General features: G+C 42.9%; 1 protein-coding gene across 2 annotated transcripts; it reads left to right on the plus strand.

Moving 5' to 3' along the window:
• The first annotated feature begins 18714 nt into the window (after positions 1–18714).
• On the plus strand, positions 18715–46685 carry LOC100193271 (uncharacterized). Of its 2 annotated transcripts, XM_008678315.3 has the most exons (12): positions 18715–18999; positions 25063–25167; positions 26070–26153; positions 27119–27172; positions 27283–27428; positions 27843–27966; positions 28071–28208; positions 44154–44225; positions 44298–44371; positions 44471–44612; positions 45316–45394; positions 46300–46685. In XM_008678315.3, the coding sequence occupies exons 1-12, from the start codon at positions 18754–18756 to the stop codon at positions 46395–46397; spliced, it is 1362 nt and encodes a 453-aa protein (XP_008676537.1). In that variant the 5' UTR covers positions 18715–18753; the 3' UTR covers positions 46398–46685. The 2 variants fall into 2 exon arrangements, with proteins under 2 accessions (XP_008676537.1, NP_001131890.1); NM_001138418.1 differs by lacking the exon at positions 25063–25167 and having other exon boundaries at positions 18744–18999; positions 46300–46598.
• Positions 46686–72089: the final 25404 nt, after the last annotated feature.

Raw genomic sequence — 72089 nt, forward strand, 5'->3', positions numbered from 1 at the left:
TTAGGGTACTCACTATCTTCAAAGCCGGCATGTTGCTCAACATAGACTTCTTCCTTGATTGGTCCATTGAGGAAGGCACTTTTCACGTCCATTTGGTAAAGCTTAAAGCCATAGTAAGTAGCATAGGCAAGTAATATGCGAATTGACTCAAGCCTAGCTACGGGTGCATAGGTTTCACCGAAATCCAAACCTTCGACTTGTGAATAGCCTTTGGCTACAAGTCGGGCTTTATTCTTTGTCTTCACACCATGCTTATCTTGTTTGTTGCGGAATACCCACTTGGTTCCTACATCATTTTGATTAGGACGTGGAACTAAATGTCATACCTCATTCTTTGTGAAGTTGTTGAGTTCCTCTTGCATCGCCAACACCCAATCCGAATCTCTTAATACATCTTCCACCCTGTATGGCTCAATAGAAGACACAAAAGAGTAATGTTCACAAAAATGAGCGACTCGAGATCGAGTTGTTACCCCCTTATGAATATCGCCGAGGATGGAGTTCACAGGGTGATCTCTTTGAATCGCTTGATGGACTCTTGGGTGTGGCGGTCTTTGACCCTGTATTTCTTGATTATCTTCCTTGTCTTGATCATTATCATCTCCCCCTTGATCATTGTCCTCCTCTCGAGGTGGCTCATCCTCTTGATCTTCATTTTCATCATCTTGAGCTTGATCCTTATCTTGGGTTGGTGGAGATGCTTGCATGGAAGATGACGGTTGATCTTGTGCTTGTGGAGGCTCTTCGGATTCCTTAGGACAGACATCCCCAATGGACATGTTCCTTAGTGCGACGTATGGAGCCTCTTCATCATCTAATTCATCAAGATCAACTTGCTCCACTTGGGAGCCATTAGTCTCATCAAACACAATGTCACAAGAAACCTCAATTAATCCAGTGGATTTGTTGAATACTCTATATGCCCTTGTGTTTGAATCATATCCTAGTAAAAAGCCTTCTACAGCCTTAGGAGCAAATTTAGATGTTCTACCTCTTTTAATAAGAATAAAACATTTGCTACCAAAGACTCTAAAATATGAAACATTGGGATTTTTACCGGTTAGGAGTTCATATGATGTCTTCTTGAGGATTTGGTGAAGGTAGAGCCGGTTGATGGAGTAGCAGGCGGTGTTAATTACTCATCAAGCATGGTCCTCGCCATGTCCAATAGAGTTCTATTCTTTCTCTCCACTACACCATTTTGCTGAGGTGTGTAGGGAGAAAAGAACTCATGCTTTATGCCCTCTTCCTCAAGAAAGCCTTCAATTTGAGAGTTCTTGAACTCTGTCTCGTTGTCGCTTCTTATTTTCTTGATCCTTAATCCGAACTCATTTTGAGCTCGTCTCAAGAATCCCTTTAAAGTCTCTTGGGTTTGTGATTTATCCTGCAAAAAGAACACCCAAGTGAAGCGAGAATAATCAGCCATAATAACTAGACAATACTTACTCCCGCCGATGCTTATATAAGCTATCGGGCTGAATAGATCCATGTGGAGTAGCTCAAGCGGCCTGTCAGTCGTCATGATGTTCTTGTGTGGATGATGGGCACCAACTTGCTTCCCTGCTTGACATGCGCTACAAACCCTGTCTTTCTCAAAATGAACATTGGTTAGTCCCAAAATGTGTTCTCTCTTTAGAAGCTTGTGAAGATTCTTCATCCCAACATGGGCTAGTCGGCGATGCCAGAGCCAACCCATATTAGTCTTAGCAGTTAAGCAAGTATCGAGTTTAGATCTATTAAAATCAACTAAATATAGCTGACCCTTTAATACTCCCTTAAATGCTACTGAATCGTCACTTCTTCTAAAGACAGTAACACCTATATATGTAAAAAGACAGTTGTAACCCATTTTGCATAATTGAGAAACTGAAAACAAGTTATAATCTAAAGAATCTACAAGAAAAACATTGGAAATAGAGTGGTCAGGAGATATTGCAATTTTACCAAGTCCTTTGACCAAACCTTGATTTCCATCCCCGAATGTGATAGCTCTTTGGGGATCTTCGTTTTTCTCGTAGGAGAACATCCTTTTCTCCCCTGTCATGTAGTTTGTGCACCCGCTATCAATTATCCAACTTGAGCCCCCGGATGCATAAACCTACAAAACAAGTTTAGGCCTTGTTCTTAGGTACCCAAACGGTCTTGGGTCATTTCACATTAGAAACAAGCACCTTGGGTACCCAAACACAAGTCTTGGAGCCCTTTTGTTTGCCCCCAACATATTTGGCAACTACTTTGCCTGATTTGTTAGTTAAAACATATGAAGCATCAAAAGTTTTAAATGAAATGTTATGATCATTTGATGCCATAGGAGATTTCTTTTTAGGCAATTTAACATGGGTTGATTGCCTAGAGCTAGATACCTCATTCTTATACATAAAAGCATGATGGGAAACCGAATGAGACTTCCTAGCATGAATTCTCCTAATCTTATGCTCAGGATAACCAGCAGGATATAAAATGTAACCCTCGTTATCCTGAGCCATGGGAGCTTTGCCCTTAACAAAATTAGACAATCTTTTAGGGGCATTAAGTTTGACATTGCTTCTCTATTGGAAACCAATTGAAAGTGCATCCATCCCTTTTGTGAGTTTTGGTGATTTGGATAACAACACATTTAAAGGTCTAACGAGTTTGCTAAGTGTTGAACAGGAAATTCAGTATGATGAACATACTTGAATAGTGTATAATGATCAGTGAACAAAGGTTCAACACGAAGTTAAATAACCAATGAGACAATGCAAATGGATATAATATGGTCTCTATATTGGTTTGAATATATGGACAAGTCCTGAGAAATCTGTATGCATAAATATGATCATAATAGAGGTTGAAGTGATTAAGAGGATTGGCCAAGCCAAAGTGAATAAGATCTGAGGAATCGTGAATTGGCTTGACCATATTACTATTAGTCCATATATGAATATATGAGAATCAAACTAAAGCTTGATTAATCTTAATAGTTATATCTAGAAGACATTCAAGCAAGGTTCACAATATTGAAGAAATGATTCTCTTCATGGATGCTCAATAGGATGTGACTCAAGAATGGCTTGATAGGGTGAAGATAGCAAGGAAAGGGCTTCGAGGAACTAAGCGAAGGTGAAGGCCAAGCGACGGCTTGTAGACCGAGGTACCATGGCTAAGGTGAAGAAGAGAGTACTTGCACTAAGTCGATGAACTAATCAGCTATGAAGAGTTACAACATGTTGATGCATCAGTAAGGTGACTTGAAGCCATGATTTGAACTCATATAAGGTGATATGGTACAAGTCACAGGGTTTGATTTGAGTTTGCTTCAAAAGGTGAGACAAAGATGTTTGTGATCCTTATGAAGCAATGCCATGGAGAAATCACACATGAGACACCAATGACTCAAGGAGTTTACTTCATTATATTTTATTTATTTAACTTGAGTATAGGAATCGTCGTACTATAAAGGGGGATCCAAAAAGAAGGTTGGTGTTTGCCAAAGCTCAAACCTCTCTATTCAAAAGCTATTTTTGAAAAGCAAAAATCTCTTTAACGTTCTATGGTTGACCATGGTTAGGTTTGAGAAACCTAGAGTGTTCTTGCTGAAAAGCAGCTGAACTTCTTCAACTGCAGCTGAGCTTTTCAGCTGAGCTGAACTTCAGCTGAGTTGAGCTTCTTCAGCTGCAGCTGAGCTTTTCAGCTGAGCTGGACTTCAGCTGAGTTGAGCTTTCTCAACTTCAGCTGAACTCAACTTCAGCTGTGAACCTCTTTGACCATACACCAGCTGAACTTGCCTCCGGGCAGTTGAGCTGGGGTTTTCTCTCCTAAACTCACTGGTCAAGACCGGTTGAACTGGTCCTGAGGGGCAGTTCAGCTGGTCTCTGACCTTTCTGACCTCTGATCTGCAGTCTGCCAGTCAGACTGGCAAACAGGTTGCCAGAGCTGTCAGGGGCGGTTCAACCGGTCTGGTCAACCTTGGTCAGCCTGCAGGTCAGTCTGCCAGTCAGTCTGACAGTCAGACTGGCAGACAGTCTGCCTGACCTGCCAGGGGCGGTTCAACCGCCCTAGGGGGCGGTTCAACCGGTCTCAAACAGAAAAATCGGCCCCAACGGCTAGTTTTGAGCTCCAACTATATATACTCACTCCTACCTCTCACCCCACAGTAGTGAGCACGATTTGAACTCCATTTCTAACCCAAGAAACACCTCCCTCTCTCTCACACACATCTCTTGCCTCTCCCATTTCAAATCTTTGGAGAGAAATCTTTGAGTGAGCTTGAGAGCTGCGGTTTTGTGCTTCATCTCTAAATCTCTCTTGCTCTTCTTCTTCATTCGAGCTTTGGTACTACATCGAGTTCTTTGTGGATTCATTACTCTTGGAGCTTCTAGCTCCTAGACGACTAGGTGTCTCTTGTGAGTCTCCAAATCTTGTGGAAGACCACAAGAAAGTTTGTATTACCCGCTCGTTTGAGCAAAGATTATTGTGTGGGCTTGACCTTTATGGTCGGCAAAGGGAGGATTAGGGTTGAAAGAGACCCGGCTCTTTGTGGGCGCCTCAACGAGGAAGTAGGGCACCTTTTGTGGTGTGACCGAACCTCGGGATAAATCTTGTGTCTCTTGTGTTCTTGCTCATTGTGTTTGTTCATGTTCTTCGTTCTCTCACCATTTCGTGGAAGATTGTTTATATCTTTTTGGTGTGTGGATTTTGAGAAGTGCTCTTCTCAGATCTACTACTTTGAACCCTGTGGATCATTTAGAACATCTCATTTCCAAAGTTAACTGGGTGAATTTCGAGATCAATTCAGTTTTACCCAGTTTGCTTCTAGTTTTTGTTGAAAAAGTTTTAACTTGCCTATTCACCCCCCCTCTAGGCAACTTTCAATTGGTATCAGAGCCTAATCCTCGTTCTAACGCTTAACCGCGTGAGGAAAAGATCATGTCGGGGGGACTAAGAAACGAAAGTGCTTCTAAGCTTGAAAAAGTTGAGGTTGCCTCGACTTTATCTTTTGGTGCAGATGTTGATCCTAGGGCAATAGATCTTGCCATGAGAATCGCCGAAAGGATGTTCCTCAAAATGAAGGAAGATGAGGCGAAGAACAAAATTGAAGAAGAAAATGATCGATGGAGACCAAACGACGAATCCACCTCTTCACAAGGTTCGTCTTTCAAATCCACTTCTCATATGTGCTTTATTGCTAATGGGAGTGACAGTGAAAGCGAAAGTGAGGATGAGGAGGAGCAAGAAAGTGATAGTGAAGATGAGGATGATCTTCAACAATTCTTCGCTCAGCTAAGCAAGAAACATCGGATGAGCTTGCTCAAACTCATGAAAAGAGCGGAAGAACAAAAAGAAATGCTTCATAAGCAAGAAGACTTCCTCATCAGAAAAATCGAAGACTTAGAGAAGTTGACCAAAGAGCATGAGAAGCTAAAGTGCTCTCATGATGATTTGGTCCAAAGGTATGAAGACATTTCAATTGAGCAAATTAAAGCTATTAATCATTCATCATATATTGCTCAATTAGAAAATAAAAATGCTATGCTCAAGAACACGGTAGAAAAGCTAAACATTGAAAATATAGCTTTACAAGAAAAAACATGATATGCTTGTATGCTCTCATAATAAATTTATGGATTCACATATCATGTTAGAAATGGCTCATGAGGTTGTGTTAACTAATTTGAAATCATACCAACCTCACATGTGCACATGTGTTGAAATTGAAACTATATTACCATGTGCTAACAATTGTTGTTATCAAGCAAGCCAATCTTCCATTGAGCTAGAAATTTCAGGAATTAGTGATATTTCTATCACACAAGAAAATAAAGAGCTCAAGGAAGAAGTTGGAATGCTAAGAAGGAGCTTAACTCGTTTGAAGGGAAAGTGTCATGCTCAACCTTCTCAAGATAACCGTGATAATATGGTGAAAAAGCTTGAGAAGGAGACAACCTTAGCATGCACAAAACCCCTTCAAAAGAATACCAAGCTTTCCAAGAAGGGCATGAGCAAAATCCATGGTGAGAAAATTAATGCTCATATGATTTGCTCTAACGATGTACCTATGTGCTTCAACAAAGAAAGATCAAAGAGAAGCGATAGGAGGTGCTATGGATGCAAGGAGAAGGGCCATGAAATTGATTCATGCCCCCACATGAAGAATCAAGACCTTGCACGATCAAGAAAGATGACCATCAAAAAGGATGAAAGCAAAAGGCAAATGCATTGCAAGGACAAGCATCGCATTTGCTACAATTGCCGTGAAAAAGGTCATCTATTCAAGGTTTGTCCAAAGGGTAAAACTCCTAAGCCTAACTTGTCAATACATTCAAATATGCTTCGGAGACCCAAATTTGACTCTTGTGCTAGAAAGGTGATGAGTTCACCACATTCTAGGACCAAGGCTATTTGGGTGCCTAAGTCCTTATTGGCTAACCTTGATGGACCTATCATGAGATGGGTACCAAAATGTACTTAATAAGTTTTGCAGGTACCTAGAGATGATATGAAGCTTTGGGGTGCTTGAGCGGTTTAACTCAATTCTTATCTCAAGCTATCAATCTTACATTGTCTATCCTTTAAGATTGACCCAAAGATGAATTGAGTTGTTATATCACTAACTTCATATTCATCTCTAGCAAGAACTTGTGTTGTAGGGAATAAAGATTAATCTTTGTGGGAATCAAGCAAAAGGCCTACAACCAAGTGATATCCAAAGGATGGTAACAATTAAATCTTAAGTGCACATTGTTTTTAATTAGTATATTCCTTTGTGTCTTTTGTAGCCACATAAGAAAAATGAAGCACTTGAGAATGAACTTAAAATATTTTACCTTGTTTTGGAAAAATTCTAATTATATGGTAGATTGCAAGTTCATATTTTTATATTGTGACAATCTACATGCTTTAATTGATTGTATGTATCTTGTGGCGTATTTCAAGTTAATCATCATATTATTGCCATGACCTAGACATAAAGAGTATTATCCCATGTTCTTAAATGAATAGAGTGCTAAGTAAGAAATTCAAATTCTTAAAGCACTTATCAAAAGGGGAATTCTCTATATGACTAAAGTTGTGAGACTAATGTTCTTATCTGAGTGATTTATGTAGTTTCACAACATGAGAATGTGTTTCTAAAATAGAGTGTGTCATTCAATCTATGCGTACATTTTAAAATTTGAAATAAGGTTTATTGTGGAAATTTTTTTAAAAATTTTCATTCCAAGCTCAACTGGTCTGAACAGCTGAACTTTCTAGCTCAGCTGGGGAGACCAGCTGAACTTCTGAGTTGAACTTCAGTTCGGCTGGTATTCACCAGGAAACCCCCTGGCTGAAACCGGTTGAACCGGTGTCCAGGACCGGTTGAACCGGTCTGGCACAGTTTGACCGGCCAGTCTGACCATTTTTCAGACTGCGTCAGCCCTTTTTTCAGACGCCTTTTTCAGTCTGCAACAGCACCTTTTTCAGGCGTCAGAGCAACTTTTGCAGCACCTTTTCAGTAACTTTTGCAACACTTTTTCATTCAACTTTTGCAGCACTTTTTCAGTCATTTTTTTGTCGCGTCAGGTCACCTTTTCAGAACGCGTCAATTGCTTTTTCACTTTTTCTGCAGTACCTTTTCAGCTTTATTTTTGCAGACTTTTACTGTTTCATTTGGTATGTGACCAATAATAGTTCCTTTCAAGTGGCATTCTTTCAATTGGTAATAATCTATTTTATGAAAAAAATGTCATTATGAAAGTTAAATTCTTTTTGGCTTAAATTTGTAAATTGGTGCATATTATTAATTCACTCATCCATGTGCATTAATTTAAAAGGAATTTAATTTATGCCTTTACGCCTAATAAATGATGATTTGTTTGCCATTCATGTATAGATATCATCATTCATTAAATACTTCCTTGTACTACTAATACCTCTTTTCAAAGTGTTTTATCGACTAGTTTTAAAAGGAAAAGAGTTAACAAAGAAGGAAGTCTCCACAAATGATGAAAAGAAGAATGCTAAAGTGACACCACCACAGATAGTAAGATCTGTCAAATTGGTATAACAAATGGTACATTTATATGGTGGTAAGTATTCTTAGGCATAAGTTATTTCATTGCAAATTTGTCATTCCTTGACCATGCTATGTAATGTACTCCTCATGAGACCCTTAACTGAATTGAAAGTGCATGTGGTAAGTCATTCAAATACTTGATGCACATATCTAGTGGGAGAACATTATATATCTTGTGTCATAGAGAATAAGTTTCACTTTAGTAAGCTATACTAAGACAATCCAAAATGGTAAATTTGTATCTCATTCATATGGATTGTAATCTTTGTTTTCTAAATAGCTACTCTTGATGTAGTTTAAAATTTCCTGTATCTTGTATCAAGTGCATAATAATCCTTTTTGTTGATATTCATCATATGCATATGCACTAACATGGATATGATTTTTTGAACTATAAAAGGTGAAATTAGTGATTCATACTCTCTAAATTTTTGGAAACTTACAAATTGATATCTTAGAAATCTACTTCAATCGATATCCATATGCTTCACATTGAATTGGATCACTAAGTTGTAAATTCCATGCATAACTTGTCTTTATGATATGAATGCTTGTGCGACTAACCTTGATAAGCTAGGTGCACCCAAAGTCAAGGTAGGTTCATCATCATGAAGGCAACACAATGATGTATCAAAAAAAGGAGAAAAGGCTCCTATTCTTAACTTTAGCTTTTATCTGTGTGATTAAATATTGACTTGAAGCCATGTAAGATGGTTGCCAAGTATATGTGGGTACTCAAGGCTCTTACTACTAATCTCAAAGGACCCAATTCAAATTGGGTACCAAGATATGCAGCTTAAACTTGTTTTGCAGGATCACTCCTTCAATGGATCAAGTTGGGTGCTCGATAATGAATATATAAATCATATTTGGAGATAGTAGCAAGGGTGGTAACAACTGAATCTCAAGTGCATATTATTTTCAAATCCTATCTCTTTTGTGACTTGTGTAGCCACTAAGGGAAAAGAAGCACTTGAGGATATACATCAGTTATTGATTATGAAATAAAGGTCTAATTGGAAGATAAATGAATATTATCATATGGTCAACAAATCCAAAACTATGTGATGTACTCTCTCTAGTTAATTTGGATTTGATTCTTCTATATTAGACACTCACCATAATATGGATTAAGTAAGCCCTTTAGACTTTATTGAATAACCATGCATATTATCCATGTCATTCAAAATATATTGTGCATGAGGGCTCAAGGGAAATTTAGTCCATATTATGAGGTTTCTCTATTTTAGCAACTCGCTTGCCTTCCACATATAAAGGGTTGCTAAATAAGAAACTAGTGCTTGTGCTACTAATGTCATCTCTTGTGTTGAGTTTATCCATAGAAAATCTATGTTAAGAGATGGTGCTTGTTTTAAATTGGATAAATCACAAGCTTAAAGGATATTATTCAACTAAAGTAAGAAGAAGTTGATCAGAGGCCAAGGTCCTTCCAAGTGCCTTCAAGATGGATTCAAAATCTACGGATATAAGAATCTTGGTTATTTCAATCATTGAGTTTCAATGGGTCTCATATCATGTATGATTGAACCATGCCAAGATGAATGAAGTTCAAGATTGCCTTGGATGAAATCATAAAGAGAAAAGAAATCACAGTGATTCAAAAAGGGAGTTACATTTTTGTCAACCAAATAATGAAGATGTAGTGACATATTTATATGATATCCTTTATTATGAGGTTTGAGGTTCATATTAGCATGCTTTACCCTTCAGAATTTCAATTGATATACTTTCAGTTCTTAAACTTTCAATTCATCATCTATGTAAAGCATGTTATGTTAAACCAAGATATAGTGCAAACATCTCCTTTAACCTCGTATTGTTGATGTGCATAAGTGTACTTTGTGTACTCTTGCATGCACAAATTGAGGGAGAGTTTAGCCTATATCTTGTGAGACTAATGATTTCTTTCAAGTTCATGATTGTGTAGTCTCACACCTTGGAGAACATCAAATGAGGATGAGTGGTTCCAAGGAAATGATCAAATATTTACCACATGTCACCCCATGGATTAGTTCTATTGAGGATCGATATGTGTTCTCTAGCATAAATTCAATTGTTTCAAATATATTATGCCTTGACCAAGATATATGATGAACTCCTCTAAGAATCTTAATTGAATCAAGTGCATGTTACAAGTAATTCGAGTACTTGATGCATACATTTAGGGGGAGCTCATTCTATATCTTGTGTCCTTAAAAACTAACATTTTCTTTTAGTGAACTTGTGTAGTTCTTTGAAGAGAATAAGTTTCTCTTGATCGTTTAAAGAGGATAAGTTTCTCTTTGAAATATCAAGCCTATCAAAAGCTAAGATAGAAATTCATGATTATAATGAAGACCATATGGCATGGAACAAAGGTGTGTCACTCCATGAACTATTGTATTACATTTGTGTATCTAGGCTCTTACAAGTTAGTGTATGCATGTATATGCAATATCTTAAGTCACATCATAAGGTTGCACTTGAATCTTGGCTTAAAATATTGCATATCATGTCTATTAGTATACTGTTTGATTATGAGTAATTCCTTAAATTGGTGCAATTTCATATTTTCATACTTTATTTGTACCAAGGTTCAAATTATAGAACTTAATCCCCTGGCCTCACAAGTCCATGTGCATAAGCTAAACAAGTATTCATCACTTGTATGCACACATTTGGGGGGAAAATAGTCTATAATTTGAATCTTTGAGACTAACTTCATTTTCAAGTCTATTATGTGTGTAGTCTCAAATTAGAAAGGAACCTTAGGGCAAAGAAAATCGCTTCCACTGCAAATTTTGATGGGTATCAAAAATTCTTTGCTCCAATAAATGTATCTTCTATACATTTCATAAGGGAATGAGTTTCTCTTTTATATGCTACTCCAACATCATCTAAAACTGGTAAACATGTATCATATTCTTTTGGTTTGCATATGTCTAAAGTAGCATAACTTATAAATTCTCTTGTCTAGAACTTAATTGATTAAATAGTGCACATGCTCCTTATGTTGTATAATTATATTCAATTGATACTCTTTTTATGCCAATGGTACTTTAAATTGCAAATAAGTACTCTCGATAGGTATCAATTGAATACATATATATGTGTGCAATAAAACTTGATGAGAACTTAATGTAATATGAAATTAGTGATATGCTTATCTATAAACTTGTATCAATTGATGTTTTTCAATTGATATTTTTCATACATGATCACTAGTTGTATAATCCACACTTGTGCAATTTTCATGTTGCCTCTTGTTGTGATAAGAAAATGCTAGGTGACATCTAGACTCCAGGTATCAAGATTTATCTTTCAGTTAGTATGACAATCTTCATTTGATATCTTGGACCTATGTCACAATTATGCCAACAAGAGCTTACAAATGAATTCTAAATCCAACACAAGTCTGGAAACCCCTTGAAAAGGTAAAATGCAAAGGTACATCACTTCATGTCACTTCTCCATTACCTTTGTGCCATCTAAGGACCCTTTTCATGATAGTGTGTTCCCATCTAGCTTAATCATAATTTCTACCCTTTATATTCTTTGTATCCTTTTTGGAGATTTATAACAAAGGGGGAGAAATTTTGCATTAAAGCTTACCTTTAGTCTTATGTAACTAAGTGTTAGAAGACTTTTAAAAAGGGGAGAAATAATTAACAAAAAGGGGAAATCATAAAAAAACATAAGATGTAGAAAGTTGATAAGTGCATTCTATGTCATGAGCATCACGTTTATTTTATGACACAATGCACCCCACGAATAGTATGATATAAGTTGTCTTCATATTTGACCCAAATATGTGCTTTTGGCATTTGAGTACAAAAGTGTTATTTTCTGAAATGCACATGTTTAGGGGGAGGAAACTATATCATAGGATTCAAAATCTTATTTATCAAATCTTATGTAAGCTTTAAATGTATTGTCATCAATCACCAAAAAGGGGGAGATTGAAAGTGCATCCATCCCTTTTGTGAGTTTTGGTGATTTGGATAACAACACATTTAAAGGTCTAACGAGTTTGCTAAGTGTTGAACAGGAAATTCAGTATGATGAACATACTTGAATAGTGTATAATGATCAGTGAACAAAGGTTCAACACGAGGTTAAATAACCAATGAGACAATGCAAATGGATATAATATGGTCTCTATATTGGTTTGAATATATGGACAAGTCCTGAGAAATCTCTATGCATAAATATGATCATAATAGAGGTTGAAGTGATTAAGAGGATTGGCCAAGCCAAAGTGAATAAGATCTGAGGAATCGTGAATTGGCTTGACCATATTACTATTAGTCCATATATGAATATATGAGAATCAAACTAAAGCTTGATTAATCTTAATAGTTATATCTAGAAGACATTCAAGCAAGGTTCACAATATTGAAGAAATGATTCTCTTCATGGATGCTCAATAGGATGTGACTCAAGAATGGCTTGATAGGGTGAAGATAGCAAGGAAAGGGCTTCGAGGAACTAAGCGAAGGTGAAGGCCAAGCGACGGCTTGTAGACCGAGGTACCATGGCTAAGGTGAAGAAGAGAGTACTTGCACTAAGTCGATGAACTAATCAGCTATGAAGAGTTACAACATGTTGATGCATCAGTAAGGTGACTTGAAGCCATGATTTGAACTCATATAAGGTGATATGGTACAAGTCACAGGGTTTGATTTGAGTTTGCTTCAAAAGGTGAGACAAAGATGTTTGTGATCCTTATGAAGCAATGCCATGGAGAAATCACACATGAGACACCAATGACTCAAGGAGTTTACTTCATTATATTTTATTTATTTAACTTGAGTATAGGAATCGTCGTACTATAAAGGGGGATCCAAAAAGAAGGTTGGTGTTTGCCAAAGCTCAAACCTCTCTATTCAAAAGCTATTTTTGAAAAGCAAAAATCTCTTTAACGTTCTATGGTTGACCATGGTTAGGTTTGAGAAACCTAGAGTGTTCTTGCTGAAAAGCAGCTGAACTTCTTCAACTGCAGCTGAGCTTTTCAGCTGAGCTGAACTTCAGCTGAGTTGAGCTTCTTCAGCTGCAGCTGAGCTTTTCAGCTGAGCTGGACTTCAGCTGAGTTGAGCTTTCTCAACTTCAGCTGAACTCAACTTCAGCTGTGAACCTCTTTGACCATACACCAGCTGAACTTGCCTCCGGGCAGTTGAGCTGGGATTTTCTCTCCTAAACTCATTGGTCAAGACCGGTTGAACTGGTCCTGAGGGGCAGTTCAGCTGGTCTCTGACCTTTCTGACCTCTGATCTGCAGTCTGCCAGTCAGACTGGCAAACAGGTCGCCAGAGCTGTCAGGGGCGGTTCAACCGCCCCCCCTGGGCGGTTCAACCGGTCTGGTCAACCTTGGTCAGCCTGCAGGTCAGTCTGCCAGTCAGTCTGACAGTCAGACTGGCAGACAGTCTGCCTGACCTGCCAGGGGCGGTTCAACCACCCTAGGGGGCGGTTCAACCGGTCTCAAACAGAAAAATCGGCCCCAACGGCTAGTTTTGAGCTCCAACTATATATACTCACTCCTACCTCTCACCCCATAGCAGTGAGCACGATTTGAACTCCATTTCTAACCCAAGAAACACCTCCCTCTCTCTCTCACACATCTCTTGCCTCTCCCATTTCAAATCTTTGGAGAGAAATCTTTGAGTGAGCTTGAGAGCTGCGGTTTTGTGCTTCATCTCTAAATCTCTCTTGCTCTTCTTCTTCATTCGAGCTTTGGTACTACATCGAGTTCTTTGTGGATTCATTACTCTTGGAGCTTCTAGCTCCTAGACGACTAGGTGTCTCTTGTGAGTCTCCAAATCTTGTGGAAGACCACAAGAAAGTTTGTATTACCCGCTCGTTTGAGCAAAGATTATTGTGTGGGCTTGACCTTTGTGGTCGGCAAAGGGAGGATTAGGGTTGAAAGAGACCCGGCTCTTTGTGGGCGCCTCAACGAGGAAGTAGGGCACCTTTTGTGGTGTGACCGAACCTCGGGATAAATCTTGTGTCTCTTGTGTTCTTGCTCATTGTGTTTGTTCATGTTCTTCGTTCTCTCACCATTCCATGGAAGATTGTTTATATCTTTTTGGTGTGTGGATTTTGAGAAGTGCCCTTCTCAGATCTACTACTTTGAACCCTGTGGATCATTTAGAACATCTCATTTCCAAAGTTAACTGGGTGAATTTCGAGATCAATTCAGTTTTACCCAGTTTGCTTCTAGTTTTTGTTGAAAAAGTTTTAACTTGCCTATTCACCCCCCCTCTAGGCAACTTTCACCAATGCCATCCTTGATGTCAGGGCGTCTCCCATTATAGAGCATGCTTCTAGCAAATTTAATTTTTTTCATTCTCTATCTCATGCTCATTAATTTTAGCAGTTAGTTGAGCTATGTGATCATTTTGTTCTTTAACTAAAGCTAGGTGATCATGAATAGCATCAACATTAACATCTCTACATCTAGTACAAATAGAGACATGATCAACACTAGATGTAGAGGGTTTGCAAACATTTAATTCATCAATCTTAGCATATAAAATAGCATTCTCATCTCTAAGATTGGAAATAGTAGCATTGCAAACATTTAAATCTTTAGCCTTTGAAATTAAACTAGCATTTTTCAATTTTAAGGCTAGAAATTGATTCATTCAATTTATCAATCTTAGCAATCAAACTAGCATTATCATTTTTAAGATTGACAATTGAATCATGACAAACATTTGATTTTTCAACCTTAGCAAGTAAACTACCGTTCTCATTTCTAAGGATGGAAATGGTGTCATGGCAAATGCTAAGCTCCTTAGTCAAATTTTCATTCTTTTCTACTTCCTGAGCATAAGCATTCTTTACCTTAACATGCCTTTTATTTTCTTTAATAAGGAATTCCTCTTGGCTATCCAAGAGTTCATCCTTCTCATGAATGACACCTATCAATTCATTCAATTTTTCTTTTTGTTGCATGTTTAAGTTGGCAAAAAGAGCAAGCAAATCATCCTCATCTTCACTAGAACTCCCCTCATCACTAGATGTTGTATATTTAGTGGAGGCTCTAGATTTTACCTTCTTCTTTTGCCGTCCTTTGCCATGAGGCACTTGTGGCCGACGTTGGGGAAGAGGATGCCCTTGTTGACGGCGATGTTGGCGGCGTCCTCGTCGGAGGAGGAGTCGGTGATGCTCTCGTTGGAGTCCCATTCCCGACATACGTGGGCATCGCCACCCTTCTTCTTGTAATATCTCTTCTTCTTCTTCTTCCCCCTCTTGTCATTGTCCCTGTCACTAGACATAGGGCATTTAGCGATAAAATGACCGGGCTTACCACACTTGTAGCACACTTTCTTGGAGTAGGGTTTATAATCCTTCCCCCTCCTTTGCTTGAGGATTTGGCGGAAGCTCTTGATGATGAGCGTCATTTCCTCGTTGTAGAGTTTGGAGGCGTCGATGGGGAGCCTACTTGATGTAGACTCTTCTTTCTTTTCTTCCGTCGCTTTGAATGCGACAGGTTGCACCTCGGGTGTGGAGGTGCCGCCTTGCTCGATGATTTGTTTGGAGTCTTTGATCATTAACTCAAAGCTCACAAACTTTCCTATCACCTCTTCGGGAGACATTAGCTTGTATCTAGGATCACCACGAATTAATTGAACTTGTGTAGGATTACGAAAAACAAGTGATCTTAGAATAACCTTGACCATTTCTTGGTCATCCCATTTGGTGCTCCCGAGGTTGCGCACTTGGTTGACCAAGGTCTTGAGCCGGCTGTACATTGCTTGTGGCTCCTCTCCTTGGTTGAGGATGAATCGATCGAGCTCCCCCTCGATCGTCTCCCGTTTGGTGATCTTGGTCACCTCGTCCCCTTCGTGCACCGTCTTGAGGACGTCCCAAATTTCTTTTGTCGTCTTTAACCCTTGCACCTTATTATACTTCTCGACACAAGGAGGCGAGGAGTATAGTTGTGGCTTAGGAGTTAAAGTGTCGGATTTGGTCGGCCTCGTCTAAATCGTAGTCCTTGTCCCCTACCTTTGGTACCTGCGCTCCATACTCAACAATATCCCATATGCTTTTGTGGAGTGAGGTTAGGTGATGCCTCATTTTGTCACTCCACATACAATAATCCTCACCATCAAAATATGGTGGTTTGCCTAAGGGAACAGAAAGTAATGGAGTGCACTTAGAAATGTGAGGATAGCGGAGGGGCATCTTACTATACTTTTTACGCTCATGGCGTTTAGAAGTGACGGACGACGATTCAGAGCCGGAGGTAGAGGGTGACAAAGAATCGGTCTCGTAGTAGACAACCTTCTTCATTTTCTTCTTCTTGTCACCTCTCCGTTGTTACTTGATGGAGGAAGAGGATTCCTCATTATGCTTGTGGCCGAACTCCCTTGAATGGGTTCTCCCCGAGCTTGCAGACTTGTTACCACCGGTCACGATCTCACTCTTGGCGTGATCTCCCGATATCACTTCGAGTGGTTAGACTTTAATGAAGTACCGGGCTCTGATACCAATTGAAAGTCGCCTAGAGGGGGGGTGAATAGGTGGAAACTGAAATTTATAAACTTAAAGCATAACTACAAGTCGGGGTTAGCGTTAGAAACAAAACCGAGTCTGAAAGAGAGGAAAAACAAATCAACCAAAGAAATAAAGCGGATGAAACTGTGATTTGTTTTACCGAGGTTCGGTTCCAATGAACCTAGTCCTCGTTGAGGTGGTCACAAAGACTGGGTCTCTTTCAACCCTTTCCCTCTCTCAAACGGTCACCTAGACCGAGTGAGCTTTCTCCTTAATCAAATGGGTCACTTAGACCCTAGAAGGACCACCACACAATTGGTGTCTCTTGCTTTGATTACAAGTGCTTGAAGAACAAGAATGGGGAAGAAGAAAGCGATCCAAGAACAAGAGTTCAAAGAACACGAGCAAAACACTCTCTCTAGTCACTATTTGTTTGGAGTGAATTTGGGACTTGGAGAGGCTTCGATTCTATTGAATTGTGTCTTGTATTGATTGCACTAGCTCTTGTATTGAATGAGATGTTTGAAAAACTTGGATGCTTGGAGTGGTGGTGGTTGGGGGGTATTTATAGCCCCAACCACCAACTCAACCGTTGGGGAGGCTGTCTGTCGATGGGCGCACCGGACACTATCCGGTGCGCCAGCCACGTCACCCAACCGTTAGGGTTCTGACGGTTTTGACCGTTGGAGCTCTAACTTCTTGGGGCACCGGACAGTCCGGTGTCGCACCGGACAGGCACTATTCACTGTCCGGTGCGCCTTCTGGCGCTGCTCTGACTCTGCGCGAACTGTCTGCGCACTGTTCACGTTGCAGGCGACCGTTGGAGTTGACTGTTGCACTCGATAGCCGTTGCTTCGCTGGCACACCGGACAGTCCAGTGGCACACCGGACAGTCCGGTGAATTATAGCGGAGTGGCTCTCCAGAAACACGAAGGTGAAGAGTTTGAGTCGATCGCCCCTGGTGCACTGGACACTGTCCGGTGGCACACCGACCAGTCCGATGCGCCAGACCAGAGTTCTCTTCGGTTTCTTTTGCTCCTTTGTTTTGAACCCTAACTTGGATCTTTTTATTGGTTTGTGTTGAACCTTTAGTACCTGTAGAATACATAGTCTAGAACAAACTAGTTAGCACAATTATTTGTGTTGGGCATTTCAACCACCAAAATCATTTTGAGGAATTGGAATCTTACTATTGGATTAGACTATTTTTTTCGAATGTGACATTCCACCACTTTCCAAAGTTATCATATAAGCCTATCTCAAATTCATGGGGTGAGAGATGGAAATTGATTCTATAGAATTACATGCTATTTTTCCGATGTACAACTTATAGCACATTCTTCTATTTGCTTCGTTATAACATGAATGTAGTATATAACTATCTCTCTCATATGATTTAAGATAATATACAAATATATTACATATATAAATATATAAACTTAATTAGTTTTATCTAAAATATAATTATTTAAATGGAATTCAATTCCAACGAAACAAACGGGGCCTTAGAAAAAGGTTTGACCCTATTTCCCTTTCACTCGCTTGTTTGAAAACCCTAGCTCCTCCACGCGCTAAACCCTAAGCCTCAGCCGCCGCCACCACATCACTCAATAACAACAGTCGTGTATGATTTGTGGGAGTGAGTATGAGGAGAGGGAGGGGGCAGCATCAGCGCAACACATTGGAATTAGGTTGGGGAATGCAGTGAGGCCTGGGTGGATCTGCTGGGCGGCTATGGAGGAGACCACAGACACAGGGCGTGCGGACATAGAATGTCAGTACGGAGGGTGCCGAAATCGACGACCCGTGCATACAGACAACAGGTTGATTTCAAAGACATATAAGGTGTTTTTCATAAAAATGTGGCGCAGAACGACCGTCGAAACTAGTGCTTTATAATAGTATATATATTAGAAAACTAATCTATTAATACTCAAACGAGTTATATAATATTTCCTGTGTTTAAATTATTATTCGTTTGAGCTTTTATTTTTTATATCTATATTTAAATAGATAATAATGAATCTAAATATATATACAAAATACATACATCAATTATTATATAAATATATTAAAAATCTAAAAACGAATTTTATAATTTAGGACAGAGAGTGTAACAAATAACTCCAAAACACAGTGGCAATACCATCCGTATAAAAAAACTCAGACGCCCAATAAACCCAATCGACGCCTCGTAACCCCTCCCTCTCCTGCGCTCCAATGTCTGACAAGAAGGACGTCGAGGCCGGCACCTCGCCGCCGGCGGCGCCCAGGGTTGCGGCGGCGGCTCCAAAGCCATCCACCTACGTGCCCATGTTCGCTCTGCGTGGCGAGGAATGCGCTAACCTCCTTGCGCTGGTCTCCGCCGTCTCGCGCCCGCTCGAGGACGCCGTCGTGGATTTCCTCGCACGCGTGCCCCCAGAGCGCCGCTTCCGGTTTGGCTCCGCCATTAGCTTCGTCCTCGAGGTGCGTGTCTCTTTGTGATCAGAGACCCTCTCCGCCGCTTTTGTCTAGTTTTATGCGTCGCTCTTGTTGTAGCCGCGTGTCGTTGGATTGTTGGGTTATCAGGTTTTAGGGTGCTCGTGCAAAGCTTATGGGCGTGGTGGATGTTGGAGGTCCGGGGACTGGGTTGATTGAGGGAACAATTAGGGCAATGACAGGGCATGGCTTATTCACTTGGTTTGATTGTTGAAATCGTGGTTTTTGTATGAGTTCTAGCTATAGATGGCCAAACGGGCGGCCCGGCACGGCACTGGCACGGCCAGGCACGGCACGGTTAGGGCGCGACCTGTTTAGCACGATTATTAAGCGTACCGTGCCGGCACGGCACTAGTGCCTGAACCCAGGCCCAGGCACGACACTAAGCCTCCTTAGCTACACCAGAAATCACAAAATACAGTTACAGGTAGGCCCGGTCAGCCCGTAGTGCCAGGGCTGGCCCGAGCACTACACCAGAAATCACAAAATACAGTTACATATGCATTCACAAAACACAGTTAAACATACTAAAATAGCTAATATTGAGCTGTTTAGTGCAATGACTGACTCATTAAAAACCTATCTAGGTAAAAACTCACCCTTGTGAGAAAACCTAGATAGGAAAAAAAGTACAACCCACAACTCATTTAGTGTTCTTACATATCACAGAGTCACAGACATTGTTTACAGTGTACAGTTTAGTTACAGGCACATCAGTTGAAATATGATCAAACTAGCTAAATAAGATCAGTCTTCGACATGTGGTTGTGGATCAGTAGGTGTCTGAGATTGAGATGCATGAGAGGACCCTGGAGTGTCAACTGGAACTTGTTCATCATCAAGATATAGATCAGAGAATGAGTCTTCAAGTTCTTTGTTCTCAACAGTGTGTTGGGTCCTTGCATTCCCTTCCTCCCAGTCCTTGATGCAGGTCAGCATCTCGACCATCTCCGAGGTCAGTCGACGTCGACACTCCTCGATAATCCTGCCAGTGAGACTGAAAGCACTTTCTGATGAAATGGTAGAGACAGGCACAGTTAGTACATCCTTAGCCAACATAGAAAGAGATGGGTAGGTCAGCTTGTGATCCTGCCATCACGTCAACAGATTAAAGTCATCATCATACTTCTGGATGTTAAGGCCCATTAAGGACCATATATTATGTCTGCCTATATATATGCTACAGTACCCACGTGGGTAATTATCTCGCCTAATCAAGGTTAGTTACATGGTACCAGAGGAGGTTAGGGTTTAGTCTAAATCCGGCCCTGATCCATTTTTTTGGGCGCCGTCGCGCCGTCGCTGTGCTGCCAATCGCGGCCAGCCTCCTGTCCGCCATCGTCGTCCTCTTCCTCGATCCGCCGCCAGGAGATCCGGCCAGCTTCCTGTTCGCCGCCAGGGGCGCGCGGCCTTCCCTCTTCATCGATCTGCCGCCAGGGCAGATCTCCCTCATCTCAGCGCCGTCCGCCGCCAGGGGCGGATCTCTCAGTCGCCGCGATCCGCCGCCAGGGGTGTCCGCCACCTGGATCCGCCGCCAGAGCTGTTTGCCATCTGGATCCGCCGCCAGGGCTGTCCGCCGCCTGGATCCGCCGCCAGGGGTGTCCGTCGTCCGCGCTATTCCAAGGGGCAGGGCGCCTTCCACTGCCAGGGGCAGTGCGCCAGGGGCAGGGCTCCCTCTGCTGCCAGGGGCGGATTTCTATCTCTGCCTGTGCCGTTCTACTGCCTGTGACAAGTTCCGCGGATCCTCGTATGCTGTCGTTGCACGCAGGGCTGCAGATCCGCTGCTCCCACCGGAACCGACCGCGGATCTGCGACGTCACTGCTCCCACCAGCCGCTGTGCTCTGGTTTGTTTGGTCTTTGGTCTCAGGTTTCCTATTCTCCTTGATTTTGATTCAATTCAATATGGCGACAAATGCTATTATGGTCAATATCACTCTTGATGGTCAATATCACTCTTGATGGTCAAAATTATCCGGAGTTCTAGCGTCAATTTAGTGAAAATTTAGGTCCCGTTTGGAAGTAAAGTATTTTTATGTTTTTTAGGTAATAATATCCTTCGCTTGGCTTTAATCCGTACCAATTTTTTGTCTATATGGATTGCAGTTGCAGCAGTCCAAACATCCGGCTTTAATCCGAAGTAATGGTTTATAGGAATACTAGAGTATTTATGCCATAAGGTGTTTGGTTGCATTTCTAGCATTTCTAAAAACATGTTTTCAAAACTATGGTATTCTATATACCATGGTATTTATGGAGTATTCGAAACTCCACACCAACCTAAAGTTTTCATGACATGACTATCTTTTGCATATATAGCATGGTTTGCAATGTTGTATTCAAACAATGTTTCTCAAACCATGGTATTCTTGGAGCTGGCCAAAACTATGGTGTTGTCATGACAATTGTAGAATACTGTAAAACCATGTTTTTGAGAAATATTGTTGTCAAACAGACCCTTACTCTTTTCAGTTTCGGCAGTCATATCTGTGATTCTAGCTGCTTTGTTTGAACTAAATCTTTAGTTGAAAAATCAGTGGAAGTTTTGGCTTTGGTTGATCTTAGAATCGTGGCTCATGGTGAGCACACTACTAATGGAAATTAAAAATTAGCTGCAGCCTTCTTATATCTCACTTAGTTGTCTGCTTGGGCTGGATTTGGGAATTATGGTCTGTTGCGTACATAAAGAGTGGTAATATAATTATCTGCTTCGGTTACTGCCTGAGTTTTCTGTTGGAGTATTGTTATGGAGCATAGAAACAGATTGTCTTTGGGTCAATTTACTTTGCAGAAATGAAAAAGTATCAGGTAACTTTCCAAAAAAACGAAGTACCAGCTACCAGGTACTGATGAGGTTGTTTGGTGATTGTAGTTGCTTCGGTTACTGCCTGAGTTTTCTGTTGGAGTACAACAACAGGGGTTTTGTACGAAGGATACAAGAATATGAAGTTAAGGAGGCGCTAAAAAGGATGAAGGTAGGAAAGGCGATGGGCCCTGATGGTATCCCTATCGAGGTATGGAGATGTCTTGGAGACATAGCGATAGTATGGCTGACTAAGCTTTTCAACACCATCTTTCGGGCAAACAGAATGCCCGACGAGTGGCGGCGGAGTACATTAGTACCAATCTTCAAGAACAAAGGAGATGTTCAAAGTTGTACTAATTACCGTGGAATTAAGCTCATGAGCCATACAATGAAGCTATGGGAGAGAGTCATTGAACACCGCCTGCGAAAGATGACGAGCGTGACCCAAAATCAGTTTGGTTTCATGCCCGGGAGATCAACTATGGAGGCCATTTTCTTACTAAGACAACTTATGGAGAGATTCAGAGAACAAAAGAAAGACCTGCATATGGTCTTCATAGACTTGGAGAAGGCTTATGACAAAGTACCTAGGAGTGTAATGTGGTGGGCCTTGGAAAAACACAAAGTAGCAACAAAGTACATTAATCTTATTAAAGATATGTACACTAATGTTGTGACAAGTGTCCGAACAAGTGATGGAGACACCGATGACTTTCCAATTAACATAGGACTACATCAAGGGTCGGCTTTGAGCCCTTATCTTTTCGCTTTGGTGATAGATGAGGTCACAAGGGACATACAAGGAGTTTTACCGTGGTGTATGCTTTTTGCCGATGATGTGGTACTTATTGAGGAGAGTAGGAGTGGTGTTTCTCAAAAGTTGGAATTGTGGAGGCAGACGCTGGAAGCAAAAGGTTTTAGGCTTAGTAGGTCTAAAACAGAGTATATGAAGTGTGATTTCAGTGCCATGGGGTATGAGGATGGCGATGTTAGTCTTGATGGGCAAGTGGTACCCAAGAAAGACACTTTTCGTTACTTAGGATCAATGCTTCAAAAGGAGGGAGACATCGATGAGGATGTCAGTCATAGAATTAAAGCCGGATGGTTGAAGTGGCGACAAGCTGCGGGTGTCTTATGCGACCACCGGGTGCCACGCAAACTAAAAGGCAAATTCTACAGGACAGCAATCCGGCCGGCTATGTTGTATGGAGCAGAATGTTGGCCCACTAAAAGACGACATGTCCAACAACTAAGTGTGGCAGAGATGCGTATGTTGCGCTGGATATGTGGCCACACAAGGAGAGATCGAGTCCGGAATGATGATATACGAGAGAGAGTAGGAGTGGCGCCAATTGAGGAGAAGCTTATGCAACATCGCTTGAGATGGTTTGGACATATCCAACGAAGACCTGAAGAGGCACCAGTGCATATCGGAATAATTAGGCGTCCCGAAAATGTGAAGAGAGGTAGAGGCCGACCAACTTTGACGTGGACAGAGGCTGTGAAGAGAGACCTGAAGGAGTGGAATATTGATAAAGAGCTCGCCGCAGATAGGAAGGGGTGGAAGTGTGCAATTCACGTGCCAGAACCCTGATTGATAGTTTCGCTTTTCCTCCTTAATCGTTTGACCTTTTCTTGTGTCCATTTTAGATCTTGCTGGTCCTTGTGGGTTTTATCTCTTTTATGTGTTTCCCCGTTTCGTTGTTTTCGGTTCTCCTTTGCCTTTGTTTCCCTTTTCTGTTCTTTGGGGGTTGAGCTCTGAGGTTTTCATACGGGGTTTCATCTCTAGCCTACCCCAACGTGCTTGGGACAAAAAGGCTTTGTTGTTGTTGTTGTTGTTGTTGTTGTATTGTTATGGAGCATAGAAACAGATTGTCTTTGGGTCAATTTACTTTGCAGAAATGAAAAAGTATCAGGTAACTTTCCAAAAAAACGAAGTACCAGCTACCAGGTACTGATGAGGTTGTTTGGTGATTGTAGTTTGAATCTTTAACTATTTTAGCTTTTGTGTAGTGCTCTTACCATGATCTTTATCCTAAAGTTACCACTGCAACCATCTGGTATCAACACAGGAAGGGGCAATGCCTCATCATTTCTATGCCTGTGGAGAGGAACCAAACCCTCCAACAACAGCCAATGCACAAGATATCGAGAGTTCTGCCCTGGGAACAAGAAATAAAAATAATCTAGTCAGCTAGGCATGAAAATCTATACACATTATGATATCTTCTTACCTGTTAGTTGTCATAATCAATAGGCTAAGCTGAGATTTTCTATGTTCTTTCAACCATTTCTGCTGCAAAGTATAGCGTTTTGTTCTTTTATCCCACCAAAGGCCATGGGAAGTATACATATTGTTCCATGCGTCTTGTAGTTTCAATATAATAATAAAGGGTAGTGAAATGCAAGTTATCTAACTTCTATAATGCAAGGTTCTGATTTAAGTAGAATAATAATCTCTTCAGGTTTTGTTACCTTTGTTTCATCCATACAATTTTATGAGTTCATGGCAAATGTCAGAAGAGGCCTTGTGCAGTGGTAGAGCTGTCTCACTGAGTCATCAGGTCGCAGTTCGAAGCAGCCTCTCCACATTTGCTTGGGGAAGGCTTGCCTTGATATCCTTTTTCTAAACCTCACTCATGTGGAAGCCTCGAACTCCAGCACTAGGTCTGCCCCTCCATGGCAGATGTTAAATTTATCTCATCTGTTTCATAATTGAATTATTAGTTTTTCTGTTTAGAGAATTGCAAATAAGAAGGCACGGACACAAGTGGCTTCCAGAGCAGATAGGCTCGATTACATTTGTCACATCACCATTCCCAAAGCTTAGCATCATAAAATTATTTGAATTATATATATAATAGTCTACAGCTCAGGCTTAACCTGTGTGTTGATTAAAAAAACTAGTTCGGCACGAGGGAGAAACCTCTCGGATATTTTTGATACAGAGCCTAGACTTTTGCTGGTCTAGTAAAAGGCCTGAAGGTTGTTTTTTCACACGCGAGAATTAGGGTTTACCTACGTTTTTTGCATGTTTGGGTTCTAAAGGAAATGCTGTTCTAAGCAAGCGCTTTACTGGGCCTTTTAACCTGAAGGAACTTTGTGCTCTTTTATCACTGAAATGAATAGAAAATATGCAAGCCAGAAGTTCACAGTCCACTTGATGTTCTATTCTTCCTTGAATTTATTCTCTTAACATAGCAATACTAAATCCAGGCTTTAATTATGTTACTTTTTCTCTAATCAGGACAAAATGATGCTTCAACCTGCTGAGCGTTTAGTTGCATTTGCAATTCTGCATCAAGGTTATTCCTCACAGTCGGCAAATCCATTTCTTCCTCTCTTAATAAATGTAAGCTGTAAAACTTGTCTATTCCTTTTTTATTCAGTTTTAAGTAGTAAATCTGTTGGCATATGCATTAACTAAAGCAACAATGTGGGAAAACAAAAGTCTGTAGACCCACTTTATCTGTCACCCACCTTTTACTTTCCCATGATATTAACCTGAGGCCTAACATCTGGTTTAACCGAGGGATTACTTCATACATGCCGACATATCCATTTTCTCATTTCAATGAAAATTGCCAAAGAGTAACTGCATGCAGTTATTTTTATTTTTAAATAAATTATATTTTGCCAATTGCCATTGGTAATTGAGGTACTGCTTCAGCAAAGCCCAGGTCTAAGCTGTAGTCTCACTTAATCCTATATGCTAAAGTGATATGGCTGCAAGTGAGCGCCATTCAGTTCTGCCATTAGCAAAATAAATTATGCTGAAAGACTTATACTTGATATGTACATTTTTCTTTCTATGTTTTGTTGATTGTTATCAGTTATCATTATTCAAAAGTTTGATGTGTCCACAGCTAGTACATAGTTAGCACTACGTGGATATTGTCCTGCAATTTACTTATCATTGCTTCCTTAGTTCCTTCTTATAGAACCATGTATGAAACTTGTCACCTTGAGCAAGGCGAACCTGTAGCAAAGTGTCTTAAGGTGTGATGTAATGCTATACCAATCTGCATAGAATGTTACCTCAATTCAGTAATTGGCTACATTATGCTTTTGTTTATCATTGTGCTTAACTGTGATTCTTTTTGCCCATAAGAAGACAAGTTACTGTTGCTATTGTTCTTATGCACCACACCAATAGCACAATCCAATGTTTTCAACATCTCTGTGCCTTTTGAAGTACAACAAATCATGTACATGTTTGGGCTTTGGAGTATTTCATGACTTTGTTTCTTGCAGGTTGCATGTGATGAAACTTCTGAGGCAGCAGACCAGGCGTTTCTCCAACTTCTGTTAAGTTCGAGTAATGGGGACAATAGTGAGGTTGTGTATCCAACTACGTATGATGATTATTTTGTAAACAATACATGAACTCAGGCTGCATGAGTGCTGACATATTGCACAGGATAGTGATGATACATGGCTATATACTTTCCTTCCCTAAAATATAAGTGTGTCACACCTTATCGAAAATATAAGGCATGACTTAAGTTGAACTTTGATAATTTGTTCTTGCTATAAGTTGGTACCAATTAAAAATTGCGACCTTATAATTCCAGTGATACCACTTCTGCACCACAAATCTAGTTGAAACCTACAAAGTTTAATTATTGATTTTGTATGCCTGTTATTGGCCGTCGTAGGGCCCCAAGTTTGTTCTTGTATCTATCCCTCTTCTCTAATATATCATCGCGCAGTTCTCCTGCGCTTTCAAGAAAAAAAAGAAATACACACGTACATATAGTGTTGGATGGAGTAGTGTACATGATCTGGAAATAACAAGGAATAAAAGCATTTGTTTGCCATTAGATGGCAATGCCAAGTGCCAACATTCTGTATTGGATGACTTGCAGTTGCAGCTGGCAATTGGTGAGTGGTTCCTGCACTGGGACCTTTTTTTTCCACTACTCTGCTAGCTTATCCTCTAATTCTCTACATTTATTGCCTGTATAAAAAAACCAGATAACATCGGAGTCCAGGGTGGTGAGACTACCTCGAAATATATGTTTGGGATTTAAGTGTTCTAGCATGTGAAGATTAGGGGGTAGGATATTTGGCTTCTATGTTTAGGAGATTGTAGTTGGACATAAGTTATTAAAGTGCAGCATTAGTTTCTTGTCACCTTTCTTATATGCATCAGAAAATTCTAGATCTGCTGAGGCAGTTCTCAGTTTACATGTTTACTAAAAGATATACTTCACAAATTTGTGAAGTAGATCTCAGTTTGTACATTTCCCGAAAAGATATACTTGACATTGGATACTAACTTTGCTTTTCATTAATGTTAGGTTCTGAAGCAGTCTGCTGTTGATTACTTGAATGGATCTGATTATGCATCTCAGGTAAATGATTATACCTTCATATAATTATGGAACTTAGTTGATACACTTGGCAGGCAAACTATATCCAGTATATGTAGGATTAATTGTTAAGATGGTCATCTATTTTGTAGGTTCTTTTGCCAAGAGAACATCTAGAGAAACAATGTTCTTATGATGCTGCACGACCTCTGCCCTTCTCTAGTAATTTCAGAGATGCCACTGTCAGAAGTGTTATTCCTGACCCATATGTTTTTCAAAGCTTCGGTAGTTCATCGGAGTATGTATACACAACTATTTGCTTGCAATGACTGTCTGGGCATCCATACCTTAGGTCCTGGGTTGGACTCTAGCCGAGTTGATTAGGTGGTCTGCTTAGCACTCCTCAGGTTCTGAGTTCGACTCCCGTGGGAGCGAATTTTCAGGTTTGGTTAAAAAAAATCCTCTCGTCTGCCCCACGCCAAAGCACAGGTCTAAGGCCTAGCCCCGGTCGCGGTCGTTCTCACATGGGCTACAGTGCCGCTGTGTATGGGTGGGGCAGCGGTTGGGGGGTTTTCTTGACCTGCGTGAGAAGGTCTTCTTAATATAATGTCGTGGGGGCAGTCTTTCCCCCGCAAGTCGAGTTTTTTTACCTTGGAAATATATTTTACTTCTACAGGTTTGATTATGAGCCAAGTTCTTTTGTTATTCACAGGGTGTCCTCAATAATACCAAATAGAGATGACATGGTTGCTACTTTACTTCAACAAACATCACTTGGACTGCCTCCTCAATGGATACGACCGTCTCCACCAAGACTTGAAATTTTTGAAGGGGAGGTAAGCTTGCAATTTTAGAGTTTTTTTCCTCGAACACGCAGGAGACCTGCACATCATTGCATTAAGAAGAATATGCATTTATCTATCAATGTACTTGTGTACAGTTACAGTGGCTGAACATAGACAACAACCATGAGCTACTATGGGACGGTACCATGTGTGCAGACACTAGCCGAGGTGCTGTGATTCGAGATTTGTTTGAACAAGCTTGTAAAGGTCCCCTTTCAATGGCCCAGCGAGAGGTTCTTTCTGCAACCTGATCCGTAGGATTTTGTGTCATTTAAAGAAATGCGGGTTTGTTAGCGCTTTGATTGTTTTACCATTTGTTTTTTACGCATTCTATGTTACATCCTTGATTTCTTTGAATATTTTCTATAAAATAATAGAACTCATCATCTAAAAGCCCTTCATGCTACTTATTTAGTTGTTCCCTTGTTAATTTGGGAAACGTCCTATATGTGCCCTTCAACTAACCTTGCAATGAGTCCACCCTGAACTCATGTCAATGCAAAATAATTGTTTTCCTCAGCCCACATTACCCCTATTTTGAAGGCTCATGCGGTACTGAGTGCTTTGATATGTTCAAGGATAAGATACAATCAGTATAGGATCACATGCCAGAAATCTACCATATATCTTAATTTTGTTCTCACTGTTTTTTTCCTCTTGCCTGGCCAGACTAGGCTTCCCTAAGAAACATCAGAACTGCTGTCACTTGGCCATGCACTTTACTGGCGTCTTTCCTCCCCTGCTGTACTGTTGTGTGATGCGTGTAATGCCCCTCCCAGATATAGTGTACTTGTTGCTTCCTTGTGAGTAGAGCCCATGCCCGAAATGCAATAGGTGGGTGAGGCTACAATATCTATATGTGGTCTATTACTATCTTGTTCTCTTCAAAGTTAGTTTCGCTGGTTCTAATCCTGAATTCCTCGGTGACAAGCATTTAATATTAAGGTGTTACTTTGTGTTGGCAGTGTAATTGTTGGCCACCGGAAGCATTGAGTATCATGTGTTGCTGAGTGTTAATTGTGATTGTGCATTGTCCAAGGGAAGCACCTTGTGGAATATGTTAGCGTGTGATGACTAAGATGACACGTGATGGTGTGCAAAGGCTTAGTGTCAGCTAGGCAACTTGGGTCCCCAGTGCTTAACGCAACAAAGGACTGGCCAGTGCAAGTAGTCTCAATCTGAGGCGACTTGTGGTGATACGAGGGGCAACTAGAGAAGTCCATGGGACATGAGTTAAGTAGGGAATGCCAATTTTTTATTGCATGCAAGAGGATAGAGCTGTAGGATTAATTGCTTACTTTTCTCTGTAACACACTAGAGAAGATGGTGGGGAGAACGGGAGATTATCCATTCCAACTCAATCAAATTGGCTAGTTTATGGAAACTATAATTTGTTGGATTGATCCTTTTATCTATTGCTTTGTTTATAAATGAGTAACTGAATCACTAATATAAAAAGCATAAAAGGGTGTTTGGTTATTTTAAGTAGATTTTGTGCCATTTAATTTATATGGGTTTTCATGTGTTTATTTCACAATACATTTTTTTTATATTCTAGCTAAGAGACTGTTAGTTCAGGAAATTCAGTTCTATTTGAAATTAGTAATAAAAGTGCATATGCATATCCCATTTAGAAATAAGGGGCCTAGTAAAGATATACGCGTAAAAAGGGGACTAACACAAAGCAACTAGAAGGGAGCTTGATGGACCCTCGAAAGGATGGTCTTCTAGGAAAAGGGCTAAACATTAGTTTTTCTTTTTACTTGCGGTATGAAAAAAAACTCGACCGGTAGGGGAAGGACCGCCTCCACAATATTATATTAAGAAGCTCAATCGGAGCCCCGACCGAGAAAGATCACGAAAGTTGGTCCCCCGTGCAACATGAGGGTCTGTCCCCTATAGGCCGAATCTTTACTCGTGCTTTGAACCCTCCTAGCCTCTACATAAGGATCCGCCCCCATAGGTCATTCCATCTAATGTGCACACAACCAGGGGAACCAACAAGATATCTTTTTTAACCTCAGCCTGGAATTCGTTCTCATAGGGATTCGAACTCAGAACCTAAGGAGTGCTACTCACCACCTAACCAACTCGGCTAGAGGCCCTATAGTCTTTTACTTGCGGTAAGGACTATAAAGAGTAGAACACCATGTTTTTTCCCATTCAATATCATACAATACAACAATTCATTTTTTACAGTGAAATGCGACATGTACACTACTACATACATAGTCTTTCGACCAGCTGGTGAGCAAATGTGGTAATAAAGTTTTGTGGTAGCAGATAGTGATAGGTGTGATATTTGGGTGTAAAATGATCTGCTATGTTAGAAACTTAATCACATTATTAAAACTCAACAACCCTAGGATGTGTTTACGCTTGTTACACTTTATTTTACTTAACTTTTAAAAGTTTATTGTGTTGCAAATGTTGGATTCACATTTTTGGACGGTACTATTATTCTAATGCTCATCTTACGTAGTCCATATTAGAAATAAAGGCTGCTCATGTTTGTTTAATGCTAATATTTAGTATATATGCTATAGCAGAAATGCATAGTTATGCCTCCTATGGATGCATTCCTCGGCAAGGTCTACAACAGCGCAATCGAAAACATGGTAGCGGGCGAACCCAATCATTGGGTTTCAAACACTAAAACTGGAAATACATGTTTCTAGTTTTAATACACTATTTGATTTTCTTAGCATATTTGTTGGGTACATGTCAGTAGAACAATGTGGGATTGGTCCACAGAAGAGATTTATTATATATAGTATTGTGAGAATGTGAATACTCTAAACATCTGTGTTGAGGCTCATGAGTTGGTGGAACAGTCCTATAGATAGAGATGGAAACTAATCTATCCTACTATAACAACCTGGATTCTTATGGATCAGTGCATGAGCAATGTGAATGGTTAGACTGGAGTCCAAAACATGGTTTGTTAAAGCGGTAAAACGATAAAACGTTAGGAACCACCTTTTCAACATTTAAACGTTGAAACGTCTTTTCAGACTTGACATAAAACCACACAATAGAAGATGTTCATACTCATAAGTTAGCATAAAAGGAAACATACCAAGTTCAACCACACAAGTCTATGCAACTATGCCACATGCAAGTTAGAACTTGCATCTAGGATCAGTAACCATCATCCAACTCATCAATATCAAGAGCATTTTTTTTCTCGAAAGCGCAGGGGAACTGCGCCTTAAAATATATTAAGAAGAGGAAAAAGGTCTAAAATAGACCAAGGTTACAACATTAAGCTCCTTACGGAGGCCAGTACCTCACATAAGTGAAAGAGTCCAATGAAGCCAGACTCAAAAAACTACTATTAAAATAGAAACAACAGGATTCAGCCATTTGTCAAGGAAGCTGCCAAAAAAGAGAGACCTTTGGCCCCAACTAATGCCCACAGTCTTCTCTCATCATAAGCCTGCCGAAGGATGGAGGGGAGACTGGGAGTTTGTCCATCAAAAACGCATCTGTTACGGTGGTTCCAGATCATCCAGGCCCCCAAGGAGATCAGTGAATTCAGACCTTTCTTGACCATTCCCTGAACAATTTCAGAAACCATCTCCCACCATTCCAGGAAGGAAGTCTGGCCCGGCTGGGGAGCCAAGATATCCAACCCGAACTTTCTGAGCAGATTATACCAGAAAAGCCTTGCAAACACACATGAGACCAGCAGGTGATTAATAGTTTCAGGTTCCTGATCACACAATGGACAACTGCTAGGATGATTGAGCCCCCTTTTTGCTAATCTGTCAGCAGTCCAGCACCTGTGTTGGGCCACCAGCCAGAGGAAGAAACGGCATTTTGATGGAGCCCAAGTTTTCCAAACCCTCTTGTAGTGTCCAAATGCACATGATCCCAGGAAGAGACCCTTGTAAGCTGCCTTCGCTGAATATTTTCCATCTGGGGCTATGCTAAAGATGTGTCTGTCTTCAATGAGGGGGTGCAGTTCCAAACCAGAGAGACAGTCCCAGAGCTTAAAATAATCTGCCAGAACTCCCACAGTTAGACCACCTCTAATATCATAAATCCATCTGTTGTTTAACAAGGCCTCATGAACCGTTCTACTTTTTGCTATCTTCTTTGGGATTACAGAAAATAGGCTCGGGGCAATGATCGAGATGCTTTTTCCCTGCAACCAGTTATCGGACCAGAAGAGGGTATTATGTCCATTACCTACCCACCGAGATAAGGACTTTACTGAAGAACGCTCTGGCTTTACTTGGAACCTGAATAGGAAGCCCTGTCCAAGGTCTTCTAGAGTCGGTTTTTTGTAGCCACAGCCATCGCATCCGGAGGGCCCATCCAAGTTCCGGTAGACTAGAGATACCCAGTCCACCAAGCTGAAGTGGGCGACACACCTTGCCCCAAGCCACCAAACAATGTCCCCCTTTAGCTTCTTTTCTTCCTCTCCAAAGAAAGCCCTTTCTTATTTTATCTATAGCATCAACTGCCCAGTGGGGTATATCAATTGCCATTGCCAGATACACAGTCATACCTGTGAGCACATGTTGCACTAGTATTCTCCTGCCTGCTCTGGTCATCAAATCAGCTTTCCAATTAGGTAGTTGATCAGCAAATTTATCAACATACGGCTGGAACTGTTGCTTGGACAGCTTGTGCAAGGATAGAGGGAGTCCCAAGTACTTGCAAGGAAAAACTGCGATCTCACACGGTAGCAGACTTTGGACTTCCAAGAGAGTTTCTTCTGAACACTGTATGGGGTAGACATTGGATTTTTGCACATTAGTTTTGAGACCAGAGACACTGCCAAAAAGCTGCAAGATATCAAGAGTGATGGAGATTTCATCCACCGTAGGGTGTAAGAAGAGGGCTACATCATCTGCATAAATGGATACTCTGTGAAGTTGTCTTCTTGCTGGTTGCTGCTAGCTGCTGCAATAAACCTGCCTCTTCTGCCTTTATAAATAAGTGTCCAAGAACATCCATGACCAATATGAACAGCATCGGTGACAGGGGATCCCCTTGTCTAAGCCCTCTTCTATGCTGAATTTGTTGACCAGGAAACCCATTGAGCATGACTTGTGTGGTGGATGAAGCAAGAAGACCACAAACCATGTCCCTCCAGATCTGTCCAAACCCAATCTGCTGCATGACATCAATTAAAAAGGGCCAGGAGACCGAGTCAAAGGCCTTGGTGATGTCAAGTTTGAGGAGCAGCCGAGATAATCTATGTTGATGAAACAGTCTTGTTGTCTGTTGCACTAACATGAAGTTGTCCTGGATGAATCGCCCCTTAATGAATGCACTTTGATTTGGGGAAACCAATTCATTCAGTCTTGGTGCAAGTCGGTTTGCGAGAATTTTCGTAATGAGTTTTGCAATGCTGTGGACCAGGCTAATTGGCCTGAAATCCTTAACTTGCTCAGCCCCATCTCTTTTTGGCACCATAGTGATGTAGGCAGTGTTAAGTTTCCAGAAATTGCTGAAACTTCTGCTCCAAACCGTAGATACCACTGCCATAATATCACTTTTCACAATGTTCCAGCACACTTTGTAGAAAAGACCAGTGAATCCATCCGGTCCCGGGGCCTTGTCAGAGGGTAACCCTTTGATGGTCTCCAGGACCTCCTTTTCTGTAAAAGGGGAGTCCAAGGCAGCCAAGTTGTATCTAGGTAGGCCAAGAGCTGCCAGGTCAATTGTTACATCCCTCTGTCCATCCTGCCCAATAAGATTTTTGTAGAAGAGGTCCACTGCTGCAGCTTTCTCACTCTGCTCAGATAGAATGTGGCCGCCATCAACTAACTTGGCAACAAAATTCCTCTTCTTGCGATGCCTAGCATGAATGTGAAAAAACTTTGTATTTGCATCACCTTCTCCTAACCATGTGATCCTAGATCTCAGCCTTGCCATAGTACGTTTGAAAGAAGACAACAACAGTGAGTGTTTTTTGAGGCAGTTCTTGAACCAATTTTCAGCTGGGGAGAGGGCTCTTTCGTCCTGTGCCATCTCAAACCTGTGAAGCAGTTCTTTTGCCAAGGCTAACTGCAATCTCACATGGCCCACCTGTTTGTCACTCCAGCTTTGAAGAGATCTTGCTGTTACCCTTAGCTTCAAATCCAGGGTTTGGAATGGACACCTGATATTGTGTACCGAATTCCAAGCAGTCTGTACCACCTCCAGGAAACCTTCCATTTTTGGCCAGAAAGCCTCAAAATGAAAGCGTTTCTTCCCAGGTTTGTTCCCTTGAAGACCCAGCAGGAGCGGACAATGGTCAGAATCATGTGATGCCATGCTCTGGAGGAGGACGTTTGGGAAACATTGCTCCCAAGACACAGAGCAGAACACTCTATCCAGTTTAACTAAAACAGGATTTGCTTGCTGGTTGGACCATGTGTACTTTCGCCCATGTAATGGAATTTCCTTAAGAGCAATGTCATTGATTGTTTGTCGAAAACGACCCATCATTGCCCTATTAATATTGGAATTGTTCTTATCCGCAGAGCAGTAGATGAGATTAAAGTCCCCAGCCACCATCCAAGGACCATCACATGCATTTCTGATGTCTCTAAGTTCCTGGAGGAACTGAATTTTTTCCCCCTCACCCTGAGGTCCATACACACAAGTAAGCCACCAGGCCTGCCCCTCTGCCCTACAGAACTGGACCGAAATACTGTGATTATGAAATTTGTTTGTCCTGTGTGACCAATGTGTCTCCTCCAAGCAATCAAAATACCACCACTTGCCCCCACAGATGGGAGGTACACATACTCAGGAAAATCAGCTCCCAACATAGACAAAATGTTTCTCCTAGAGATGTTCTGCATTTTTGTTTCTTGCAAGCACACCACATCAACCTGGGAGGAGTCCACCAATTCTTTTATTGAGTCTTGCCTAACGGAGGCATTCAGCCCCCTCACATTCCAAATTAAAAGTTTTCCAGGATCCATTGATAACAGATAAAAGCCACTACTGAATAAACCAAAAGGCCGGGGACCTAACAAACAAGTCCAGGTGGAGGGGTCCAACCAAAGAGGGCTGCCAAAGCCTCTACCTGGTTATGGGACAACGGTTGCTTGAAAATCTTTGCATACGCGTCTAGTGCTTCCTGGGTAGTACCTTTGTCATCAGATAAGATATGCAATGCTCTCATAGCCTTTTTAGTAGACCTGTTACCCCAATCTTGCATATTAAATTCAACCCCAGCCCCCGCAATGCGTCGGCTGCGCCTAGGAGCAGCCACCTGAGAAGGTTGTGGGGCTGATGAGGTATTCATGGCTTGCTTTGGAGCCGGCAGTATTTCGTCAGCTGCTTTACTGATTTTTCTGAGGAATTCTTCCTTCCCTGATAAAGATTGGTTCAGAAGTCTCGAGGCCGAGTGAAAGGTGTTGTTTGTCTGAATTATGCTGGCCTCTGTCCCCTCATTCTGACTGATTTGGAGAGGATGTGCCTTAGTTCTTCTGCGAAAGTAGACCTTGAGAGCTTTTGTTGCTTCGTTGTGTCGGACTGTTACTGCCATCCTCCCAGCCATTCCCAGCATCTGTAGAGGCAAGCCAGCACTTGGAATTGTTGACTCAGGGAAACCAGAAACTAGTTGGGGCGAGACTATCATGAGGGTGTTCGTCTTCAGCGGCCCAGAGCACAGTTGGGGCGAGACAGGCAATGAAATGCATGTCTCCAGCGGCCCAGCCGGCTCATGAGGCGAGACAGGAACAGGCCCAGATGTCTCTAGCGACCCAACCAGGCAACGGGCCGGATCCGGCCTGAGAATCCTTAACTGCCCATTAATCTCAAGGCGGGAAGTCACCCCGCCAGTTTCGTGTACCGCAGAGTAGCAGGCTTGGGGACTGTTTCTCTTCTCCATCATTACTTGTCCCGCCGCTTCAAAATCTGGTGAAGGTGCGCCATCAATGTGAGGAGACGCCTCTGGATGCGCTTCAGCATGAAGGGGCTCCTCGGTCGTCGGCGGCATTAATTGCATAACACGCAGAGTATCTCCAGAATTCTCCCGCGAGGCGTATGGCGGCGTGGGCGCTTCGATGTCGCGGCCCAAAGGCGGCTGCGGGCCCTGGCGAAGGTGCAGCGACCTCACCTCGGACGTCGGAGACACTTCAGTGCCCAGTGTTAAATGCAGATCCCGCCCAGTATCTCCCGTCACTTCCTTCGAGGCGCAGGACTGCGCAGACGCCTCGTTGCCGCGGCCTAAAGACGACTGTGGGCCCAATCGAAGATGCAACGACCTCCGCTGGACCTGAGAGCCACCTGGAAGTCGAGGATGGGGGTCTTGGGTTCCATTTCCGTCTTCATCACCTGGGGGTTTTCTGCCAGCCACAGATGAAGTGGGGTCCGCTGGTGTGATGCTTGAACCAGCCCGCAGCACGCTAACTTGAATCTTGTATGTGAGGCATCTTTTCTCAAACATCTGCAACCCAGGCTCAATAATGTGAAGAACCGAATCACGTTGGAGTTTCTCCGGGTTAAAGCACCAAACTTTGACAACAAACGAAGATAGATCTTGCTTGAGCAAAGTGTCAGGGTGCACTTCAGCGATCAAACAGGAGTCAATCAGAATACTCTTTGCCGTAGAAAGTGCCCAAGCATGCTCAGGGATCCCTCTGATTTCCAAGTCTACCAGCCCTGACATTATCGAAGATGAGGCGTGTGAGCATCTCGTCCACCGCTTGAATATCAGGCTGAAACGAGGTCCTCTTAGAATCTTGCCGCCATTAAGCACCCTTGAAGCAGTATCTTCGTCAGGTAAAAACAGAAGAAAATCCTCTGGCTTGGTTTGATGAATCTTCATATCCTCAAACTTGACGTTAAAACTGTGAGCAACTTCCTCAAGAACCTCAGGCCCCATCACTAATGGTCTGGTTCCCACTATTGTAACGAAGAGAGCTCTTCTCATATTTGCTTCTTCACGAGCCATATCATCACTGAATTCAAGGGTACAGGAAGAAAAAGCCCCCCAGTTCCTCTCGCCTTGATCACCTGCCCTCTGAACAGGGGTCTGTCTAATCGACGGAGGTACCGCATCATCTGACGAGGCCGATAACGCCTGGCCAGGGGCGACCACAGACCTTGATGATCCTTTTCCATGCTTGGATCGTCTTCTCTTTCGTTTGTAGCGGAGGCTTCTATGTGACTCCCCATCATCAGCCATCCTAGGGGGGTCTTCCTTCATCGCAGCAGCCTCAGGTTTGCTGATCTGGACCCACACCGAGCGACGCCTACAGGGATCAGCCCGCTGCGAAGCCACTGGCGAGTCTTCGCGCTGCTCTGAAAGGCGCTGCGAGCATCCATGTCTTGATCATCACCATCTTTTCCACTATTGCTTGCACCAATTTCATCTTCCACATCAAGATCATCAAGCATATATTCCTCGTACTCATCTTCATTTGCGTCGTGGCGGATCTGTTGGTGCTAGACGGCTGGAGGATGGAGGAGGGGGGCAGAGGAGAGGATGGAGGCCTGCAACGGTGGACGACTGGAGCCGGCGACGCTAGATGAGAGGAGGGAGGTGGGCTACGGATGGCTCTGCATAGGGAGAAGAGGTTGTCTTGACCTAGTATTTTTTTGGGCATTTGAGAGGCTCAATAACGTAAAATGTCTGAAACACACCTAAAACGTCCAAAAACGTTTAAACGATGTGTTTCACGGATGCTCTACACGATTTTGTTAAAACGTTTGGACGTTCTACCCTTTAATCGCGTTTTATCGTTTAAACGATACTTAAACAACGTTTAAGCGACATTTTAATAACCTTGGTCGAAAATGACAAGGTTGTTCAAGTAGATGATTGCCTTTTTTGTTGCCAATGTTGCTAAGAGCGCTATGTTGTCGACATCCCTTGAGAAGGGAGTTGTAGTCCTAAGGTACTAACACAAGCACACACATGCACATAATCAACTTGATCTTCGTGGGTGCCTCACTAACGACTTTAAGGGTGTAGATGGTGTTTATTTGGATATATATGGAGAATAGGAATTGTGTAATAATTGGATGGATGTATTGCATTGAGCAATTGGGCACTTTATATAGAATACAAGACTTGGGAGACGAGGCAACACACATGTATTTATGGCAGTTTACGATACACAATATATGAACTACCAAATATACTCCATCTCTGCATAATCATAGTGGGAGCATCACAAACCGTTAGACTTTAGAAGAGAAGCCAAAGGCTAACATCACCTCATGGAGTAAAAATCAACAAGGAGGTCATGCAGATGATAGCCCTTTATGTGCCGATCTCGAGGTACCGAGCATGAGGGCGCAAAAGCTATGGTCAAAGAAGCCGTGCTAGAGATAGCTGAGGTCGACATAGCTATAGTCAGATCGCCGATGTCAAGACGGTGGTGCATATGAAGCCACATGCGCACAAGAGGTGTTGTTGTGTGACGAAGATGCGTCGGGGCAGCTGTCGTGGAAGGGGGTGATTTTGAGATTGACGCAGTCAGTGCTGTCATGGACATAGAAGAAACGCGACAATGCAACTAAGGCAGATGGGGTGGGAATGAGAGAGTTAGAGCCTGTTTGGTAGGCTGACCCAGGCGCCACACCGCGCCACACTCCAGCCGCCGCGGGTGTGGCGCCCAAATCGGCCGCCGCAGGTGTGACGTGCTGCGGCGCCGCAGTCGCCTATCCAAACATGCCTTTAATGCAATCAAGCCACATTAATTGAGGCATGTTGGGTTTGCTAGACCTAGCAATGTGTTATGGACGAAAGCACACGTCGTTGTTGCCAATACCAAACGTACAAGAAAGAGGGCCCCAACCAGGAGTGGTTGTATTGGTCGAAGAAAAAGCAGTGCAGGAGCGGACGCTTCCAATCCGAAGGTAGTGTGATTGGATGGTTGTATTGCATTGAGCTCTTGGGGCAATTTGTATAGAGTACGCGACTTGGGAGGTAAGGCAACCCATGAATACATATGGCAGTCTACGGTACACAATATCTAAACTATCAAATATACTGCAACAAGATAGCCCACTCAATGACAAGAATGAGTAACATGAGGCAGACCCATTGCCTGGCCAGGCAGTGATCTCAACAATGATGTTGACTCAAACCTTTTTCTTAGAAGTGTGACACCTCATGGTTGTGGACGACAAGCTAGCGTGATCTAGCATTGAATGACGATCGAGTAGATCACTTGGTTTGGCGCAAACAAGACTGGGCCAAGGTGGGAGGTGCAACCGCCTATGACCTAGGTTTGAGAGGGGCCCATTAGCCTATATGTGCACTATGCAGAATAGTAGATGCAACACCTTCAAAAGTTGCTAGTAGAAAAAAGAAATGTGCAGTTGCTTGTCGACCTTAGCATGTGCTCAGCGTTCTTGGCCTTGACTCGATGGTGCCTTAGGCTCCTCGGTGCTCCCTCGTTTGTTCATCACACCATGTGTTAGAGTAACTGTTAGGGCTTTGTTAGGGTTTCCCTGTATACCCCTACCGTAATGGGCTTTGGCCCACTTAACTCTTCTTAATACATACCCAACCCAGGATTATGGTTAGGGTTTCACCCATTCCAACATTGTATCTAGCTAGGTCTCTCTCCTCCCACCCTCCCACAGCCGTTGACCCCTTCCACCTCTGGCCGCCGCCCCCTACACTCCTGGCCGTGGCCCCTCCCCTTCTCCACCACTGGCCCACGACTGCAACAACCGCCGCCGCTGGCTCTCTGCTGCTGCCCGCCACCCTCACCACGGCCAGCGGTCGCTTTTTCCCTCCCGATTTCTCGAGCGCCGCTGCCGCCTCCCCATCCCGTGGCACGGACGCTGTCCTCACAGGTGTGGGCATGAGCGCCGTCCTCATTGGGGCTGTCGCGGACGCCACTCCTATCGACCTTGCCCCCAACGCCGTGGTGGGTGCCACTGCCTTCCCCATCTGGGGCCTGAGCGTGGCCATCGCCACCCGCCTGCCTCCCAGCACCGGCCAACACATCAACAGTGCCGCCGCCCTACCACCTCATGCCGTTGCGACTCTGTGTGCCTTGCTCGCCGACCCCGCAGTGGCTGCCGCTCTCCTCTCCAACCATTAGCCCTTTGTGTGTTGCCTCTTCGACCCTATGTGGGCCCTCACGGCTTCATCCGGCCTTGTCGACCTAACCTCGTCCTTCTCCGACACGCTCCCCTTCGCCACGACCATTGACACACCGTCGCTTGTGTCCGCTCCACCTCCGTCACCAGTTGCAGCTCCATCCTTCGCCCTGGCGGTGGCCCTTGCCACTATCCAGGCTGCCGTGGCCGCCGCTTGGGAGGATGATCACGATGCGACCCTCACTTGGGAACACGAGTGTACCACGACGGATGCCCTCACCTCTGTTGGTTGAGGCTAAGCGTCTTCTCCTTGGCCCCTCCGTTGGCCTCAGCGCCATCTTCCATCGTTGGGCTCGACGACACCACCATCGCTTCTCTTCATGCTCAGGCGGCCAGTGTGCACAACATCCGGTCCCTGGTCTCTGTCATGCTGGATCCGGCGTCCACCCACTACACCCACTGGCGCGATCAGGTGCTCCTAACGCTTCGGCGCTACGCCTCTCCGACCACGTCCTCGTTGACGTTGTCGCACCGCTGCCTTTAACCTGGCACCAGATGGACAACGTTGTCCTCTCGTGGCTCATCGGCACACTCACCGTCGAGCTCTAGGACATCGTCCGCAAGAGGGGGGCACCGCTCGCTAGGCCTGGATGCCCTCGAGGCCTAGTTTCCCAGCAATTGGGAGACCCCCGCTCTGCACCTCTACACATCCTTCCGCATATTCTCCCCAGGGGACCTCTCCATCAGCGAGTACTGCCGTCGGATGAAGGGTATGGCAGACTCCCACCACGACCTCGGCGAACTCGTCTTTGACCATACCCTCGTCCTCAACCTCCTGCAGGGTCTCAGCCGACGCTATGACCACCTGCGAGCCCTCATCAAGCGACAACGTCGTTCCCCTCCTTCCACGACGTCCGCAACGAGCTTCTCTTCGAGGAGCTCACCATGGATGTTGAGCCCCCCGCATCCACCATGACGCTCTACGACACGTCCTATGACAGCACCACGAGCTCGCCCCTTCGTCCTTTGTCGACAGGGGCTCCTGCGCGCCTTCCTACCGCCTCACCCCTAGAGCCCCTCGCCAGGCTCCCGGCTCTGACGACGATCGCCGGCCTCACAAGGGGAGGCCACAGGGGGCGGTGGCTCTACCCATGGTGGCCCCATCGGTCGTGGTGGTGCTCCGGCGTGGCCGTCGTTCTACAACCCCTGGATCGGGACCATCTCTATGTGGCTGGGCTCGACCATGGGTGCCTCTTTGCCGTGTCCTCCTCATCCAGCTCTCCCGACGACGCCACCCTACGACATTCGCCTCACCTTCGGCAATGTCGGGTCCGCCTCTTCTACTGCCTCCGGGGACCCCTACGTCGATACCTTGGTCCTCGCTGGCTGGAGGCTGGGACTAGGGCCTCCCTCGTCGCCTCGTTCGACACCATGGCGCTGACTCCGCCCCCACCGACTGGGTGGCCGACTCCGGCGCTTCCTACCACACCACTCCTACTGCGGGCACGTTATCTCGGTCCCACCTTCACATCCCTCTCATCCTTCCTCTATCGTTGTGGGAACCAGTTCCACGGTTCCACCCTCCCGATCACCTTATTAGGTGACTTGGTTCTTCCGGGAACGTTCTACCTCAACGCCATTCTCGTTGCCCCTCACATCATTCAAAACCTTCTTTCTATTTGTCGGTTCACCACCGACAACTCCTGTTCCATTGAGTTTGATCCGTTTGGTTAATCTGTGAAGGATCTGGCTACCAGGATCTTTCTCGCCCGATGTGACATCTCAGGGTCGCTCTACATGCTTCGGCCATCCACTTTCTCCACCGGCTGTGCCCCCTCGGCTCCAGCGGCCCGCAGCTCCAGCTGCGCCCCTCTGCTCCAGCGCGCGGCTGTTGCAGAGGCCTCTTCTCGAGCTGATCCTCTCCGGTGTGCGGCACCCGCCTCTGCTCTAGGCCTCCATCGGAGTCCACCCTCCATCGCGCGACCATCCTCCACTGATCCACTCCACCTCCTCCATCAGACTTCTTTAGAGTGAATCAGTTCAGACTTCAGAGAACTTCAGAGTTCAGACTTCTTCTGAGTTCACAGTTCAGACTTTCAGAGTCCGTTGTTCTGCTACAACTATAGTATATTGCTGTACTGTTGTCTTGCTACAGCTATAGTGTACCGCTGTATTGCAGTCCTGCTACAACTATATATATTGATATATCAATATATATACATATGGTCTTGTTATAGGTGGACGACATTAGGACGACTAGGAGTCGACTGGGCTCGACTAATCGAGAAAATCGACGACTAATCGCGATTAGTGAACTTATCGGTGCTCAGGCGACTAGAGTCGACTAGCTTCGTTATTAAGGTATCCTAGATATATATATGGAAACTAATCTTAGCTACCATGACAACCTGTATCCTTGCCTTATACTCAAACAAGTATTCCTATTTTACTGGCATGGCCCCAAAGGAAGATCTAATAAAGCTTACCAAATTCCTTATACTACATCCGGATGTTAATACTTGACGCTCTGGCTAGTAGCAGACCTAGGATTTTGTAGTTGGGTATTCCCACTAGAAGCTTTTATTTCACATGTAACTACCAAGCTGGCTGTAGTAGAGGGCAAGCACATGTAGGCATTGGGTTCTAGGCCTTCACTTCTAATTAGGGTTGGGTAACTAGCCAACTAAACTTTTTTTTAGCTTTCTTTGAAATTGATATATTATCATTTATTAGTCTCTTGTGTTGTTTGATACCCGATTTCAACCGAGCTTACTGAGCCAAGCCAAAAGTTGAAGTCATTCAAGATCACCTAATTTTGGTTTTAAAGAAAAATGGGTTCAATCACAACATTTTTGAAACGAGCCACCAAGCTGGCCCTACTAGTTCTAATGAGCTCATTTATAATTTTATATAGCTCATTAATTTGCTAGATTAAGAAAATTAATTTTTACATGACTTAAGTTATACATATGTATCATAAATGCTATATACCTACTCTAGTGATGAAAATGTTGGATATTCCTAAGAATAACTGAGACAAAGCTGGGTCCACTCCTGGCTCTAGCAATCATAGTTGTTAAGGCGTCGCTTAAGCGGTAAGGCGAGGTTTAGGGGCAAGGCGTCCGCCATTATGGCCCTTTATTTTCCCTCTACTTTAATATATGGGTGCGCAGTCCTCCTGCGCTCTTTCGAAAAAAAAAAAAAAAAAAGGCGTCCGCCTCGCCTTGTGGCCGTGACTAAGGCGTCCGCCTTAGACAATAAGGCGTTGCCTTAGCACCTTGAGTGTCGCCTTAGCGACGCTTTGCGGACGCCTTGGATGGCTGTCCTCCCTCAGTGTGCTCTCTTCCCTCTCTGCTCTCCCCCAGTGCGCTATCTTCCCTTCCCTCTCTGCTCTCTCTGTTATCTCCCCTCTCTGCTTTCTCTGTTCTCTCCCTCTCTGCTCTTTCTCTGTTTCAATTAACTCAGTTTCAGTTAAATGCTAGTGTTCTTAGTTAGTTAACTCAGTTTTAATTGATTTATGTTGAACTTGTACTCCTATTTGCTACTATAATATTATTATCCCTAACTATTTGAGACTATATTCCTATATATTCAATTTTTATTGCCTATTTTTGTATATTACTAAGGCGTCACCCCGCCTTACGCCTTATCACTTAAAAGGTAAAAAGGGGGTCGGTCGCCTTACCTCGCCTTGCCGCTTTAACAACTATGCTAGCAATACCTAAGCCTGTTGGTGGCTGGATATGCCAGCACTCTAACAACCCAACATATAGACATATTATTACTATTTAGTGATGCCAAACCATTCTTGGAATATCTCAATGAATTTGGAAATGATCGGTTTCATAGAATCAATTGGAGTAGATGATACATCAACCAACGACTTTTGCAATCCTACTACACGAGTGTAAACAAAATAGCAAGTTTTTGTTACTTATCTACAAAAAAGAAAATCTTCATGCGTGGATCTCAACCAAGTGCACAAAAGATAAGAAATCAATTCAAACTGCAACACCACATAGTTGCCAAACGCTCAAAACCGCAAAAAGAACCCTATGCCCATTGAAGTCTGGATGGATGAAGGCACACAAAGAAAATTCCAATGTAATTTTGAAATTTTGATCATATTACATGTCAAATGAATTTGTTACTTCTTGCAGAAAATTATCGAATATCTGAGGAAGGATGGGAAGCTACTTAATCATTGTGGAATGACACCACAGAAGCTCCCTGTATGTGCAAGATGTTGAATAGGTTGCTTGCTTTGCTATTGGTTTGACTGTCTGACCATTTTATGTCTTTAGGACCTTGTTGAACATAATCCACTTATAGCTGTCGATGTTCTTTCAAAGCTAATCAACTCTCCGGACGTGGATGCGTACACATACTAGCCTTTTCATCTGTTTTATCTTTATCCTTGTAATTATTGTGCTTTTTTCTGCATGCCAGATTTCACACTTGCCTTATTGTTCAACAGATACTTTGATGCTATTGTCCATATGGATATGAGCTTGCATTCAATGGAAGTAGTAAACAGGCTCACTACTGCAGTAGTTTTACCACCAGGATTTGTTCACGACTATATCTCAAACTGCATTCGATCATGTGAAGACATTAAGGTTTGGTTCTTAACCATGCTTTCCATCTTTTTTGGTAGATCAACATCTTTCGGTAGTCATGGTAACATGATTCCAGCATCAGTTCTGGGTTGCTAAAATGTTTTCTGTTGGGTTTGAGCACGAATTGTGTTCAATCAAATTCTGATTATCCCAGGAACATGACGTTCATTTATATATAAATCAAAAGTATTGCATAATATATGGACCTAAGGCCATCACCAGGAGATTCTCTATCCCATCCCTTATCTCATTCTCTATTTCAAACTTCACTCTTCAAACAGTGTAATCTACAGTTTCGCGCCCCCTATTTTACCATATCCACTGAAGATAGCTTAACATCCATTCTTCAATACAAAATGCAACCATCTCCAGGTGGAATCATGGCATCAATTTTTGCTTCAGGGGCCAAATCCACATGAAACTTTTTTGGGATGTATAATTCTGAGTTACTGATGCTCACTATAATATTTGAACTTCAAGTTTAAATGTCTATTGAGTACAGCCATCTATTTACTCCTGATGTACGATGATGGAGTATTTCTATTTCCTATTTCCTGCTTGCTTCCTATACATGCTAAAATGAGGGCCCACTTTTGTTTCTGTTGAATATTTGAATGAAAACTGAATATTTAAGTGTGTAAAATGATACACATGGCACTTTGTTTAAGTGTTGATAAACCTTCTTAACTAACATTGTTTGCAGGACAAGTATATGCAAAATAGACTAGTGAGACTAGTATGTGTCTTTCTACAGAGCCTCATTCGGAACAAGATAATAGATGGTGAGTGTATCAATGTGCAATTCTCATACTGCACTGTTAGTGCAGTTTCTCTATTATTATGCCACGAACATGTCCAAATCATTAGAGATGTCTGTAGTTGTACAATATTAGAACTTGCGTTTCTTTGTAAGCTACTCAGTTTTATACTTTTATTATCGATCTAATCTAAAGTAGTATAATTAACACTTCACAAATCATCATACTTTATCTGCTAGGAAAAATAACAAGCTTTCATGCACATCCGTTGAGTTTTTACTTTGATGGTCCTTCCTCATTATGTATCTGTTGTAAACTCGATGGTTGCTGAAAATTTGTGTTCCAGTTCAACATGATTAATTGTTCATTTATCTGTTTATGTGGCATAGTCATTAGTAGGGAGGTGCCTCGTTGTAGTTGTCACTTACCCGAGGTTTTGAAAGTTTTGGCTCTTCCATAGGAAGGTTTCAAATGGAATATAAACTGGTGTACTTATTGTATGTGAAAAAAACTGTGTGAATTGCATGACACCGAAATAAGTTCCCTTCTGCAACCCAGTTGGAAGAATCATAGAAGCATGGTTAGGAATCCCTCACCCCAAAACCGACTGAAATTTTAAGTGATTATTTTTTTCTGTCACCTTTTGATGTTTGGGTGTAGCAAAATCTGTTCACAAAAAAGATGGAAAAAACAGTCTTTTGGGCTCTGAGCTTGGGACTTCAGATTATCTGAACTTGCTTTGAGGGAGAAATATTGGTTTCTTTCACTGTTCATAGAATAATTCTATTTCACACATATTGATTTTTTTTCTTCATTTGAGGGTCTGTTGATTTAGAGTTTGAATTGTGGTCATCAATGTTATTACTTATTCTGTTATTGACTAAGACTGAAATTCCAGTGTGAAGGATGACATTTTTGGTTGTGTGCAGTGCAAGATCTCTTCATCGAGGTGCAAGCATTTTGCATCGCCTTCTCGCGAATAAGGGAGGCAGTGGGGTTGTTCAGGCTCCTGAAATCTGTAGAATGAAGAGCGCTCTGCGATCTGTTGGCTGCTGGATTCTATAAATAGAAACTTCCATTGTGTACATTCATGGCTCTGCTTTTGTTTTTCCAGCGTCCAAGAGTTGAAAAGATGTGGTGGCCTTGGTCCAGGGTTGGGTGTAAATGGTATGGATATTTTCCGATGATATTCGATATCAAATCCAATTAGGCCTAGTTTGTTTTCGCCTGAACAGCCCGTTCTGGGCCTCTTTCTGGGTGGAACCAATCAGCCTGGTTTGGTTTAGTCTGATATAGTTTGCTGGAGCTGTTCGTTTGTCTTGGGCCACAAAGCCGCCTGTTTTTAACTCCTCTGCCTCAAATCCTTAGCCCAAAATGAACCCAGGTGAGCAACCATTCGGATTGATTCCTGTGCTGGAAGTTGGCTGCCGACCAGGAATGAGTGACAGCTTATGATCCACTCAATCCTGGGCTGGTTTGGTTCCTGGCTTGCTTCAATCCTGGCCTGCCAAACAGGACGAGTTCTCTAGAGTTTGGATATTCAACTTATCTGAATACTCAAATTGCTATCGTATATTTATGATATCGATATCCAGTTGTATCCTATCCGATATAGTTGACACTATCCAAATTTGAACATGATTCGAATGGCAAACAAATATAAACAATATTTGATCCGTTTGCATCACTACTTTGGGTCCTTGGTCGTCCATGAATCAACAGGCAGTACGCAGCAGCCCGGGCACATGAAGTGAAGCAATCACGGAGCCTATTTCGCCATGCTTGGAGTAGAGAAGCGTCACAGTTGCTGTCACTCACATGGGAGGCACAGGGTCCATGCGGCTGACCGAGTTGCCGTCCAATCCGCGGACATACGTCGTGGCTGCACGCCGGCACCGGGAGGCAAGCAGGGAAGAATCCCATTTCCCTGTGCTCCGCTTCGCAGCATGGTAATATTCCTGCTGTGCTGCTTATGGTTGCGCCAACCATTTTGAAGACGATAATACGCTAAGAGCATCTCCAGTAGTTTTGTAAAAAAAAAACTCTCTAAAAACAGATGTGGAGAGTTGCTAAATGATAGTAGGGTTTAAAAAATATATGTTCTCTAATGGTTCTCTATTTTAGCTACCAAATTAATATTTCAAAGTATGTCAGCTAGAAACTCCTCTCGCTCTCATGTTTTAAAACGTTTTATGTTCTTCTCATCAGACATGATATTGTTTTTGCAATGATTCTAAAATTATGTGTACAAAACAAACGCAAATATCTTTTCCACGTAGAAATAAAAAAGTGTAACTTGCAACAAAATTCTTTTCCCGTAGTAGCCCCAAGTTTATTAATAAAAAATAAAAGAGAATAAAAACAGAACACATATAACACTAATTTCGCATGAAAGTGTTTTTAGGAGTCCCTCACGGGTTGCCAAATGTGAGGACAAAAAAGGATAAAATAGCAATTTCTTAAATTTAGCAACATCGTTTAGAGTATCATTGGAGACGTGTTTTTTTCTAATAACTTCTTAAACTGAGATTTAAGAACCTTTTTACATAACAGTTGGAGATGCTCTAAAAAGCTATTCCACTGCTGCTCACCCTCGATGATGAAATTTCTGTGAGAAAAAAATATAATATCACGGTAACTGATTTTCTGCATTGCTTCCTCCTTATTTTTTTGGGCCTTGGCAGCAACAAAGTTTGTCAGAACAGATGTGCTTTGTGTTCCCTGCAAAATGCCAAAGCACGCGTAACCGCCCATCAGCGCCCCTTGATTATCAGTTGAGAGCGGCAAGCACAGGGGCACACCAGAACATGACCTAAACTAATCGCTGCCATGCTTAATCTGTCAAAGACTATAAAGGCCTGGTGCAATGCATCAGTTTGCTAGTTGACGGCATAAAACACTTCCAGTGGCTACCAAATGCTAGCTTGATTTGGTCGATCTTGGCACTTTAATCAGCGGCTTAATCAACTGTATTGCTTGTTCCAGCGAATATTTTGGAACAATAGGAATTTGTTTTTGTTTCGGAAAGTAATAATATTATTGCTTCCTACTGCCAACCACCCCTCCAATACTCACTCCATATTTTTTACAGGGCAATTTGTTTTTCAGGACAACGTTTTGACAAACAGTTACGCTATTAATATTTTATTTATTTGATACAAAATCATAACCATAGTAAATAATTATTTCGAATACTAATCTGATAATACCATTTTTGTTTTACACAAGATGATGTATTATTAGAATGGTTATTGGTCAAATCTTGTCCCAAGGAGTATTAATCACTAAGGGCTAGTTTGGAGCCACAAAACCTGAGGGAATTGGAGAGGCTAAAATTCTCTCCTTATTCAATTTTGAATAAAAAAGGATTTTAGTCTCTCTAATCCTCTCTGGTTTTTGGACTCTCAAACTAGCCCTAAATGCACTTTGGATACAAGCAGCCTAAAAAGGTAAACAGATTAATGTCATGATTCCCTTTGGCCCAAGGATTTGGCTACCTTTTCATGGACAATTACTTTCGATCTTAAGCAAGTAAATAAACCAAGGAGCAATAGCTAAACTAAGTTGAGCAAAATGCATGTGCTTGCCTCCAAAAGCCAATGCATAGCCGTTCAGGCATTCTCATTTTTTTATTCAATCGTGATGAACTGTACGGTTCTGGATCATCGAATAGATGGACCTTGATATACGCCGTGCAATCTTTAGTAAACCATCGATCCTATTGCGTGGCACATGGCCAAAATCGTGGCTTCAATGGTTTTGTTGGAAGTCAAGAACGATGACATGCAAGATTCCCCATCTCTGCATAGATGGTTGATGAGAGAGAGCTAGGGATAGTTCAGTTGAGCATACATGCCCAGTGACGGATGTAGTAGTGGGGCGGGTGAGACTTGAGCCCCTTAGGGCTGATTATATCGTTGTAACAATTTAAGTGCGTTTGGTTAGAGAGTCAATTGGAATGGGGTGGCTTTATTCCAGTTTCTAAGAATTGAGCCATTTCATTCTGTGTTTGGTAAGCAGAACGAAACTGTTCCATTTTTTGTTTGGTTGAATAGTAGAATGGAGTGGAACCGCTCCGTTTATTGTTTGTTTGGAGAGCCATATGACTGTTGAGTGGAGGAGAGGGATGAGAGCGCTCGCATCCGGTCATTTTGGTGGAGCGAGAGCATCCCAAATATTTGCTATTTATAAACTCTAGGAGCCGCTTCGCTCTCCTCCATGGTAACCAAACATAAAAATATATAAGAATGGAGCCGTTCCATTCCCCTCCGCTCCTCAACCAAACACAACAACCCCTAATTTTTTCCTGGCTCCATCTTACATGCATGCTAGATACTGACAAATGGGAGTACCATGTATTTGTAGTCACTAATTAATCCATGGGCTCTTTCTGCCTAGCATCAATATCATTCTATATCTTATTAAATAATAGATATAAAATTCGAATACAGATTCAGATACAAATGTTTTTTCACTATTTTCGTTGCAGGAAGAAAATAATACACAAAAAACTATACAAAATTTTCCTATTTTTAAAATATGCTTAACAACATAACTAAATAATGTATATCTATTTTAAAATATTAAATTTGTCTTATAATTCGGATGGCTAGTTCAATGCATCAACAAACGTGCCGACAAAAGCGAAGTTGGCAAGGACAGTTGGTCGTACACCTCCACGAAGCAACCATATGATACGCATGTGTATGTGCTTCAGCCTTCAGTAGCAGCATCCGCAGAAATCTCGCTGTTAGATTTGCTCACCAGTACTCAATAACAGGAAAACATGCACTCCTAGGGTGCCTTTGGTTCAGTTTTTCTTAACCTGCTTCTACTTAAAAAAAAAAGAAGATGAACTGAAGGGATTCCACTTTTCTACATCAACAGCTTTTCTATAGTACAAATTTAAAAGCAGCTTGACTTTGCTTTTGCTGTTTATCCACGTTCATCATGTAAATAAAGAGATGTTGTAAATAGAAATAAAACAGGATTAAAAGTAATTAAATGTTAAAACAAATAAAATAAAAACATTTTCAATAAAAATATTAAAAATATTAATAAAAATAATTTTAATAAAAATTATTAAAATTTATTAGGTGTATTGATTAAGAGATATAGTTAGACAAAATGCATATAAGCAATATGCACTGGCCGAGCCACCAGGTATGCCGTATATGTCACGACTCACGACAGACCTGTGTGCTATATATAAGAAAAAAATTACGAAAACATGTTTGTGTTATTATGAGATATAAATGTTCGTGAGACTCACATGACGCGTAGATAGTGATATGATTCACTGTCCATACGTATAGCTAGTTAGTCTAAACATTTAATATGGTAATATGTATAAGTACACCATAACATTTTCTTTCCAGTTTTTCTAATCCAATCTATTCAATTGGATTTAGAGGGAGAGAACAAGAGGGAAAATGTTTTTTATAGCTTTTTCTAATCCAATCTACTCGGTTGGAGTCAGAGGGAGAGCACAAGGAAGAGGAAAGATAAAATACACTGGCTAATGACTTGAAGCTAACACCATCCACTATATCCTGGATGTCATATCGGATATTGAATATATTTTCTGATAAAATATACTGGCGAATGACTTGAAACTCGTTGCCGAGTGTTAAAAATAAAACACTCGGCAAAGAGCTTCTTTGTCAAGTGTTTTTTTTATCGATGGTTTTTTTTTTTGGCACTCGGCAAAGAGCTTCTTTGCCGAGTGTCCGAAAAACATACTCGGCAAAACATTTGGCACTCGGCAAAGAGCCGAATTCCGGTAGTGTCTTGCTGCTACTACTACTTTCAATGGGTATTTTCTATAGTGGTTTTAATAAAACCCAAATTAATAAATAAGATAGGAGCTTGTGTTCTGATGATTGTCTAATCATTTTTATCGACACGAATATGTTCCTTCAAAAGAGTCTAATAAAATAGTATGAAAAATAACACCATATAAATATTAAATAAATTTATCAAATTATGAGTGAAAATTTTTTAACGGCATACCCTTAAATAAAATCCTAGATACGACACTGGCAATTTGTTAATAGTTGACAACTCACAACAGTTTTATATAAAAAACTACACAAGATGGCTCCTGTAGCACCGATAGGAAACATGCTAGACACATCTACCACGTCACGCCAGAAACTTGCAAGTAAGAGATCATGGATCATTAGCACTAGACGCGCAACACAGCGGAAGACGAGTTGGAACAACAACCCAACGCAAGCGCGTGTCGATAGAGAGGAAGTAGCCGATCACGTTCGTCTCCTCCTCCGCAGTTTGTCAGCGCAACAGTCGTCGTAGCTGCGCTTACACGTTGTCCACACGTACGGGAAAGAACACTGTGCGCCAGTGTGCTAGCAGTAACACGCGCGCGTAACGAGGGTATCGGAACTAGGTATGAGGAAGGCGACGGCTAGGGTTGCACGTGTGGTGGAGTAATTTAACCCTAGTCTCCTTCCCATGCATTTATAGACCATGTTAATGAGCTGCAACCCATTAAACCTCTAACCACGTTAAACCTCTAACGCCGTATGGGTCGAGAAACACTTACACAAACAATTAGCCATTGGTTCTATATGAATCCTACACATTGATTTACAAAACAGATCCCATTTATTTCTTCAAGCATCCAAATTCTTAAAACAATGGAACTTGCCCTTTTTTTTAATTAAAAACAAAAGAAACTGCTTGCTGAGAATTGAATGAGCCTTGGCAGAATAGGTACAGTACACCAATAATTCACCAAATGAATTGTCCATGCACAACTTGAGTAGTTGAGTTTGTGCAACGAGTATAACAACTTGATCGATTGAACATGCATCCACTTGGATCGATGCAACAACACTGGATCTTGAAGCCACATCAATTCCAGTCAGATGAGAACCCCACAGCTGCCAACGCCACACCACCACCAGTTCGGCCACTGCTGTTCGAGTTGGACTCTTCCGGAGACCACCACTAATTACATCCTTATTCTTGTTGATGCTTGCTGGATCAGGATGGGACCTAAACAAATGTGGCTGGGGCTGATCTTGGCCCCTGCTGCACGAGACCAAGGAGCACCCAAGAATCTAGCGGTCGCCATCCTGCCGCCACGCTGCGATTCTCCCATAGTAGTCATGCACATGACACGGTAGGGTGGTGTTGAAAAGGCTGTGTGCACTCATCAAGCAAAATTAAATAAAAACCACACCCTAGCTAACTGTGGTTAGTGATTAATTTATCATCGAATAAAGTAAGGCAGAGAGATGCCCTTTAGGTTAATTGTGTGGCGCTAAGTATGCTCCACGTTGATAGGGTTGCGTTTGTTCCAGTTTCTTTATTATATATGGGTGTGACTAGGACAAGAGGTGCCCCCCCCCCCCCCCCCCCCCCCCCCACCCCCCCACATATGCTGCTGCAGCTGCTGTTACGGTGGAGGGAACAAGGCTCAACACTGAACCACTAGGTTAAACATGAAAGCATAGATGGGGAGTGTATGGGTGGCATGTAGATATTTCTGTTCCTTTGATGGTGTGCTTATGAGGACAAGGGAAGAAAAGTGTATGAATTGATCCCTATCATCACTGGAAACTGAAATACCATACCCTTGTTGGCGTGTATCTTTTCTGGTGGTTATCGAGAAACCAATAGAAAAGGAATCTGCTTTGAACTTCCGGTTTTCATAAAACCGATAGATATTTGTAAGATTGCTTTGAATATGAAAAACCTGATATAGGAAAATTAATTCCATTGTCTATCATGTGTAACTTATATGTGCGAACGTGGTTGATATATGCCCGTCAACGGCGACTCTTGGTGGTGGTGGTGGTAGACGACGTCCATGGTGGACCTGTGCGCCTTGTCCGGCGACGACCGCTTCTGCCCGACGGCGCCACCGCCCGATCGATCCTCGACGGTCCTAAAAAGAACGGAGAAGAAATGTTAATGATGACGCGATTGCGATGGTGGAGTGAGTAGTCGGGGCGGCGGTTAACAAGTTGAGGAAAAAGGGTGGGGGTCGGGTGGTGTGGTGGATCGCTGATAGTCGCCTAGAGGGGGGGTGAATAGGGCGAAACTGAAATTTACAAATTAAACACAACTACAAGCCGGGGTTAGCGTTAGTAATAATAAACGAGTCCAAGAGAGAGGACGGAAAACAAATCCCAAGCGAATAAGCAAGTGAGACACGGAGATTTGTTTTACCGAGGTTCGGTTCTTGCAAACCTACTCCCCGTTGAGGAGGCCACAAAGGCCGGGTCTCTTTCAACCCTTCCCTCTCTCAAACGGTCCCTCGGACCGAGTGAGCTTCTCTTCCAAATCAAAACCGGGAACAAAATTTCCCCGCAAGGGCCACCACACAATTGGTGCCTCTTGCCTTGATTACAACGGAGTTTTGATCACTAGAACAAGTGAGAAAGAAAAGAAGCGATCCAAGCGCAAGAGCTCAAATGAACACGGCAAATCACTCTCACTAGTCACTAGGGTTTTGTGTGGAATTGGAGAGGATTTGATCTCTTTGAATGTGTCTAGAATTGAATGCCTAGCTCTTGTAAGTGGTTGAGAAGTGGAAAACTTGGATGGCAATGAATGTGGGGTGGTTGGGGTATTTATAGCCCCAACCACCAAAAGTGACCGTTGCTGGCAGCCTCTGTTCGATGGCGCACCGGACAGTCCGGTGCACACCGGACAGTCCGGTGCCCCTGCCACGTCATCACTGCCGTTGGATTCTAGCCGTTGGAGCTTCTGACTTGTGGGCCCGCCTGGGTGTCCGGTGCACACCGGACATGCACTGTTTGATGTCCGGTGCACCGGTATGGGCAGCCCTGACGACTGCGCGCGCTGCGCGCGCATTTAATGCTGCGCAGGGAGCCGTTGGCGCCGCAGAGAGTCGTTGCTCCGCTGGCACACCGGACAGTCCGGTGCACACCGGACAGTCCGGTGAATTATAGCGGAGCGGCTGTCGTGAAAACCCGAGGATGACGAGTTCCGGAGGCCGCGGTTCGTTGGCGCACCGGACATGTCCGGTGCACACCGGACAGTCCGGTGAATTATAGCGCGCCGGCTTCCGAGAATTCCCGAGAGTGAAGAGTTGGAGTCTGAGTCCCCTGGTGCACCGGACAGGTACTGTTTACTGTCCGGTGGCACACCGGACAGTCCGGTGCGCCAGACCAGGGGTGCCCTCGGTTGCCCCTTTGCTCCTTTATTGAATCCAACACTTGGTCTTTTTATTGGCTAGATGTGAACCTTTTGCACCTGTATAACTTATACACTAGAGCAAACTAGTCAGTCCAATATTTGTGTTGGGCAATTCAACCACCAAAATTATTTAGGAACTAGGTGTAAGCCTAATTCCCTTTCAATCTCCCCCTTTTTGGTGATTGATGCCAACACAAACCAAAGCAAATATAGAAGTGCATAATTGAACTAGTTTACATAATGTAAGTGCAAAGGTTACTTGGAGTTGAGCCAATATAACTACTTACAAGATATGCAAGGAATGTTTCTTTCTTATATAACATTTTGGACCACGTTTGCACCACATGTTTTGTTATTGCAAATTCTTTTTGTAAATCCATTTCAAAGATCTTTTGCAAATAGTCAAAGGTACATGAATAAGAGTTTGCAAAGCATTTTCAAGATTTGAAATTGTCTCCCCCTATTTCAAATGCTTTTCCTTTGACTAAACAAAACTCCCCCTAAAAGAGATCCACCTCTTAGTGTTCAAGAGGGTTTTGATATACCATTTTTGAAATACTACTTTCTCCCCCTTTTGAACACAATAGGATACCAATTGATAAATACTTCTTTGAAAACACTAAGTTTTTGAAATTGGTGGTGGTGCGGTCCTTTTGCTTTGGGCTCATTTCTCCCCCTTTTTGGCATGAATCGCCAAAAACGGAATCATTAGAGCCCTCGAAGTGCAATCTTCCCCTTTGGTCATAAATAAGTGAGTTAAGATTATACCAAAGACGAAGTCCTTTTGCGTTTGAGCTTTTACTCTCTCCCCCAAGGATGAAGTCCTTTTCCTTGATGCTCATTTCTCCCCCAAAGAAGAGAGAGTTGCTCGGAGTGGTGGCGAAGCATGAGTTACGGAGTGGAAGCCTTTGTCTTCGCCGAAGACTCCAATTCCCTTTCAATATACCTATGACTTGGTTTGAAATAGACTTGAAAACACATTAGTCATAGCATATAAAAGAGATATGATCAAAGGTATTTAAATGAGCTATGTGTGCAAGCTAGCAAAAGAAATTTCTAGAATCAAGAATATTGAGCTCATGCCTAAGTCTGGTAAAAGATTGTTCATCAAGTGGCTTGGTAAAGATATCGGCTAATTGATCTTTAGTGTTAATGTAAGAAATCTCGATATCCCCCTTTTGTTGGTGATCCCTAAGAAAATGATACCGAATGGCTATGTGCTTAGTGCGGCTATGCTCGACGGGATTGTCGGCCATTTTAATTGCACTTTCATTATCACATAGCAAAGGGACTTTGGTTAATTTGTAACCGTAGTCCCGCAGGGTTTGCCTCATCCAAAGCAATTGCGCGCAACAGTGACCTGCGGCAATATACTCAGCTTCGGCGGTGGAAAGAGCGACCGAATTTTGCTTCTTTGAAGCCCATGACACCAAGGATCTTCCCAAGAACTGGCAAGTCCCCGATGTGCTCTTCCTATTGATTTTGCACCCTGCCCAATCGGCATCCGAATAACCAATCAAATCAAATGTGGATCCCCGAGGGTACCAAAGCCCAAACTTAGGAGTATAAGCCAAATATCTCAAGATTCGTTTTACGGCCGTAAGGTGGGATTCCTTAGGGTCGGATTGGAATCTTGCACACATGCAAACGGAAAGCATAATGTCCGGTCGAGATGCACATAAATAAAGCAATGAACCAATCATCGACCGGTATACCTTTTGATCCACGGACTTACCTCCCGTGTCGAGGTCGAGATGCCCATTTGTTCCCATGGGTGTCTTGATGGGTTTGGCATCCTTCATCCCAAACTTAGCAAGAATGTCTTGAGTGTACTTCGTTTGGCTAATGAAGGTGCCCTCTTGGAGTTGCTTGACTTGGAATCCTAGAAAATATTTCAACTCCCCCATCATCGACATCTCGAATTTCTGTGTCATGATCCTACTAAACTCTTCACATGTAGACTCGTTAGTAGACCCAAATATAATATCATCAACATAAATTTGGCATACAAACAAGTCATTTTCAAGAGTTTTAGTAAAGAGTGTAGGATCGGCCTTGCCGACTTTGAAGCCATTAGCAATAAGGAAATCTCTAAGGCATTCATACCATGCTCTTGGGGCTTGCTTGAGCCCATAAAGCGCCTTAGAGAGCCTATAGACATGATTAGGATACTCACTGTCTTCAAAGCCGGGAGGTTGCTCAACATAGACCTCTTCCTTGATCGGTCCATTGAGGAAGGCACTTTTCACGTCCATTTGATAGAGCTTAAAGCCATGGTAAGTAGCATAGGCCAATAATATGCGAATTGACTCAAGCCTAGCTACGGGTGCATAGGTTTCACCGAAATCCAAACCTTCGACTTGTGAATACCCTTTGGCTACGAGTCGAGCTTTGTTCCTTGTCACCACACCATGCTCATCTTGTTTGTTGCGGAAGACCCATTTGGTTCCTACAACATTTTGGTTAGGACGTGGAACTAAATGCCAGACCTCATTCCTTGTGAAATTGTTGAGCTCCTCTTGCATCGCCACCACCCAATCCGAATCTTGGAGAGCTTCCTCTACCCTGTGTGGCTCAATAGAGGAAACAAAAGAGTAATGTTCACAAAAATGAGCAACCCGAGATCGAGTAGTTACCCCCTTATGAATGTCGCCGAGGATGGTGTCGACGGGGTGATCTCGTTGGATTGCTTGGTGGACTCTTGGGTGTGGCGGTCTTGGTTCTTCCTCATCCTCCTTTTCTTGATCATTTGCATCTCCCCCTTGATCATTGCCGTCATCTTGAGGTGGCTCTTCTTCTTGATTTTGCCCTTCATCAACTTGAGCCTCATCCTCATTTTGAGTTGGTGGAGATGCTTGCGCGGAGGAGGATGGTTGATCTTGTGTACTTGGAGGCTCTTCGGATTCCTTAGGACACACATCCCCGATGGACATGTTCCTTAGCGCGATGCATGGAGCCTGTTCTTCACCTATCTCATCAAGATCAACTTGCTCTACTTGAGAGCCGTTAGTTTCATCAAACACAACGTCACAAGAGACTTCAACTAGTCCAGTGGACTTGTTAAAGACCCTATATGCCCTTGTGTTTGAGTCATAACCAAGTAAAAAGCCTTCTACAGTTTTAGGAGCAAATTTAGATTTTCTACCTCTTTTAATAAGAATGAAGCATTTGCTACCAAAAACTCTAAAATATGAAATGTTGGGCTTTTTACCGGTTAGGAGTTCATATGATGTCTTCTTGAGGATTCGGTGAAGATATAACCGGTTGATGGCGTAGCAGGCGGTGTTGACCGCTTCGGCCCAAAACCGGTCCGGTGTCTTGTACTCATCAAGCATGGTTCTTGCCATGTCCAATAGAGTTCGATTCTTCCTCTCCACTACACCATTTTGTTGTGGCGTGTAGGGAGAGGAGAACTCATGCTTGATGCCCTCCTCCTCAAGGAAGCCTTCAATTTGAGAGTTCTTGAACTCCGTCCCGTTGTCGCTTCTTATTTTCTTGATCCTTAAGGCGAACTCATTTTGAGCCCGTCTCAAGAATCCCTTTAAGGTCTCTTGGGTTTGAGATTTTTCCTGTAAAAAGAATACCCAAGTGAAGCGAGAGTAATCATCCATAATAACTAGACAGTACTTACTCCCGCCGATGCTTATGTAAGCGATCGGGCCGAATAGATCCATGTGTAGGAGCTCCAGTGGCCTGTCAGTCGTCATTATGTTCTTGTGTGGATGATGAGTGCCAACTTGCTTCCCTGCTTGGCATGCGCTACAAATCCTGTCTTTCTCAAAATGAACATTGGTTAGTCCTAAAATGTGCTCTCCCTTTAGAAGCTTTTGAAGATTCTTCATCCCAACATGGGCTAGTCGGCGGTGCCAGAGCCAACCCATGTTAGTCTTGGCAATTAAACATGTGTCGAGCTCAGCTCTATCAAAATCTACTAAGTATAGCTGACCCTCTAACACACCCTTAAATGCTATTGAATCATCACTTCTTCTAAAGACAGTGACACCTATATCAGTAAAAAGACAGTTGTAGCCCATTTGACATAATTGAGATACAAAAAGCAAATTGTAATCTAAAGAATCTACAAGAAAAACATTGGAAATAGAATGGTCAGGAGATATAGCAATTTTACCCAAACCTTTGACCAAACCTTGATTTCCATCCCCGAATGTGATTGCTCTTTGGGAATCTTGGTTTTTCTCATATGAGGAGAACATCCTTTTCTCCCCTGTCATGTGGTTTGTGCACCCGCTGTCGAGTATCCAACTTGAGCCCCCGGATGCATAAACCTACAAAACAAGTTTAGTTCTTGACTTTAGGTACCCAAACGGTTTTGGGTCCTTTGGCATTAGAAACAAGAACTTTGGGTACCCAAACACAAGTCTTGGAACCCTTGTGTTTGCCCCCAACAAACTTGGCAACGACCTTGCCGGATTTGTTAGTCAAAACATAAGAAGCATCAAAAGTCTTAAATGAAATGCTATGTTCATTTGATGCATTAGATATTTTCTTTCTAGGCAACTTGGCACGGGTTGGTTGCCTAGAGCTAGATGTCTCACCCTTATACATAAAAGCATGGTTAGGGCCAGAGTGAGACTTCCTAGAATGAGTCTTCCTAATTTTGCTCTCAGGATAGCCGGCAGGGTATAAAATGTAACCCTCGTTATCCTGAGGCATGGGAGCTTTGCCCTTAACAAAGTTAGACAAGTTCTTAGGAGGGGCATTAAGCTTGACACTGTCTCCCCTTTGGAAGCCAATGCCATCCTTGATGCCAGGGCGTCTCCCATTATAAAGCATGCTACGAGCAAATTTAAATTTCTCATTTTCTAGGTTGTGCTCGGCAATTTTAGCATCTAATTTTGCTATATGATCATTTTGTTGTTTAATTAAGGCCATATGATCAAGAATAGTATTAACATCAATATCTCTACATCTAGTGCAAATAGAAACATGCTCAAGATTAGATGTAGAGGGTTTGCAAGATTTAAGTTCTACAACCTTAGCATGCAACATTTCATTCTTAGTTCTAAGGTCGGAAATAGTAGCATTGCAAACATCAAAATTTTTAGCCTTAGCAATTAAATTTTCATTCTCTAATCTAAGGCTAGCAAGAGATGCATTCAATTCATCAATCTTAGCAAGCAAGTCAATGTTATCATCTCTAAGATTGGGAATTGAAACATTACAAACATGTGAATCAACCTTAGCATTTAAAATAGCATTTTCATTTCTAAGGTTGTCAATCATCTCACGGCAAGTGCTTAGCTCACTAGACAATTTTTCACATTTTTCTACTTCTCGTGCATAAGCCTTTTTAACCTTAACATGTTTCTTGTTTTCTTTAATTAGACAATCCTCTTGGGAGTCCAAAAGGTCATCCTTTTCATGAATAGCACTAATCAATTCATTTAGTTTTTCTTTTTGCTCCATGTTAAGATTGGCAAAGAGAATACGCAAATTATCTTCCTCATCACTAGCATTGTCATCACTAGAGGATTCATATTTAGTGGAGGATTTAGATTTAACCTTCTTTTTGCCGTCCTTTGCCATGAGGCACTTGTGGCCGACGTTGGGGAAGAGGAGTCCCTTGGTGACGGCGATGTTGGCGGCGTCCTCGTCGTCGGAGGAGTCGCTTGAGCTCTCGTCGGAGTCCCACTCGCGACAAATATGGGCATCGCCGCCCTTCTTCTTGTAATACCTCTTCTTTTCCTTTCGTCTCCCCTTCTTGTCGTCACCTCGGTCACTGTCACTAGATATAGGACATTTAGCAATAAAATGACCGGGCTTACCACACTTGTAGCAAACCTTCTTGGAGCGGGACTTGTAGTCCTTCCCCCTCCTTTGCTTGAGGATTTGGCGGAAGCTCTTGATGACGAGCGCCATTTCCTCATTGTCGAGCTTGGAGGCGTCTATTGGTTGTCTACTTGGTGTAGACTCCTCCTTCTTCTCCTCCGTTGCCTTGAATGCAACGGGTTGGGCTTCGGATGGGTCGCCAAGCTCGTTGATTTTCCTCGAGCCTTCTATCATGCACTCAAAACTTACAAAATGCCCGATAACTTCCTCGGGGGTCATTTTAGTATATCTAGGATTACCACGAATCAATTGAACTTGAGTGGGATTAAGAAAAATGAGAGATCTTAAAATAACATTTACCACTTCGTGGTCATCCCACTTCTTGCTCCCGAGGTTGCGCACTTGGTTCACCAAAGTCTTGAGCCGGTTGTACATATGTTGTGGCTCCTCCCCTTTGAGAAGCCGGAACCGACCGAGCTCCCCCTCGATCGTTTCCCGCTTGGTGATCTTGGTGAGCTCATCTCCCTCGTGCGCGGTTTTGAGTACATCCCAAATCTCCTTGGCGTTCTTCAACCCTTGTACTTTGTTATATTCCTCTTTGCTTAGTGAGGCGAGGAGAATTGTTGTGGCTTGTGAGTTGAAGTGCTCGATTTGGGCTACCTCATCCTCATCATAGTTCTCATCCCCTATCGACGGTACCTGTACACCAAACTCAACAACATCCCATATACCTTTGTGGAGCGAGATTAGATGAAATTGCATTAAATCGCTCCACCTAGCGTAATCTTCACCATCAAAAGTTGGTGGTTTGCCTAACGGGACGGAAAGTAAAGGTGTATGTTTGGAAATGCGAGGGTAGCGTAGGGGGATCTTACTATACTTCTTGCGCTCTTGGCACTTAGAAGTGACGGAGGGCGCATCGGAGTCGGAGGTAGAAGTTGATGAAGTGTCGGTCTCGTAGTAGACCACCTTCCTCATCCTCTTGTGCTTGTCGCCTTTCCGATGCGGCTTGTGGGAAGAAGATTTTTCCTTCTTCTCTTTGTGGTGAGAAGAAGATTTCTTCTCCTTCCCTTTGTTGGAGGAGCTCTTCTTCTTCTCCCTCCTTTTGGTGCGGGACTCTTCTGATGAAGTGCTCCCGTAGCTTGTAGTGGGCTTTTCGCCGGTCTCCATCTCCTTCTTGGCGTGATCTCCCGACATCACTTCGAGCGGTTAGGCTCTAATGAAGCACCGGGCTCTGATACCAATTGATAGTCGCCTAGAGGGGGGGGTGAATAGGGCGAAACTGAAATTTACAAATTAAACACAACTACAAGCCGGGGTTAGCGTTAGTAATAATAAACGAGTCCAAGAGAGAGGACGGAAAACAAATCCCAAGCGAATAAGCAAGTGAGACACGGAGATTTGTTTTACCGAGGTTCGGTTCTTGCAAACCTACTCCCCGTTGAGGAGGCCACAAAGGCCGGGTCTCTTTCAACCCTTCCCTCTCTCAAACGGTCCCTCGGACCGAGTGAGCTTCTCTTCCAAATCAAAACCGGGAACAAAATTTCCCCGCAAGGGCCACCACACAATTGGTGCCTCTTGCCTTGATTACAACGGAGTTTTGATCACTAGAACAAGTGAGAAAGAAAAGAAGCGATCCAAGCGCAAGAGCTCAAATGAACACGGCAAATCACTCTCACTAGTCACTAGGGTTTTGTGTGGAATTGGAGAGGATTTGATCTCTTTGAATGTGTCTAGAATTGAATGCCTAGCTCTTGTAAGTGGTTGAGAAGTGGAAAACTTGGATGGCAATGAATGTGGGGTGGTTGGGGTATTTATAGCCCCAACCACCAAAAGTGACCGTTGCTGGCAGCCTCTGTTCGATGGCGCACCGGACAGTCCGGTGCACACCGGACAGTCCGGTGCCCCTGCCACGTCATCACTGCCGTTGGATTCTAGCCGTTGGAGCTTCTGACTTGTGGGCCCGCCTGGGTGTCCGGTGCACACCGGACATGCACTGTTTGATGTCCGGTGCACCGGTATGGGCAGCCCTGACGACTGCGCGCGCTGCGCGCGCATTTAATGCTGCGCAGGGAGCCGTTGGCGCCGCAGAGAGCCGTTGCTCCGCTGGCACACCGGACAGTCCGGTGCACACCGGACAGTCCGGTGAATTATAGCGGAGCGGCTGTCGTGAAAACCCGAGGATGACGAGTTCCGGAGGCCGCGGTTCGTTGGCGCACCGGACATGTCCGGTGCACACCGGACAGTCCGGTGAATTATAGCGCGCCGGCTTCCGAGAATTCCCGAGAGTGAAGAGTTGGAGTCTGAGTCCCCTGGTGCACCGGACAGGTACTGTTTACTGTCCGGTGGCACACCGGACAGTCCGGTGCGCCAGACCAGGGGTGCCCTCGGTTGCCCCTTTGCTCCTTTATTGAATCCAACACTTGGTCTTTTTATTGGCTAGATGTGAACCTTTTGCACCTGTATAACTTATACACTAGAGCAAACTAGTCAGTCCAATATTTGTGTTGGGCAATTCAACCACCAAAATTATTTAGGAACTAGGTGTAAGCCTAATTCCCTTTCAATCGCCTACCAGAAAGCCTTGGGGCTTCACTCCTACACTCTCAGCCCAGCCTCAACAAAGGTGGACTCAGCAAAGCACTGCTCCTGCTGTTGTATACTATGTGGTGTCTACAACTCTAGATAGAAAAAATGGATAGGAAGATGAGATTTGTATATTTATAACCCATCTACTCTATAGTGCAACAAAGACCCTAAAATATGCAATTCATTCATCCCATTGACAGCATCCCAAGTACAAAAAAACAGATTAATCTGCCAAAAGCACTCGACGAGTACATGTACAACCATTGAACCACGAGATTTGTAAATAAGATAACAAATGGCCCCATCATGAGCAAACAATGCGTGACAAATACGGTTACTGCGTTTTGGCTAGAGACACAACTTTCCCAAAACTCATAAAAAGTACATATCTAGAAAATACCCCTAAAATGAGCTAAAAAACTGGAATCAATCTAGATCAAATCGGTACTAAAATATATTAAGAGAAAACCCTACTTCGATTTTTGTAATAAACGAATAAATGATTTTTTATATATACCATATATAAAAGAAATAAATAATGCGATGGGAGGAAATGAAAGGAAGGAATATCTTCCATCCAACTTACGGTGCTGAAAGATGTGACGGTACAGCTCACCGATAGAAAAAGAACCTGCATTGAACTTCCAGTTTTCATAAAACCGATAGATATTTGTAAGATTATTTTGAATATGGAAACCTGATGTAGGAAAATTAATTCCATTGTCTATCATGTGTAACTTATATGTGCGAACGTGGTTGATATATGCCCACGATGTTCAAGTGTGATGAATGCATTGTCAAGGAGATGGTCACTTTTGGCTTAGTATTGACAAACCTTAGCGTGGATTATAGGGTATGCAACATGTCTCTTGGCTTAAGATATAACATGTGTGTAGCACAGATACGATGATCGACGACAGAGGTGAAGATCAAGCGATTTCATGTCGATGGACTCGGAACGGTGAATGATAAATGCAGAGGCACCAAAAACTGTGTAGCATGATAGTATTCAATCCAGTGTCGATTGAATACACCAAACTGCTAGCAATGAGGCAACACAGAAATCTGCAGAAAATCAGAGCAAGACTTGAAGAAAAACTCAAGCGGCAGTGTCGTTCTGACGACCGGCAGTGTCGAGCAGCAGCAGTGCCGCATGATGAAAATGTGCTGAATCGCCTCAAACTTCACAGAAAGTTTGTACAGAGGGAAATAATGAAGTTTCAACAAGAACAAGACACAGCTGCGCAAACAGATTCAAAATCCCGCTTTGGTTGGGGTTTTCTCAAATGAACTCAAAAACATGGAGATCTCGAATCACGACCAAAAACTGCTCAAAACCTAGGGTTTGTAGTGATATATAGAGTGAACTTAATCCCAAGGCAATACCCAACACAAACCACAATGCAAGAACTCAATGGTTCTTCCAAAATCCAAAGAGAGTAGGGAGGAAACAACCGCGGAGACGAAATTGAATAAAAATCTGCAGCACACACAAACTGAGCATGCTTCAACCAAAACGTTGTGGATGGATAGGCCACCCTTCCTCAAAATGATGAATACAAAAACACATATGTTGAGTTCAAAGCATATGTAGATCTTAGGCCAAACTAGGGAAATGAAGACTAGGGTTTTCTAAACAAGAGACTAATGAGCTAGCCAAAGAGATAGTTGTCCACAACATCCCACCCATCTATTTATAGAGGGTTATTTCACTAGTCTAAACTAACCCTAGATACATAGAGCTCGTCGACTTAACCGGGAGCAAAATGGACCAACTCTTGGAATATGCATCTGATGGCCACACGCTTTACACAAAGTTGCTTCGTCTCGACACACCCTTCACGATGACGCCACATGCCACCTCCAATTTCTACTGGAACTGCACCGCCAAGTTTTGAGGTTGATACTTAGCAAAACCAGCACCTAGATGGTTTTGAGGCTCAACCACCAAAATTGCCACGAGTAGCGCACCTGATAGTCGCCTAGAGGGGGGGTGAATAGGGCGAAACTGAAAAATATAAACACAACTACAAGCCGGGTTAGTGTTAGAAATATAAACGAGTCCGAGAAAGAGGGTGCAAAACAAATCGTAATGAAATAAGGAGTGTGACACGCGGATTTGTTTTACCGAGGTTCGGTTTTCGCAAACCTACTCCCCGTTGAGGAGGCCACAAAGGCCGGGTCTCTTTCAACCCTTCCCTCTCTCAAACGGTCCCTCGGACCGAGTGAGCTTTCTTTTCTCAATTACTTGGAACACAAAGTTCCTACAAGGATCACCACAAGATTGGTGTCTCTTGCCTCAAATACAAGTGAGTTTTATCGCAATGAAGGAATCAAGAAAGCACGATTAAAAAGCCAAGCAACAAGAGCGACAAATGACACACGGACCACTTTCTCTCTCAAGCCACTAATCACTAATGATCTCTTTTCTCAATTGTGAAACTTGGAGAGATGGAGGCTTTGAATGTGTCTTGGAATGGATTGCTAGCTCTTGTATTGAATGTTGAGGGTTGGAATGCTTGGATTAAGTGAATGGAGGTGGTTGGGGTTGTATTTATAGCCACCAACCACTTCCTAGCCGTTGGGCCATTCTGCTGAGCGCGGACGGTCCGCCCTCCTGGTGCGGACGGTCCGCCCCTATAGATCAACGGCTGAAAATGCAACGGTCAGCAGTAACGGCTATAGCAACGGCTATATTGCATTTAATGCGTCGTCAGATGTCAGACAGAGCCAGTCGCGGACGGTCCGGTCGTGCACCCCGGACGGTCCGCGAGGCCCCCTATAATTCATTTCTCCGAACCCGTCACCTTCGGGTTTTTCGGTTTCTTACCGACCGGACGGTCCGCGCCTGAGGCCGGACGGTCCGCGCGAGGGCTCGGACGGTCTTTGCTTTTCCTCCGGACAGTCTGTAGTGGAAACTTGTGTTTTTTGCATTGGTTCTGTCCGAGGGTCATCCTTGTGTCGCGGACGGTCCGCCGCAAGGGCCCGGACGGTCCGCGCTTGGCCTGTTTTTCCAAAAAGCTTCTCCTGTCCGGAATAATCTACGGTATTCCGGACAGTCGAATTAGTATAGTTGTAGATGAACCTTTGGCACCTGTAGAACATGTAATCTAGAGCGAACTAGTTAGTCCAATTTATTTGTGTTGGGCGATTCAACCACCAAAACTATTTAGGAACTAGGTGTAAGCCTAATTCCCTTTCAATCTCCCCCTTTTTGGTGATTGATGCCAACACAAACCAAAGCAAATATAAAGGTGCATAATTGAACTAGTTTGTATAATGTAGGTGTAAAGGTTGCTTGGAATTTAGCTAATATAAACACTTACAAGATATGCATGGATTGTTTCTTCATTTTTAATATTTTGGACCACGCTTGCACCATATGTTTTGTTTTTGCAAATTCTTTTTGTAAATCCATTTCAAAGATCTTTTGCAAATAGTCAAAGGTATATGAACAAGAGTTTGCAAAGCATTTTCAAGATTTGAAATTGTCTCCCCCTATTTCAAATGCTTTTCCTTTGACTAAACAAAACTCCCCCTAAAAGAGATCCACCTCTTAGTGTTCAAGAGGGTTTTTGATATACCATTTTTGAAATACTACTTTCTCCCCCTTTTGAACACAATAGGATATCAATTGAAAAATATTCAACACTTAAGTTTTTGAAATTGGTGGTGGTGCGGTCCTTTTGCTTTGGGCTCTTACTTTCTCCCCCTTTGGCATGAATCGCCAAAAACGGAAGCATTAGAGCCCTCGAAGTGTTTCCTTCCCCTTGGGTCATAAATAAATGAGTTAAGATTATACCAAAGACGAAATCCTTTTGCTTGGTGCTCATGATTTCTTCCCCTAGAATGGAGAGTTGCTTGGAGCGACGGCGAAGGATGAGTTACGTAGTGGAAGCCTTTGTCTTCGCCGAAGACTCCGATTCCCTTTCAATACACCTATGACTTGGTTTGAGATAGACTTGAAAACACATTAGTCATAGCATATAAAGAGATATGATCAAAGGTATATAAATGTGCTATGTGTGCAATCTAGCAAAAGAAATTGCGGGAATCAAGAATATTGAGCTCATGCCTAAGTTTGGTAAAAGATTGTTCATCAAGCGGCTTGGTAAAGATATCGGCTAATTGATCTTTAGTATTAATGTATGAAATCTCGATATCTCCCTTTTGTTGGTGATCCCTAAGAAAATGATACCGAATGGCTATGTGCTTAGTGCGGCTATGCTCGACGGGATTGTCGGCCATTTTGATTGCACTCTCATTATCACATAGCAAAGGGACTTTGGTTAATTTGTAACCGTAGTCCCGCAGGGTTTGCCTCATCCAAAGCAATTGCGCGCAACAATGGCCTGCGGCAATGTACTCGGCTTCGGCGGTGGAAAGAGCGACTGAATTTTGCTTCTTTGAAGCCCAAGACACCAAGGATCTTCCCAAGAACTGGCAAGTCCCCGATGTGCTCTTCCTATTGATTTTGCATCCCGCCCAATCGGCATCCGAATAACCAATCAAATCAAATGTGGATCCCCGAGGGTACCAAAGCCCAAACTTAGGTGTATAAGCCAAATATCTCAAGATTCGTTTTACGGCCGTAAGGTGTGATTCCTTAGGGTCGGATTGGAATCTTGCACACATGCAAACGGAAAGCATAATGTCCGGTCGAGATGCACATAAATAAAGCAATGAACCAATCATCGACCGGTATACCTTTTGATCCACGGACTTACCTCCCGTGTCGAGGTCGAGATGCCCATTAGTTCCCATGGGTGTCTTGATGGGTTTGGCATCCTTCATCCCAAACTTAGCAAGAATGTCTTGAGTGTACTTCGTTTGGCTAATGAAGGTGCCCTCTTGGAGTTGCTTGACTTGGAATCCTAGAAAATACTTCAACTCCCCCATCATCGACATCTCGAATTTCTGTGTCATGATCCTACTAAACTCTTCACATGTAGACTCGTTAGTAGACCCAAATATAATGTCATCAACATAAATTTGGCATACAAACAAGTCTTTTTCAAGAGTTTTAGTGAATAAAGTAGGATCGGCCTTGCCGACTTTGAAGCCATTTGCAATAAGGAAATCTCTTAGGCATTCATACCATGCTCTTGGGGCTTGCTTGAGCCCATAAAGCGCCTTAGAGAGCCTATAGACATGGTTAGGGTACTCACTGTCTTCAAAGCCGGGAGGTTGCTCAACATAGACCTCTTCCTTGATTGGTCCGTTGAGGAAGGCACTTTTCACGTCCATTTGATAAAGCTTAAAGCCATGGTAAGTAGCATAGGCTAATAATATGCGAATTGACTCAAGCCTAGCTACGGGTGCATAGGTTTCACCGAAATCCAAACCTTCGACTTGGGAGTATCCTTTGGCCACAAGTCGAGCTTTGTTCCTTGTCACCACACCATGCTCATCTTGCTTGTTGCGGAAGACCCATTTGGTTCCTACAACATTTTGGTTAGGACGTGGAACTAAATGCCATACCTCATTTCTAGTGAAGTTGTTGAGCTCCTCTTGCATTGCCACCACCCAATCCGAATCTTGAAGTGCTTCCTCTACCCTGTGTGGCTCAATAGAGGAAACAAAAGAGTAATGTTCACAAAAATGAGCAACACGAGATCTAGTGGTTACCCCCTTATGAATATCGCCAAGGATGGTGTCGACTGGGTGATCTCGTTGGATTGCTTGGTGGACTCTTGGGTGTGGTGGCCTTTGCTCTTCTTCCTCCTTGTCTTCCTCATTTGCATCTCCCCCTTGATCAATGCCATCATCTTGAGGTGGCTCATTTGCTTGATCTTCTACTTCATCAACTCGAGCTTCATCCTCATTTTGAGTTGGTGGAGATGCTTGCATTGAGGAGGATGGTTGATCTTGTGCATTTGGAGGCTTTTCGGATTCCTTAGGACACACATCCCCAATGGACATGTTCCTTAGCGCGATGCATGGAGCCTCTTCTTCACCTATCTCATCAAGATCAACTTGCTCTACTTGAGAGCCGTTAGTTTCATCAAACACAACGTCACAAGAGACTTCAACTAGTCCAGTGGACTTGTTAAAGACCCTATATGCCCTTGTGTTTGAATCATAACCAAGTAAAAAGCCTTCTACAGTTTTAGGAGCAAATTTAGATTTTCTACCTCTTTTAATAAGAATGAAGCATTTGCTACCAAAAACTCTAAAATACGAAATGTTGGGCTTTTTACCGGTTAGGAGTTCATATGATGTCTTCTTGAGGATTCGGTGAAGATATAACCGGTTGATGGCGTAGCAGGCGGTGTTGACCGCTTCGGCCCAAAACCGGTCCGGTGTCTTGTACTCATCAAGCATGGTTCTTGCCATGTCCAATAGAGTTCGATTCTTCCTCTCCACTACACCGTTTTGTTGTGGCGTGTAGGGAGAAGAGAACTCATGCTTGATGCCCTCCTCCTCAAGGAAGCTTTCAATTTGAGAGTTCTTGAACTCCGTCCCATTGTCGCTTCTTATTTTCTTGATCCTTAAGCCGAACTCATTTTGAGCTCGTCTCAAGAATCCCCTTAAGGTTTCTTGGGTTTGAGATTTTTCCTGTAAAAAGAATACCCAAGTGAAGCGAGAATAATCATCCACAATAACAAGACAGTACTTACTCCCGCCGATGCTTATGTAAGCGATCGGGCCGAATAGATCCATGTGTAGGAGCTCCAGTGGCCTGTCAGTCGTCATTATGTTCTTGTGTGGATGATGAGTGCCAACTTGCTTCCCTGCTTGGCATGCGCTACAAATCCTGTCTTTCTCAAAATGAACATTGGTTAGTCCTAAAATGTGCTCTCCCTTTAGAAGCTTATGAAGATTCTTCATCCCAACATGGGCTAGTCGGCGGTGCCAGAGCCAACCCATGTTAGTCTTAGCAATTAAACATGTGTCGAGCTCAGCTCTATCAAAATCTACTAAGTATAGCTGACCCTCTAACACACCCTTAAATGCTATTGAATCATCACTTCTTCTAAAGACAGTGACACCTATATCAGTAAAAAGACAGTTGTAGCCCATTTGACATAATTGGGAAACAGAAAGCAGGTTGTAATCTAATGAATCAACAAGAAAAACATTGGAAATGGAATGGTCAGGTGAAATAGCAATTTTACCCAAACCTTTGACCAACCCTTGATTTCCATCCCCAAATGTGATAGCTCGTTGGGGATCTTTGTTTTTCTCATATGAGGAGAACATCCTTTTCTCCCCGGTCATGTGGTTTGTGCACCCGCTGTCGAGTATCCAACTTGAGCCCCCGGATGCATAAACCTACAAAACAAATTTAGTTCTTGACTTTAGGTACCCAAACTGTTTTGGGTCCTTTGGCATTAGATACAAGAACTTTGGGTACCCAAACACAAGTCTTGGAGCCCTTGTGTTTGCCCCCAACAAATTTGGCAACTACTTTGCCGGATTTGCTAGTAAGCACATAAGATGCATCAAAAGTTTTAAATGAAATGGCATGATCATTTGATGCATTAGGAGTTTTCTTTCTAGGCAGTTTGGCACGGGTTGGTTGCCTAGAGCTAGATGTCTCACCCTTATACATAAAAGCATGGTTAGGGCCAGAGTGAGACTTCCTAGAGTGAATTCTCCTGATTTTGCTCTCGGGATAACCGGCAGGGTACAAAATGTAACCCTCGTTATCCTGAGGCATGGGAGCCTTGCCCTTAACAAAGTTAGACAAATTTTTAGGTGGGGCATTAAGTTTGACATTGTCTCCCCTTTGGAAGCCAATGCCATCCTTGATGCCAGGGCGTCTCCCATTATAGAGCATGCTTCTAGCCAATTTAAATTTTTCATTTTCTAAGTCATGCTCTCTAATCTTAGCATTTAGTTGAGCTATGTGATCATTTTGTTTTTTAATTAAGGCTAGGTGATCATGGATAGCATCAACATTAATATCTCTACATCTAATACAAATGGAAATATGCTCAACATTAGATGTAGAGGGTTTGCAAGATTTTAGTTCAACAACCTTAGCATGCAACATATCATTTTTAGTTCTAAGGTCGGAAATAGTAGCATTGCAAATATCAAAATCCTTAGCCTTAGCAATTAGTTTCTCATTCTCATTTTTAAGGCTAGCAATGGAAACATTTAACTCATCAATCCTAGCAAGCAAATCAACATTATCATTTCTAGGATCAATGCAAACATGAGAATCTACCTTAGCAATTAATTTATCATTTTCATTTCTAAGGTTGGCAATAGTGTCATGGCACATGCTTAGCTCACTAGATAATTTGTTACATTTTTCTACTTCTAGAGCATAGGCATTTTTAACCTTAACATGTTTCTTATTTTCCTTGATTAGGAAGTCCTCTTGGGAGTCCAAGAGATCATCCTTTTCATGGATGGCACTAATTAGTTCATTTAATTTTTCCTTTTGTTCCATGTTAAGGTTAGCAAAAAGAATGCGCAAGTTATCCTCCTCATTTTTAACGTCATCCTCATCACTAGATGTTTCATATTTAGTGGAGGACCTTGATTTTACCTTCTTTTTGCCGTCCTTGGCCATGAGACACTTGTGGCCGACGTTGGGGAAGAGAAGGCCTTTGGTGACGGCGATGTTGGCGGCGTCCTCGTCGGAGGAGGAGTCGCTTGAGCTTTCGTCGGAGTCCCATTCCCGACAAACATGGGCATCGCCGCCCTTCTTCTTGTAATACTTCTTCTTCTCCTTTCTTCTTCCCTTCTTGTCGTCGCCCCTGTCACTGTCACTAGACATAGGACATTTTGCAATAAAGTGACCGGGCTTACCACACTTGTAGCAAACCTTCTTGGAACGGGGTTTGTAGTCCTTCCCCTTCCGTTGCTTGAGAATTTGCCGAAAGCTTTTGATGATTAGGGCCATCTCCTCGTTGTCGAGCTTGGAGGCGTCAATTGGTTGTCTATTTGGTGTAGACTCCTCCTTCTTCTCCTCCGTTGCCTTGAAGGCCACCGGTTGCGCCTCGGAGGTGGAAGGCTCGTCAAGCTCGTTGATCTTCTTGGAGCCCTTAATCATGCATTCAAAACTTACAAAATTCCCGATAACTTCCTCGGGGGTCATTAGTGGATATCTAGGATTCCCACGAATTAATTGTACTTGAGTGGGGTTAAGGAAAATAAGAGCTCTTAGAATAACCTTAACCACTTCGTGGTC

Source organism: Zea mays, chromosome 4, assembly GCF_902167145.1.
Source record: "Zea mays cultivar B73 chromosome 4, Zm-B73-REFERENCE-NAM-5.0, whole genome shotgun sequence".
NCBI lineage: Eukaryota > Viridiplantae > Streptophyta > Magnoliopsida > Poales > Poaceae > Zea > Zea mays.

Coding starts and splice junctions, on each gene's coding strand:
- LOC100193271 (XM_008678315.3), top strand. CDS start 18,754: ATGTCTGACAAGAAGGACGTCGAGGCCGGCACCTCGCCGCCGGCGGCG. Junction 25,168..26,069: donor TTCTTCCTCTCTTAATAAAT/GTAAGCTGTAAA, acceptor TGTTTCTTGCAG/GTTGCATGTGATGAAACTTC. Junction 27,173..27,282: donor GATCTGATTATGCATCTCAG/GTAAATGATTAT, acceptor TCTATTTTGTAG/GTTCTTTTGCCAAGAGAACA.